Source organism: Caloenas nicobarica, chromosome Z, assembly GCF_036013445.1.
Source record: "Caloenas nicobarica isolate bCalNic1 chromosome Z, bCalNic1.hap1, whole genome shotgun sequence".
NCBI lineage: Eukaryota > Metazoa > Chordata > Aves > Columbiformes > Columbidae > Caloenas > Caloenas nicobarica.
In genome coordinates, this window is record NC_088284.1 from 32662286 (window position 1) to 32734374 (window position 72089).

Sequence of the window (72089 nt, forward strand, 5' to 3'; positions counted from 1 at the left end):
ATCAAGCTGCGTCCCCGTCTCTCAATCGCGACAAATTGGTGACCCCGACGTGATCGCCGACGGTGAGACCGCCGAGGAACGAAGAACCGCCTATCTGGTGGCAGGTCGCGAGTCCCGCAGGACGTTGAATGAGCTGCTGAAAGGAAGCAGGATAAGCCGGCCGGCTACTTAATCCCTCCGTCTGGAACGAGAAGTGAGCTGCGGGAAACTAAAGAAATGGGGAATCAAGCGTCTTCCCCTGAGAGAGACGTTTATGAACTTATGAAAGCGTTGGAAACTAAAGAAATGGGGAATCAAGCGTCTTCCCCTGAGAGAGACGTTTATGAGCTAATGAAAGCGTTGCTTAAAAAGCATGGGAAGAAGACCCTCTCAGGGCAGGATCTTAAGTTAATGCTCAAGTGGGTGCAGGTGAAAATCCCCACAGTAACTGCCTCTTCGATTTTTACACGTGAGCTTTGGGACGATGTGGGGGTTAAATTATGGGATGCGGCTACGGCGGGGGACGAAGAGTCGCAACGTATGCTCCCTAGATGGAGAATTGTTTTTGAGACTGTGAAAGCACAGGAGCAAATGCAACGGGGCTCCTGCGAGGAAGAATCAGCGCCTTCCCAGTTACCCTCTGCCTGTCCCGTAACCTCTCCCGATGCTGCTAATGGGGTGAAGCCTTCTGCGCCACCATTAGCTTGCGCCGCAGGGTATCCCCCTGAAAGTGATCCCTTTGATCCGGGGCCTATCGACCCCGAGAAGGAGCCTGACTTATTTCCCCCTGACCCTCATGATGTTTGGGGAGAAATTAAGCGCCAGGCATTGAAGGAAGGGGAGCTGGAAGTAGCGAGAACTATAGTCGCTCCTGTAATATATCAGAGACGGGGGGGGGCCCAATGGGAAGCACTCTCTTTCTCGGTTATCAAAGAGTTACGCCGTACTTTTACCGAGCACGGGCTATCCTCTCCCTATTTTGCGAGTCTTTTGTCTTCGGTATTTGACACATATGTTATGACTCCACACGATCTGAAGTCTCTTGCGCGGTTGTTATTGACTCCGACTCAGTATACGATGTGGGAATCTCAATGGAGAACAGGATTGCAAACAATTTTGCTGGGGTATACGGGGCATGCTAATGCTGCTTTAGCTGCGTTGACCATAGAGCATCTTACAGGGACGGGACGGTTCTCGGACCCTGTCGCTCAAGCTAGGGATATCCCTCGAGAAGCTTTAGAAGCACTCCGAGAGGAAGCGAAAAGGGCCCGGCTGAAAGTTCCTGGTTCAGGCAGACCCCAGAAAGCATTTACTACTATAACCCAAGAACCTTGTGAACCGTATATGCAGTTTATAGATAGATTAAAACAAGCCCTAGAAAGACAGATTGATAATACGGAAGCCCGAGAAATTCTACTCCTTAAGTTAGCCGTAGAAAATGCTAACGCTGACTGCAAAAAACTCTTAAGGTCTCTCCCGAATCAGAATCCTACCCTAATCGAGATGGTGGAAGCCTGTAACAGGATCGGCACCATGGACCATAAATTTGAGGTTACGGCTGCCGCGTTCGCGGCCATGCGTGGGCAGTTAACCCCACTCCACCGCCCCAAAACTGTTATGGCTGTGAGAAGCCGGGCCACCTTAAGAAAGATTGCCTTGCTACGAGTGCTTGGAGGCGTTCCCAGATACCCGGGATCTGCCCTAAATGCCAGAAGGGACGGCATTATGCTAATCAATGCCGGTCTAAGTATGACTCTCAGGGACGTCCGATACAGGGAAACCGGTCACAGAGCGCGGGGCCGCGGCGCGTGCAGACACAAGTTCCGCGGATGGCCCCCCCGCGGGCGCAGGGGGGGCGGCAGCGTTGCCGACCTCTGCCCAGCAACAGCAGGAAGTGCCGGCTTGGACCTGGCGACCTCCTATGCAGTAACGCTACTTGATTCCTCAGTCCATCTGTTGCCCACGGGTATTGTCGGCCCTTTACCACCCGCAACGCAGGCATTGTTGTTAGGAAGGTCGTCTACGACGCTATCAGGGCTTTTTGTATTACCTGGGGTAATAGATGCTGACAGTTCTCAAGAGATTAAAATCATGGCTTGGACTCCGTTTCCTCCTTGTATTATACCGAAGGGAAGTCGGATTGCACAACTAGTTTTAATGCCCAAAGTTGATAATTCTCTGCCTAGTGACCAGTTAATGCCACAGAGGCAAGGAGCTTTTGGCTCCACAGGAGAACCGCAGATTTTATGGGTCCAATCTATCACGCAGAAACGCCCCACATGTCGATGTACTCTTATTCGTGGGAATCAACGGGTTGTACCGTGCGGAATTATTGACACGGGTGCGGATGTTACTGTCATTTCTCAAGCCAAATGGCCTCTCCAATGGCCCCTAGCAGATGTTTCCCAAGCGTTAGCTGGGATAGGGGGATATGGAGCTAGTCGACAGAGCTTAGAACTAATTCAGATACAGGATGCAAGCGGCCAGACAGCATCTGTCAAACCGTTTGTTTTACCTGTCCCCATGGTTTTGTGGGGGCGTGACGTGTTATCCCAATGGGGTATGTCTCTTCAAACTACCCAGGCACATTTTTAGGTGGGATCATTGAGGGGCGTGAGACCCTAAAATTAATCTGGAAAACTGAAACCCCTGTTTGGGTCGATCAATGGTCCCTACCTATAGAAAAACTTCACGCCCTCCAAGAACTAGTTGCAGAACAACTATCGAAGGGACATATTGTGTCTTCTAACAGCCCCTGGAATTCGCCGGTTTTTGTTATCAAAAAACACACTGGCAAGTGGCGCTTGCTCCATGACCTCCGGAAAATTAATGACGCTATGGAAAGCATGGGAGGCCTACAACCAGGACTTCCATCACCTACTATGATTCCTCGTGATTGGCATTTAACGGTCATTGACCTTAGAGATTGCTTTTTTAATATTCCCTTGCATCCAGATGATGCCCCTAAATTTGCCTTTTCTGTACCAAGCGTCAACATGCAAGCCCCATTACAAAGGTACCACTGGGTTGTGCTGCCACAAGGAATGAAAAACAGTCCCACAATATGTCAGTGGTATGTAGCTAAGATACTTAGTCCAATTAGAACCATGATGCGTCATGTCTTACTGTATCATTATATGGACGACATTCTAGTAGCAGCAGAACACCATGAAGTCATGGAGGAAGCCGTAGCCCTTGTCATGGTTGCCATTAAATCGGCAAACCTCTGTATTGCCCCAGAAAAAGTACAACGGACGCCACCATGGAAGTACTTAGGGTGGCGCATACGAACTCAAACTGTTATTCCTCAGCCTTTACAAATAGCCACGGAGGTAAAAAACTTACATGATGTGCAAAAACTGTTAGGAACAATCAATTGGGTTAGACCCTTGCTTGGCATTACTAATGCAGACCTAAGCCCATTATTTGAAATGCTCAAAGGAGGCTCAGATCTCTGTGCCCCATGGAATCTTAATCCTGAAGCTGTTAACGCCCTACAGAAAGTTGCCATAGCAATTACCAACAGACAAGCGCATCGATGGGCACCTGAGTTACCTTTTCAACTCATCATTTTGAATCCTTCACGGCAACCTCATGCGCTGCCAGACCCTTTGCTGATTATTGACGATAAGTCTGGACATTGGGACTCTGATGTAGAAACTGTACAGGGCTCTCCTCAAATAGCAGAATTGTCAGCCGTGGTTCGCGCCTTCCGGAAATGGTCTATCCCTCTCAATGTAATTACTGATTCTGCTTATGTTGCAGGAATTGTTCAACGAGCAGAAGCCTCAGTGCTCCGTGATGTTTCTCATGCAGTCTTGTTTACCTTGCTACAGGAGCTTGTCTTTCTCTTAGATTCTCGCCATCATTCCTATTTTATTATGCATATTAGATCCCATACCTCTTTACCTGGGTTTATGGCCGAGGGAAACCGACAGGCTGATATGCTTACGCTACCCGTACAGGTATTACCCGATCGTGTAGCACAAGCTCGACTTAGCCATTCCTTTTTTCATCAAAATGCTGGAGGTTTAAAACGACAATTTAACCTCACCACGCAGCAGGCAAAAAATATTGTTGCTGTGTGTCCTGATTGCCAAAGACATTCTTTTACATCCGTTGCCGGAGGAGTTAACCCAAGAGGGTTACAGAGTCTGCAGCTTTGGCAAACAGACGTTACGCATTTTCCTGAATTTGGTCGTTTGAAGTATATACATTCTTCTATCGACACCTTTTCGGGTGCATTGTTTGCCTCTTGTCATACAGGAGAAAGAGCGCGAGATGTTCAAAGGCACCTGACGCGAGCCTTTGCCACTTTAGGAATACCCTCACAGATTAAAACTGACAATGGCCCTGCCTATGTCTCTTCATCAATAAATTCCTTCTTAAATTCTTGGGGAATCTCACACACCACCGGCATTCCTCACTCCCCCACAGGCCAATCCCTAATAGAGCGCTCGCACCAATCCCTCAAGTGTTTGTTACAAAAACAAAAAGGGGGAGTAGGGACCACTATCCCAGAAGAGCAATTACAGAAAGCCTTGTATGTCTTTAATTTTTTGAATTGTTCTCTGTTGGACAGTAATCCTCCCATAGTTCGACATTTTAGTACAAACACCCTCTTGGAACCCAGAATCAAGCCACCGGTACTAATTCGGGACCCTGAAACAGGTAAAGTAATGGGACCCTATCCCCTCGTTACATGGGGTAGAGGCTATGCTTGTGTCTCCACAGAAAGAGGCCCCCGTTGGATCCCAGCGAAAAATGTGAGGCCCTTTCGAGAGGCACTACAGCAGCAGCCCTCTGATGACATCTTGAATCCAGATTCTACGCCCGGTGAAGAGGACACCGCCCTCGAATGAACTCTGTTTTAGAAGCTACTAAATGGGAGATTAAATGCCCCCAGTGTACAAATTGTTACCCATGGATCTGCAGGATTTGTGCTAACTGTGGTAAATCACAGTGGCTGAACCGCCACACGGTGGGACGTTGGTGTCGTTATTGTCTTGAAAAAGAGTGGCAAAAAGTAGATAATTTATCTGACCACTCCAGAAGTATCCACCAGCAAATTGAAGAGTTGCGAGAACGAGTCCATAATATAAAGGAAGGTGTGGACGGATTCGATGGGTGGCTAGCATCCTAGGGTATTACGGGGTGGATGAAAGATTTGTTTAAACAAGGGCTTTCTATCCTTCTAATGATTTGTGTGTTGTTGATAGTAATTCCATGTATATTACAATGTTTGCAAAAATCAATAACCGCTTCAGTAAACAAAATTTTTGTTGTAAATCAAGAATCAACGCAAGATTCGAAGGGAACCCTGAAAACCCCTAGTATGGAAATGTTAGTTAGAGAAGATGTTCTTGAGCTAGTTGGTCATCGACCTTGGGATAGCCAAAATGTTTAATTAAAACAGAAAGGGGGAGATGTGGGTTAGCGAGAACTGTTGCCTGGGCCTGAGGCCTGTATGCTAATCGAGTGTTGCAATAGACATGGAACACAACATGCCCGGACAAGGCCCAGGAACAAAGAACTTGTGGTTATCAGCAAACGCCTACGCCCTAGGACAAAGAACAACACGTGACCACAGGTGGCGACTGATAGTCGCGGGAACATCTCCTAATCAACAAACTTTGTTTGGGTAGTCTTGCTAGTCTTGCGCATGTGTTAGAGTGATTAGCCAATCACCTTAAGACACGCTTAACTTAGAACGTAGAAATGTATGTGTGTTAGCTCAATAAATCGGACATCTTCCTTGCATCAAGCTGCGTCCCCGTCTCTCAATCGCGACAAAGCAGGTCTCCCGGCTCCCTTCCTTGACTTCGTACGTGTCAGGATGCTCTGATCTTGAGCCTGGAAGAAGCAGTCCCTGAATGCTAACCAACTATCTTGGGCCCCTTTACCTTCAAGCAGCCTTGCCCATGGGATTTCCCCTAGCAATTGCTTGAAAAGGCCAAATTTCGCCCTGCCGAAGTCCAGGGTTGCAATTCTGCTTGCTGTTCTGTTCCTGCCACATGAGATCCTGAACTCCACCATCTCATAGTCGCTGCAGTCAAGGCAGCCCTCAATCTTTACTGCTTCAACCAGACCCTCCTTGTTAGTGAGGGTGAGATCCAGCAGCGCTCCTTTCTTAGTTGGCCCATCCACCATTTGCATCAGGAAGTTATTATCATCAATGCACTGGAGGAACCTCCTGGACTGTGGACGGCTGGCTGAGTAGTCCTTCCAGCAAACATCACGGTAGTTAAAATCCCCCGTGACAACCAGGGCCTGTAATTGAGAGGCTGCTCTCAGCTGCCTGTAGAAGGCCTAGTCAACTTCCTCATCCTGATCTGGTGGCCTGTCACAGACACCCAAAACAACGTCACCCATGCCAGCCTGGCCCTTACTTCTCACCCACAGACTCTCAACCCGCCCCTCATCCGCCCCTGGACACTACTTGATACTCTCTCAGGTGAAGAGCAACTTCACCAACTCGCCTTGCTGGCCTGTCTTTTCTGACAAGGGCATAGCCATGCATGACCACATTCCAGTCATGTGAGCAGTCTGTCACGGTCCATTCGGTGATGGACTCGTGATGGTTCGTTTACCTTGATCTCGAAGTGCAAAATTAAGGCAACCAAAATGCCAAGGGATTATAATTCAATCAAACAGTGTTACTTTATTAATTTGTCCATAAAGCGGCATGCGATAGAGAGAGATGGAGAGAAAAGGAAAGGCAAAAGGATAAAGGGGGAAAGAAGACTATATCTACCACCGAACGAGTCCCAAAGGCATCCCTCTGGTCTCAGGTCCGGTTAGAAGAGTCCTACCGGTCCTCTGTCGTGATCCGGGATCCTTCGTTCAGGAGATCTCAATGATGTCCAGTCGGGAATCGTCTTTTATGCTTCTTCACCCCTCCTCACTCCCACAGATTGAGGCCAATCTCCACCTTTGTTGGGCAATCCAGGCTTAACTGCGCAGGCCCAAAGAGTCCTCGCCTCATTTGCCAGAACCCGTCTGTGCCTGCGTCACCTCGGTTCAGGGGTCTCTTACTGGTCCATTGAGTGACCTCAAGACCCTTGGCGAGCCTTTGCGCATGCTCTTCTTCGTTGGCCTTTGTTACAGGCAGGAGGTGGGGGGCAAGCCTGGCTCAGGCAACAGGTGAAAATCCATCTTCTGGACAGCAGTTATTGTGCCCAGGTCAGAGGGGCCTTCATAACACAGTTCCTTTCAGGAGATGGGGGCAAGTTTGGCTCAGGCAGTAGTGAAATCTACCTTTAGCTATTGTTTCCCACAGCCCCCAGGTCAGAGAGTGCTGTGCAACACAATTCCTTTCTTCAGGCCTCTCTCCAAGCCATTGTCCAATTCTTTCTATCAGGCCATCTGTTCTCCAAGTCCCTGATGGTGATGTTCAGGCAGATATTGTTCTTCGGACCGACTCTTACACCACCCCGTGGCTGAACATTGTTGTCAGGAGCTCGTGGCAGTAACACAATCGTCAAAGAGAGACAGAAAGTATAAGAGGAAGAAAAAGAAAAGGAAAGGAAAAAATGGTTTATATCCACACCTTCCGCTTTATATCAATGGTTTTGGTGATGTCTGCATTGGAGGGCACATTAAACAAATTGTGTGCATTAAGCACAGATGTCAAATGTGTCAAACGCTTTACCATTTTCCAATTTAAAACATACAATACCGCGGACAGAACAAAACTTATCAAAACTGATACCAAGAGAACAACAATGGGATGACACAGCTTGTTCAGGATGCCTGTAGCAGTAGGTGACCACCCGAAAAGCGTGTCCCATCACTTATGTTTTGCACCCTTTTCTACTCTTCTCAACACACGGTGAATTTCTTCGGCATTGTGATGAACAGTTATTAAGGCCTTCTGTCCATTTACTCGAACCTCTTCCAAGATCTTGATCAAGTCTTGATGTTGCAACAATTGCTTTACCAATGTGAGATTCATCCCGATAGGTGTAGGCAGTAATTCATGAATCAGTGTGTAATTAGATTGTATCAGTTGATGAGATATGACTGGTGCTAAATAAGAAAAATCGCATCCAGTAACTTTAACAAAATTACAAACACAAAAATTTGAATGACTTCTAATATTTATCATCACCGTATCTACTAATATAGTATCACAAATAGTCCTCAAGTACACACAACCTTTGCCAACACGCACTAATACCGTTTCTTGATTGTTAGGACGAACCTCAAAATGACAAACGTTCTGCTCGGTGTCTAGACAAATGTCTTGAGCACTGATTGTGTTATTTTCACAGATGAATCCTTGCTATTCTCACACAATACAAGATTCTAAATTGACAGTTTGCCACTTTTCACCAACTTTTCGGGCCCATACTCTATGCTCGAAAGGAGAGAGTATAGTTCCGTTGTGGTTCAACCCTAATGCAATAATGGGGTAAATTATGCATGTTGTAGCATTGTATATGGTTAATACAAAGGTCGTGGCCATGTTTGTGATGGGGTCATAGGTGAAGTTTACCAAAGTCCACCAGGACTGGAGTTCTCTCTCAAATTCAGTGGCACTGTCCCCAACAATTCTCCAAATTTCAGTGGGGAAAGTGCCTTCTTCACCTTCTCTTATGATCAAGGAGGCCACTGATTGCATCCACAGTTGTGCCTGGATACAACTGAGTGCCAAAGAAAGGTTATTTTGGACCACACCAAGTGCATCTATTATTAATTCGTGGTCTTTTACATTTATTTTTTCCCATTTTGTTAACACTTTTGATAACAGCCATTGGTTAGTTCCCAAAACCAATAGGGAAGAATGCAAGGGCAGTTGCAGTTTTACCAAATCACTAGTTGTAGTGGCCAATTTATTCGTTAATATTTCTGAATCAATACCATTTAAAACTCCCAATCCTGACCCCAACACACCAGTTAGGTCTCTCTGTGTTCGTTTTCTATTAGGCAAAAGATGCAGAAGAGTATTAGTAGCTTGATTATACTATTGGTCATTTTAAAATTTAGGCCTTCGGATTTGATTCTTGAATGATTCGCGTTATTCTCTGTGTCCCTCGGAGTTCTCCTGCAAAAAGGAAAACAAACAGGGCTCCTCTCCTTGAGGCAAGAATAATTAAAATGATGTAATTATCCAGTGGGTGCAGCTTGTAGGTTTGGAAAAGTTCCAAACCATTCTCGCAATGGTTTCACAGTGTTTTCACCTGTAGCCCTGCCAAAAGCTTCAGCTTGGACTGATCCTGATGTGATCTCCACCCCCACCAGCACAAAATGTTTTCTTGAAGGGGCAAATATAATCCACCTGCCAGGGATCCCACAAACCTTTACCCTCCCTTAAATGTAGAGGGTTGTCTTCTAAAGGGTGCCTTTCAAGCTGTCTCCGACATTGCTCGCAGGCTGATGTGCAGGTTTTACACATTTCTCTGGTGACGGGCCAGCCTCGGGCCAGAGCTTCATGATACAAATCTTTAGCTCTGGCGTGTTTACGTTTTACATGCAACCATTCTAACAAGCGTTCCCAATCTTCTGAAATTTGGTCCTTTTGTACAGGGGCTAGTCTTGCTAATTCGTCAGCTCAGTTATTCCATTCTCCTGCGGATCCCCCATCTACTTGATGAGAAGCCACCTGGCCCCCAGCAAAATTCCCCTTTCTAGCAATACTTAAGATTTCTTGCTATTTTTCTTTTTGCCACACTGGAATCCTACTTACTTCCCATCCATTTTGTTCCCAGAAAGAAAGCCACTTGGTACATCCTTTAAACACAGCATAAGAGTCAGTGTAAATGTGGACAGGAGAAGCAGTTTGTGTTTCATGTTGGAAAACACTCCATACTGCAATTAGTTCACCTACTTCTGCACTACCCTCTCCCTCTGTTATAATCTGTTCATTGGAAGAGATATGGAGCGCTACTGCTCTGTATTTCCATACTTTCCCTTCTCTTTTAGCAGAAGCATCAGGAAACCAAGCACTAACTGACTTATCCTGGGAAAAGGGAGGTGCGACTTGAATTACTGATTGTCTCGGTCATCGTCCAAGCTCTCCATTCCTTGTATAGCTAGGATTTTAAAGCTCCTTCAGAAACTGAGAAAATGTTACAATAGTGTTTAATCTGAGCATACCACTTCCGTACTGAGGCCTTTAGGGCCACCGCATCAGGGGCAGGGGTCCCAGAGGTGACTGTTTTTAGAACTTTAAATGGGCCCCTTAATACGATGCGCTGTTTTCGTGTAATCTTCTCTACTTCTAGCAGAGCCAGGCTAACAACAAACAAACCTTTCTCCCAGGCAATGTACCTTTTCTTGGCATCCTTAAAACCACGGCAGAAAAATCCCACAGGTCGGGCTGGACATTCGAGGCCTCTCTGCCATGTATGAACTGACAAGCCTGATAAAGCAAACCCCCATGCCACCTGAAAAGGGTCTGTAGGGTGAATTGGACCAAGGGCTTGATGACCTGTTGCTTCAGAAATTAGTAATCGCATAGCTTCTTCCTGAGAAGATGTCCATTCCCATTTGACCCCTTTTCTTAGCAAGTCAAAAAGAGGTCTAGCAACGATAGAAAAATCTGGGATGCGTTTCCTCCAAAAGACCAACAACCCTAAAACATGCTGCAAATCCTTTTCTGGCTCAGGCATTTTGATCTGATCTAAGGAAGCAAGGGTGTCCGGCGGGATGGAAGTCATCCCTCCTTTCCACCAGATTCCCAGGAATTTTACTTCATCTAAGGGCTTTTGGACCTTTTCAGGGGGAATTTGCAAGGCCAGATTTTCTAAATGTGAAATTATATTCTGTTGAGTTGCCCCCACTTCTGTTATTTCATTCCCTCCCACGAGAATATCATCAATGTACTGATAAACAGCTATGCCTTCTTGTTTGGGTATTTTTTCCTAGCTCTTGGGCTAAAGCATGATGAGCTAATGTGGGAGAACGTTTGTACCCGTGGGGAAGTCGAGTGAAAGTGTATTGTTGCCCTTCCCACGTAAAAGCAAAATGATCTCTGCCTTCTGATCGCAATGGTATCATAAAAAACATGTCTTTAATATCTGTTGTTGCCATGGTTGGATGAGCCTTTTCCTGTATCATGGTTATTAGTTCGTTATTAGGCCATCTCTTCTCCAAGTCCATGATGGCGATGTTCAGGCAGATACTGTTCTTCGGACCAGCTCTTACACAGTCCCACCATGTCTCTGGAATTGCCACCAGATCATAATCTCCTGACCGAACACAGGTTTCTAACTCCTCCTGCTTATTCCCCACGCTGCGTGCGTTGGTGCACCCTTGGATGAATCCCATCAGGCCCCATCGACTTGTAGGCCTCTAGCTGGAGTAGCAAATCCTGCACAAGTTCCGGATTGATTGGAAGTTTATCATTCTCGCAGCCATGGCTCCCTAACCCAGGGCTGTGGGGGCCCCAAGTCCATCTTCGGTGTTGAAGACCGAGGCGAAGAAAGCATTAAACAATTTGGCTTGGTCTACATCCTTGTTAATAAGGTGACCATGCTAACTGAGTAATGGGCAAATGTTATTTCTAGTTTGCCCTTTGCCACTAACGTGTTTTTAAAAGCCTTTTTTGTTGCCCCTGACACTACTGGCCAGCTGCAAGTCTAACTGAGCTTTGGCTGCACGAATTTCCTCCCTGCAGAGGCGAGCAGCACCTCTGTACTCCTCCCACGACGCCTGACCTATCGTCCACTGACCACAACGTTTATTTTTTTGCCACATTTCAAGAAGAAGATCCCTGCTCGACCAAGCTGGCTTTTTGCCTCCCCTGCTAGAATTTTAGCATTTTGCAGTTGCCTAGTCCTATGCTTTTAGTTGTTGGTAATTAAAAAGCATCCCAACACCTCCAAAAGCTTCTTCCCGGGGAATCTTACTAAGTCGTTCTCTGAGCAACCTGAAGTCTGCTCTGCTCATGTGCAGAGTTGAGCTCTTGGTGTCTCTTTTCCTCCCATTAGCCCTGGCTGCCACGGAGAAAGGCCCTGTTGGATGGGGGCCGGAGCGACACGGCCCGTACCTGCTGAATGCAGCGCCGCCGCACGCAGCCGCTGGCGGGGCCGCAGCTGAAGCACGGGCATCACTGCCTGCCTGCCGTGTGCCCCCCCTTCCTCCTGCTGTCCCCCCGCGGGCAGCAGCTGTGCCTCTCCGAGCAAGAGAGATACACCATTCCTCCGGGCAGCCTGCAAGTGCAGGCTCTGTCCAGGCTGGAGAAGAGGCCCCCGGTCTTGACTTTTGCCCTTCCTGAGCTGTAGTTCCCTCCTGGGGCTGGATGCTTGAGCCCTGTGCTGGAGCCCACACGGTGTGCTCGTCCATGCACGTGTGCACGCACGTGTGTGTGAGTGTCTGCAGGTGCCGGCTGGGAGCACAGGCACAGCCTGGCTCCTGCTTGCTCCTGGGCTGGGGAGCTGAGGCGGCCGGATGGGCAAGGAACGGGCAAAGCCCACAGGGAGACGCCGACACGTGGCACCCGCACTCGCTCCTGCCTGTGCGGTAAGAGTGGGTGCTGCGAGGGATGCCCTGCTCCCCCGGTGGCCGCGGCTGGACCCCAAATCAGCTCCTGGCACCAGCCCCAGGGAGGCGATGGCCACGTCACAATGGGCGGTGCTGGCCACGTCACCGCGATGTCACTGGGGGTCTGTGACATGGGCACCCTGGTAGGAATAAAAGGGGCTGCTGCCCGAGGTGGGGGCGCATCCGGAGGAGAGCTTCGGTGCTGCTGGGCGGGAGTTTGGAGAATAGTCGCCGACGACCTGTCCTGTGTTCGCTGTGCAGTGGAAGGCCCTGGGCTTCCGTGACTGTGCACGTGTGTGGCCGTGTCCTGTGAGCGAGGCAGCGCGGCTGCACCTGCTCTTGGGAAGCGCCCCCACTCGTGTCTGTTCCCGACAGTGCCCACGTCTGTGTCCCTCAGACCTTGCAGTCTCCGGACACAGAAGTGAGAGCATGGAGATGAACATGCTGGAGGAAGACCTCTACATGTTCGGGGAGTGCCTGTCTCAGTATTCAGCTGAGACTCAAAGGCAAAGGGAGATGCTGCAGTGTCTGGTAGGTGTGGAGTTGTCCTCTTGTCCACGCAGGCTGGGGCTGCGAGACTTGAGCCCCTGACCCCTCCTTTCCCCACGCAGGCAAAGAAGCAGGAGGAGCTGCTGAGCAATGAGGTCAGTGTCCCCTCCCCTGCCCATGGTCCCCCAGCTGCAGCAGCTGAGGCTGTGTCAGGGGCTCAGTGGCTCCATGCGGCTCGTCTTCACAGACCTCTGCCGTGGCGTCCTGTTACGAGAACTGCTGCCAGGTGCTCAGGGAGCTGGAGGGTCTGCTGGCCCAGTGTGAGGTGAGTTCCCAGAATCCCAGACTGGTTGAGCTTGGAAGGGGCCTCTGGAAATGATGTTGTCTCACCTCATGCCCCTGCTCAAGCAGGCTCACCTAGAGCCAGTTGCTCAGGACCATGTCCAGACGTGGACTGTGTCCTGAGTTGGGCATGGGGGTCCCTCTGTCTGCCCACAGTGCTTGCAGGGCTGGGAAGGAGAGGGGACTTGAGGGCAAAGGCGGTGCCCGAAGGGAGCTGCAGGGGATAATGGCGAGGGGAGTGCTCTCGTGGGGGTGTCCCGGTGCCCTGATTGATGGCTGCTCTTCATCCCCTCCTCTCCCGCAGGAGCAGTGCGAGGCGGCATGTCAGGAGGCAGCCGTGAGAGGGGAAGAGGAGACGCAGCAGGTAGAGGGGAGAAGGAGGCCCGAGTGGGCACGGCCCTGGGGCTGGAGAGGGCCAGGGGTGTCCAGGTCTCAGCCCAGCCGCCCACATGATGCACCTGTTGTTTATCAGGCGGAAAAACGCTACGTTAAGACAGTGGCGTTGCTGCATCAGGCTATTGAGAAGACCGAGGTAATGCCGAAAGGGCAGGGGGAAAATGCGTGGGTGCCCACAGGCCCTGGGCAGGGGCTGGCGGAGGGCCGCAGCGCGCTCAGGAACTCGCCAACCCCTCCTACTCCCAGGTGCTGCGTCGGGAAATAAGGAATCTTGAAGAGGAGCTGGAGGAGGAAGAGGCCTGGTGAGTTGGGCCCCTCGCCCCATACGGGTCTCCAGGGTGTGTCTGCAGCACCCGCAGTGATGGGGCTGCCAGTGCTGGTGCCGGGCAATGGAGTGGGGGTGTGCCAGGGGAGCGCAATCCCTGCCTGCGGTGGTGTGTGTTTGGAAGGGGAGCCCCTGCGTGGCCGTGGAAGTCTGTAGGTCATCCAACCAACCCTGTTCCCCCCAGCCAACTGCAGAAGATTAAGGAGGCTGAGACACCAGAGACTGCGCTGCCAGAGCTGGTAGAAGAACAGATGGTAAGGGGGAGAGCGTGTGCCAGCCCCTGCCCCCCGGCCAGCCTGGGTCTCCCTGGGGAGAGGGGTCCGTGCAGGTCACAGCCACCATGGGCTAGGCTCCTGCGCAAGGCCGAGGCCGCTGGCACCGTGTAACTCCAGCTGTCCTGACCATGCGGCACTGCTTGACAAGTGTCCTTGCTCTGTGTTGACCTGCAGGAGAGGGACCTGAGAGCAAGGAGACGCGGCTTCATCTACTGGCTGCAGTGAGTGTCCCCACTGGGTCCCCTGTGCCCTGGGGCCCGCTCCTGGGCCGTGGCGGGGATGGGGGGCTGGACGCCTGCTCCAACCGGTGGGGCTCACAAGCCAGGCTGCTGGCGAGCTGCTGGCCGGCTGTGGGCTTTGCAGCTGAGAAGTGCTCAGTGTCAGTTTTCCCTGGGCTGGGGTGTTTTCCCAGGCTTGCGGAGTCTCATGTCCCAGCCTGCTCAAGGGAGCAATGAGAAACGGCCGGGAAGGAGGCCTGTGGGGCTCCTAGAAGGGGCCCCTCCATCCCATATCTAGACGGGCTTGCGAGGCGTCCACCCTGCCCTGTCTGCCATGCCTCTTCTGCCCCACAGGATGCTCTGCGTGCTCTTTGTTGTCCCGGAGCTGGCTGCCATCTTTGCTCTGGCTGCTGCAGTGCTTTACGCCTCCTGCTGCGACACCGAGTTCCTCTACCGCCTCCTGTTGCACATGCTGCGTGAGGAGACCTACCACAACTTGGCATATGCAGCGGGAAGGATCCTCACCGTGGTCAGCGAGGGGCCGCTGCCCTTTTGACCTCTCTCCCCAATAAAGCCTTTTTGTTCTGCACCTCCATGTGCTCAGGCAGGTTTGTCGGGGTGCAGGGAGAGGGTCTTGCCCTGCGTGCCGGTCCCTGCAGCCCCCACAGCCAGGCCCGGTCTCATCTGCTGGGCACTGGGCGGCCACCCTGCCTGCCGCAAGCCAGGTCTCTGCGTGCCAGCCTCACCTGCTCAGCTGGTAGCACAGCTAAGGAAACAGAGACACGAGAAAGACAGGTTCGCAGATTTGCCTTCGTTCTACCATCAGATATATGGCACTGCAAGAAATTCAGGCCTTGGTCATGGAAATATTTGAGCATTTACTTCAGTTTATTTCATTGAAGGGGGAATGCTGTGCACAGAATCACAGAATCACAGAATGTTAGGGATTGGAAGGGACCTCGAAAGATCATCTAGTCCATTCCCCCTGCTGGAGCAGGAACACCTAAATGAGATTACACAGGAATGTGTCCAGCTGGGCTTTGAATGTCTCCAGAGAAGGAGACTCCACAACCTACCTGGGCAGCCTGTTCCAGTGTTCTGTTACCCTCACCATGAAGAAGTTTCTTCTCATATTTAAGTGGAACCTCCTCTGTTCCAGTTTGTACCCATTGCCCCTTGTCTTATCATTGGTTGTCACTCTTTACATATTTATAAACATTAATGAGGTCACCCCTCAGTGTCCTCTTCTCCAAGCTAAATACACCCAGCTCTGCCCCCTTGACTGCCCCTGCAGCTCTCTGGCTTCTTTCCTTCAGCCAGTTCACAGTCCACCTTGCAAGCTGATCGTCCAGTCCACTCTTCCCTAGTTTAGCTGTGAGGATGCTGTGGGAGACTGTGTCAAGCGCTTTACTGAAATCGAGATAAGCCACATCCACTGCTTTGCCATCATCTATCCACCAGGTTATGTCCTCATAAAAGGCTATGAGGTGGGTTAAGCATGACTTCCCCTTGGTGAAGCCATGTTGACTGCCCCTGATGACCCCTTCTCCTTGATATGCCTTGAGATGGTGCCACGGATAAGTTGTTCCATCACCTTTCCAGGGATGGAGCTGAGGCTGACCAGTGTGTAGTTACCCGGGTCCTCCTTCTTGCCCTTTTTGAAGACTGGAGTGACATTTGCTTTCCTCCAGTCCTCAGGCACCTCTCCCATTTCCCAGGACTTTACAAAGATGATGGAGAGTGGCCTAGCAATGACTTCAAGCCAGCTCCCTCAGCACCCGTGGCTGCATCCCAGCTGGACCCATGGATTTATGTGGATGTCCACATTGCTTAATTGGTCCTTAACCCAGTCCTCATCAACTGAGGCAAACTCCTCCATTGTCCTGATTTCCTCTGGGACCTCAGGGGCATGGGGCTCCTCAGGACAGCCTCCGGCAGAGGAGACATAGACAAAGAAGGCAATATATTTCATCTTAGATCTTCATGAACTGCACACAAAATTATAGGTAAGACATATGTCCTGTTTTTTTTAAAAACAAGTTTCTCTTTTAGTGAATTTTCCCTGTCAGCTAAAGTCTTCTTACTAACTGCAGTTTTCCTGAAAGTTAGGTACATGTTTTGGTAGATATAGCAATGGAATGCAAGGTCATTGATAATGATGCGTCTCGCGAGATGTGCAAGCAGATGGTGAACTGAAAATTGACCAACTAAATTATTCCATCCCATTCACGTGATACTTCATATAAAAGCAGCGGATCACGAGGATCTTGGCCCTTTTCCTTATGGCCGACATTGGGAGAGGACCTTGCGAGTTGTCCCTGCAAACTGAGGCCCAGTGACAGACTGAATCCAGCTCCGGCTGGCTGCAGAGTCCAGGCCAGGCCTTCGGGTGCCGGCCCTACGTCTGCCGGAGCAGTTGCCGGGACTTTCAAGATTGGTTTTGTATATTTTGTATTATTTTCTCTATTTTTATTGGTAACATTAGTAAAACATTTTTAATTTTTCCGACTCTTTTCTCTCTGTCCTTCTTTCCCTCCCAATCATCTGTCCTTAGTGGGAAGTGGGGAGAGGGAGGGACTGAAGGGGGAAAGGGGCAGGAGAGGGTTAGCAATATATCTGCCACGGTTTTATTGTCACCCCACAATCAAACCACAACATATTAGCAGATGCAAGAATATGGGTAGTTTGTAGGCACTTTCATCCAATTCGTACTAGAAGTAGTGGAAAAACCTCCAAACAGTATGAAAACTTGACAACATATTGTCAAAATACTCTAAATGAACTTGATTTTTAAACCAGAAGGGACTTACAAGAAACCACCATGAGTGAGAATTTCCAGCTCTGTTTCTTTCTTCTGCTGTATCAGTATACTCTGTAAGCTGGAAAGGTTTATACAGTTTTGGCATAAAAATTTTTTTGCTTTTTCTCTCAGAGATTGATGATATACACATTCAATGAATGGTTCTCCTTTAACAGAAGTTCGTTATTCCAGTTATACACTTCAAATACACAGAATATGAATGTTTTCATGTAAGCATATGCTTGCAAACCGAAATTCTAGTTATTTTCTTTGATGAAAGTAGAAAAGAATGCTAAAATTTCCTGGAATTATTGAATAACCCAGGTAAAATCCCAAAGAGCTGATGATTTACAAGTCAATGCTTCTAAAACATATTGATGCAAATTTTCAGTAGATTAACAAAGTGCCTACAATATTTTGAACTACTACTTGTTGCTGTTAGCATTGGTTTGGTATGTGTTCATGAACGTGCAACTTCTAACTACCTATGTCAGCAGAGCTATTGCTAACACTGCAGGTTATGAAGTAGAGTTAACTATAAATGAAGAGGTCTACAAAGTGTAATTTTGTGTGGAATACATGAATGAACTTCACATGTGTCTTTTGCTACAACATTACAAGATGCTTATATGTTTGTTTGTGGGTTTTGTTTGGTTTGTTGGTTTGTTATGTTTTAGTTGGGTTTTTGTTTGTTTATTTTTTGTTGGTTGGTTGTTTTTTTTATTCCAGGGTATTTTTAACCTCTATGACCTGGTAAAGAAAGAAATGTAATGAGTATTCTGATGTACTACTCCTCCTCCAAAGCCCTTTTTTTTAAAGCTCTGGAATCCAGACCAGAAGAAGGAGCAGCAAAAAACCAAAGGTTGTTCAGTGCTGATGTCAACTTCAGCTAAGTTGCTGCCAGATCATAACAAATCTCTGAGAAACACGTGCAAACAAAGACTTTTCAAAACTATATAACCTTAGCTAAAGTAGTACAGTGTTTTGGTTTATGTACAGGGGTGGTGAAAATCAGTGAAAATCATCCTTGACATGAATAAAGCATGACAAATTTCAAACACAGAAGAATACAATATTCTCAGATAAACAGCTGCCTATTTCATTTCTTTTATATGTCGGTAAAACAATATACACCTCCTAAACTTCATTCTCAGAATATGAGGCATGGGAAAACACAGCCCCAGTGCAAAGGAGAAAGTTATGCAGGCACTAGCATCCTTAATGCTGTACCAAATGTTGCTGAGACACTAGTGCACCTTAGCTTACCCACAATAAATTCATGACTGTTAACTGAAGAATTTCACATGACATTCTGGAAACAATGGCTCTGATATTGGCATCCACAATGCAAATTTAAAGCCTGGAGTTTTTCTGGAAAGGTATTCAATTTTCTAAATAAGGTATAGCAATGAAAATACTAGGTTATGTTAAATATATTACTTACAGTCATGTAATGAGAAAAAGTAATGGAGAGAAGTAGTGGCTGTGGACTGGAAACCACTGTGTGGAGAGACTCCAGGAGTACCAACCCCACTGTTGCTATACACTGCAGCCACTACACACAGTGGCAAGCAGGAACAGGAAGCCTTATTCCTCAGCATTATTCCCTTTATTCCTTCAGACCTCTGCCTTCCTCTTCTTCTCTACTGTCCACACATCTTGCAGTTGAAGCTGAACCTGGGACTTCTTCTTCTTCCCAGGAAGGGAAGCAAAGTAGCTTGCTGGGTGCACAGGGGGAAAAGCTCCACCCTGGGACCCAAGAGAGCCTCAGGGAAAGATGAAGACACCAGATCCATTTAGGCCTGAAGGGAGCTTGAGAGGCCATCTAGTCTCACTTCCTTCCCACAGTCACCACAACCTTATCACAGCCTTCCCAAAATCTTACACAGCACCTAGGAACTGCGTTTGGCTCCTACAAAATCCATTGGCACTCTGACAGCATCCCCCAGCACTCTCAAATGCCTTTTAGTCTTCCACTCCAAAGCTCAAATTTGCCTACAGTATCAAGCAGCTTCACCGTGAAAATCACTGGAACACCTCTCACAATGTTTACAGGGGTGCTTCTGATCAATTAAGACACATTAAAAAATCTATTTTTTATTACAATACAAAGAATTTACAGTCCTGGTAAAGTGGAATAACACAGCACCAGTGGCAGAATAGTCCCCTCTGTCTCCTGACCTCCGTTCCCCCAACCAGAATCCCAAAATTAAGTGTTTTTCAATGCACATGTGTGTCCTCAAGGTCTTTACCACATTTTCCATGTAGGTATACAGAAATAAGTTTTGAATCTCTCTAGAATACCATATCCTTGTAGAAAATGTGGCCTGAAACTGTTTTATGAACATTTAGCAAAACGTTCTTTTCACTTTGACAATACACTTTGCACCTCACTAGTAGGTATATGGCTTTTGTTTCCTAAAAGAAGCCTAAACGGTTTTGCTCAAAGGTGTTTGATAAGTATTTGTTTTTCCCTAAACATCTTTTTTTTAAGCTAAACATTACTGGTTTGTAATTTTTTCTCTTTTCCTCACCAACAGTGAGCTCATCCACACATGCTTGGTGATTAGGATCCCACATATGACACATTTGCACAGAAAAAAAAAAAGCTATTACAGGTACTCTACATACAGTCAATGTACAGGTCACAAACTCTGTGTCTGGCTACTTGTAAAATAACAATTTTTGATAAGTTCTTACAATGATAAGAGCTTTTGCAGAGGACAAAAACTCCCAAACATTGCAGAATTCATAGGACAACTGACCTATCTGTGGGATCAAAGCTATCTTAGAAAAGAAGAGATATATACAAAAGATAAAGCATTAAAAAAAGTTTTGAAAGGGTCTAAAACCGTTAAAAATCACACTGAAACAGCAAAGGATTTTGCCAGGTGTTACATCACGTTATATCACCATTTCAGCAGCTCTAGTTCACACACACTTTGTAAAATCTAATGCCTATCAGACATCGTTGAAACTATGACAAAAATGATTTTTATTTTTCAAATTCTAGTCATTAGCCTTTTTTCATCTCATTCATATCAAACAAAATTAAATAACAATGTTACACAGTACTGTTGTTCCCTGGCAGCTGCAAGGCCCCTGAAGTCAGCAGAATGTCCTTCAGGTAATACACTATAAAACTAATACTGACCTTTGAAACTATGCATGGAGTCCAGTTCTGAAGGACTGTTATTTCTGGTTATTCTTCCTACTGAAAAAGCATCCATTGCCATTTCTTATGTATTACTCCTAGAAATACTGGATGCTTAGTCACTGCTCCTATCTGCATGCCTTCACCTATGATTTATAAAGAAATAAACATTTCGGTTTTCCTAAATACTAATTACAAGCCTGCATGTGCAAAGATGCACACAAACCATGAAAGAGAAACCACTGAACATTGAACATTTCCAGTTTGATGAATCTTAAAATCACCCACTGCGTTCTGGTTCTGTATACACAGATGAAGGCATTTTAATGTAACCAAGGACAGAAAAAAATCAACACATTATGCAAATGCAATAACAAATGTAAAAAGATAAATTAGCAAGCAACTATTCAATTATTACTGTGACTAATTCCTGTAGATGCTGCCACAGTAAATGAACCTGAACTTATTCTGTTTGACTGCAGTGTTCTGTTGAAACATTTCCATTTGGTTTGTTTCCTGCTTATGTAGATCACTGAAGTAGATAGCATCTGTTTAATGAGCTCCTACTTCATTACAAAACTGCACTACTTACCAAGTCATTCTCCTTAAGCATGCAGACTGCATAATCTGGTGTTGTTTTAAAGCAAATACTAATTTATGATTACCTGTTACATTAGGCCACTGAAAATTGTAGCTACACTGGCTTGCATGAGCAGCATGCTAATGGCCTGATTATAGATTGTAGTGATGCTTCATGCTTACAGTCTATGAACATAAATTCCCGTCTGAAGCATACTGGCTGAACAATGCACACAATGTAGAAAGGAAAAGGGATAGAATACATTCACTTGTAAAACACACAAATTACAGTCTCCATAGCCATCAAATACAGAAATGTAAGGGATAATTAGAAACATTTCAGTGATACTATGCTGCCAATATAGACAGTTGAATGACAATAGAATTGTTCATTGAAGTGTCATGATTATTATGTAATTGATATCACAGTGATAGCTAATCATATCCTTTTCTGAATAAAAAAATGACAAAGTCTCAAAAATGTTACAATTACGTGAGGTATCACTGGTAATCTCCAGATCATGAAAAACCTGCACAGCACAGCTATAAGCATGATCAAAACAGTGACAAATAAACACTGTATTACCACAGAATCACAGAATGGTTAGGATTGGAAAGGATCTCTAGAGATCATTTAGTCCAACCCACCTGTACACCCAGATTGCACAGGAATGCGTCCAGGTGGGTTTTGAATGTGTCCAGAGAGGGAGACTCCACGACCTCTCTGGGCAGCCTCTTCCAGCGCTCAGATCTGGTCAAATTGCACCTTCAGATAAGGTCCATAGAACTGAAATAGACCATAAGTCATTTAGTCTAGGCCCCAAAATTGGAGGTACCCATGAAAAAAACATTTACTTCAGATGATTTGACTGGATATCTTTTCCAATGTGACCTTATACTTTAGTAACAAAATGTTTCTCTGTACATTAAAAACACTCAGTACATCCCTGTGTCCCATACAAGGCAGTAAATGACTACATAAGCCTTTACTGTGCTCACACAGTCCCTGCAAATCTGACTTGAGAGAAGATTATTTATTGAATTACAAAACTTCTTTTCAGAATCTAGGTCTGTATTTATCTGTTCAGAATACCTAGTTCTGGAGTGTACCAGAGGGCTTGTTATTATTAAACATCCAGTCCAGGAAGTATCTGCAGATCATTCCCTTGAGTAATGCTGACCACAACCTGCTTAAATTAATCTTCCTATAAAGATGAGACCAAGAACTATGGACCTAAACTTCAGACAAAAAATGAGGAGATTGAAACTCTCTGAAATGAGATGAAGCTGCTTAACTGTATGCAGCATGAAATCACAGAAGAGATACATTCTCTAGACAAAACCGCAAAAGCAATATAGTAGCAATACTGTAAAAACATTCAGCAGAAAGACTTACACAAGACTAACGTGAAAGCTTAAGGATATACAAAAAGTTCAAATTAGTAACATGGAAAATAGTACAGGGTAAAAAAACCACAAACAAACAAATAAACAAACAAAAAAACAACAAACAAACAAAAACCTTTGAGAGAAATGTGTTAGAAGAAAAAAGTCCAGATGACGATGCATTTTGCAGACTCCTGAAGAGGAAAAGCAGCTATAAACAATAAAAGTGACATTTCAGAGAAGGTGAAATATTCCTCAGTTAAAATATTCACCACAAAGCATGTTAAGAAGATATTTACCCTTCAGCACTTCTTCCAATCAATAAAGATGAGACATTACTGAATACTGAAGAGTCTGTAACATCATGTGATACAAGCTCAGTCCTTAACTATTTAACCAACACATTACTCAGTCTATACTATGACATATAGAAATGTGTAATTCTCTACTTAAACGTGTGTAATTGTCTACTTACAGGAGCATTTCTTTCAGAGCAAAGCACAAGATGAAAACAACAAACAAGACTGCAGCCCTTTAAGCTACAATAACAAGCAAATATTTTCTGATCACCTACTTTAAGTCAGAGTATATTGAAAGATTTGAAATTTTTGTCCAATAAAAATGATAGGCTAAGAAGTGAGATAAATGATAGTTCTACATACATAGCAAGAAGCAGCAGAAAGGACAGTGTATATACATCCAAAAAACTACTGTGTCTCCATGGCACAACACTAATACATCACTGTGCCACTACCACTGTTCTGTCTCCCATTACGGTGCAAGCTCAATTACATAGTATGAGAGGTCCCACCACCACAGTATATTGCAAATTAGATGCACATTTAAGTCTTTTCAGGCTTTTGGGGTAAGACAATTCTTTCAACTCATCAGGGCCAAGTAGTAGTGTGTCTCTTTACTTCTACAAGCCAGTAGCCACAGGCCTCTGCCAAGAGAAGAGCAATCAAGTGCTACACCATGGCCAGACCTTTAACCATAGCAGTTAAAGATTTGGAATACCCAAAAAAACTCTGCATAAAACAAAGGTCTTGAGTTTTCAGCAGTTCCTTTGCCCTTTCAGCTCAAACAATAACTGTTTCCTGGTTTGGTGTTGTTGTTGGTTTGGGTTTTTTTGTTGTTTGGTTTGGTTTGGTTTTGCCAAGATATCTGTAGTTCCCTTTGACATAACTAGCACCCCAGCAAGCTTTCTGGCCAGTAGACCTTCTAGGCACTTGAGAAATGCACCAAAAAACAGGTTCTCCTTCTATAAAGCTGTGCTAAACCACAAAGGCCCTGACTAGAATGAATCATTTGTGTCACTAGCTCATGGTTTCTTTTCTCAAGACATGATAAGATACAAAGCTTTCCACAAAATAATCCTGCTCTTTGGGTTTTTTTGGTTGTTTTTTTTTTTTTATAATCCAACTGATTTTTGGATTAGTGCCAACAACTTTATTTTCCCATACCTTTGAAGCCACTTCTAGATTTCTGATTCTCTCACTTTCATTCTCAGTGCCTGAAGAAGTTTTGACACAAACCAACTGGAACAGGTTGTTGTCTATAAAAAAGCTCATATCTGCTAATAAAGCAAATAGCCAGGACCTAGGTTTGGGGTGATTTCTGGACTCCAAATAAATGAATTCTGAAAGCAATGACTAGAAGGAGGAATCAGTTAAAAGCTGCCTCAGAGCTGAAATTCACAGAAATTTGGAATATTGCTATGTTACATAAATAAGGCTTATTAGAGCACAACTGTACACTTGCAATGAGTGGACGTCAGGAAGAGAGGAAGATGGAGTAGAGGCAGCTTTATTTCTAACTGCCAGTTCTGGAATACATTAATTACTCTTCTGTTAATTACATAGATGAAGGTAATTATGAAACCGTTTAATACAAACTTCAGTGCTGAGTTCCATACAAAAACAAGGCTGGTTCAGAATACCTTTCGGTAGGAAACAAAAGTGATTTTGAACCATAGAAAAGTACAATCTTTTCTAACTCACATAAAGTTGAAAATACAAAATTGTCATATGAAATCAAATAATGAGTGAGATTTGGAACAAGTCAAACCCATCAGAAGAATCAGAGTCAGCCCCTTGTAGAAGCAGTGAGAAGTGGCACAGAAAGTCACCAGGTCCATACCGAAGCTTCAAAAAGGGTGGACTGCTCCAAAGCCATGGCTCAGAAAATAAAAGCTATATTACAAGAAATGACATTTGAAGAGGAAAAGCATGTGGATATTAGGGTCAAAGTAAATAAAGCACATGGGCACGATAAAACTGTTTTATCATAGAGAAGTGATAAGTATGGGCCAAGGTAAACCTGGAGATTAGAAAAGAGATTAAAAAAATGCAATAGATTAAATCACTCAGCAAAAAATTGCAAGCTACAGAAATACATGTAATTAAAAAAAAAAAAGGCAAGAACCCAGCTCAGTGTGATGAGATTCTTATATGAATAAAAGTTAGCACTCATATCTGCATATTCTACATGTAAAGAAGCAGGACATTTTTTCATCTTAAAGGAGGCAATGATACAAAAAGGTAGAATGTTGCCAAAATCAGCAATCTTAGCACAAAAAGGAGTATCACAAATATTAGTATAGGTAACTGGATAAAATTCATCCCTTGGTGGATATATAAACTTAAAACATCTAGGTAAATAATAAATTAACAAAGAAATAATTTGTCAAAGTGATGGAGGAAAAAAGTACTCAGTATTGGATCAAAAGTGTGTCAGACCCACAATCTCATAAAAAAATTTGCTTGTACGGAGAGTGGGAGGAAAACGTATCAGTAGCAATTGCAGAGGACACTAACAGAAATGGTTACAGAAAATGTCAGAGAGTAACTGTTTCACACTTTTTCCTTAAGAAAGCTACTCCCCAAGGTACTGTATGACCGAATATTCATAAAGGAGTCTTTGATCTCAGCCTAGGAGACTGAGTCATTGCTAGTCACTGGTTCTGGGCAGAGGAGAGAGAAGGAGGAGACACAACTATTACTAACTTTTGTAATTCCTTCCAATCCATTTATTTTTAAACTGGGATGGTTCCACTGGGAGAGAAAATCTGAAGGACATGGCTGATACTAAAGCATACTTTTTCTGTTTTTGAAGAATCATCTAAATTCCCTTTGATAAAGAAGATTCTTGTTCTGTCAGTCAGATATTGGCCTGCACATGCCACTTGGATTGCATTCAATAGCTGAGTTGTCTTACCTATCAATGACAAAAGAAATAAAAGAGTACTTCCATGGCATTGAATGTACAAGATTTGCATTTTTATGAAAATAAACAAACAAAAAAGACCATGATATAGACTGCTAAGCACTTGATACAAGCATTCACCTGACATCAGGAGACCCATATTCAGTCCAAGTTTAAATCAACAGCTCTTAACTACCAGGAGAATACCTAGCAAGCTGACTGCTCCTCAGAGAAAGGAAGTGGTCCTGTAGTCACTATGCACTAAGCAAAAAATAATAGGGTATTTTTGTAGACTATTGTTACTGCACTCACCAGAAGAGTCAAATCTTTCTTTTCTTTCCAGCAGCGACTGTTTCCATATTTTGATCAGTAGCAGACTACTGTGTAAAGGTGAGCATCATGTTACACCACATCACACCCCTTCCTTTTGCTCTTCTCCCTTCTCTGAAGAGATCCAGAAGCAAACAAGAAAAATGTATACTTAGGGAGCCAGATTCTGTCCTGAAATAATGAGTGAAGTGAGACATACATTGCAGCAAGGACTCACAGAAATTGCAGATGAAAGAACATTTGCGTGACCTGACAAATGCTGAACAAACATACTTATATTCATGTGGTTCTGACCATGACAAGACGGTCTTTACAGTTAAACTGCTCAGTTAGTGCATGCACCTGAAGAGCAAACTTTCACTGTCAAGAAAGTTCCTCAATCATAGTTTTAGACATTGATGAGGAGAGAGGATATGGTCCACTGACTCTTGTGGGCAACTGGCAGGCTAAGGGAAATTTCCTGTCTCCTGAATCCCCATCTCCTAGTCTATTCAGTAGGTGGTAATACTCTTATTGTCCTAAAACGTTGAGTCCATGCCACATGCATCCTAGCATCCAATTTTATAGCAAACATGAAGAAATGCAAAGAAGTTCTGTACATATGGGAGATCTGAAAAACACAGATATTCAACTTTCAAGCATCTCTCTTGAATGCCACTGTAACAATTTCACCAGGGTGTCTCATCAGACTGTTAAAATGAGAAAAAAACAAGGAAATTATTTGAAATAATTGCTGTACTTTATATAATACGCACAGAACAAGAGATTTTGCTGTTAGACTTTTCCTTTTCTGTTGTCTCTTTTCATATTTTTGTAGCGAAGCATCAAAATAGTGCTAAAAAGGTCCTTTGATGTGGACACATGGTGATGTTGACAGACTCACAAACAAAATGAAAGCAAAATTTTTGTTTGTGCTGTATAGAACTGCTCTAGGAAAAGGAGAAAGTTGACTTACCTGTATCCACTCTTCAGGGAAGAACTGACTGGAATGGAAGTTGAGTACATCTTTCTACATGGGGGAAACTCTCTTGTAGATGGGGAGGATTGCCTCATACCACGGCTTACTCTTTACACTTCTACAGCCACAGCAGTCTTTGTAAACCATCCATAAAGTCCTTGTTTTGGTAACCATTACCACGTAACTTTTTAGAGGCACTGAAAAGCAAAATCAATGTAAGTTGCTCAGTAAAAAAGATAAATTTTTCTCATCCTCTTGCAAAAAAAAAAAATAATGTCGTCACCCAGTTGAGGATTTTTTTTTCCAATATAGAGTTTTAAAATACCCAGAAAAGTCTGTGAATTTATCAAGTATATTTTCTTCAGCTATACCTGCAACCTCATTTAATACTGAAAGGAACCATCAAACATTGAGAAGAGAAAAAAATCTTTGCTCCTGTCAAAACAAAGTGAGGTTGTAATTAAGTTTCTGCTAATGCAAGGTTGCAATTGCCCTCAATTCTCTCAGCAGAAGCCTTTGCAGGTCTCTCACATTCAGTGATACTGGTTTGTATATTATCCTTGTTCCTTATACACCAAATAATCCCAGGTCCCTTTCCTTATTAAAGAAAGCAAGCAAATTAATATAGCAGACAAATATTTCTAGTAATTTACACAATGAATTGTGATTAAATGTTTGTTAAAATAAAATAAGTAAAAAATGTACCTAAAAATGCAGGCAATTTCTTATAGGAAGGTGTAGCCTCAGTGTAGAGTTACAAACACACTGAGTGACTATTTCCAGATGGAAGACAGACAAAGAAATGAGGCATAGACCCTTTTGCCTTGCAGATCTGGAATACTACTCATTTTGTTTAAAATAAAACAAACAAACACCATCCCCCTCCCCCACCCACAGACACACAAACAAACAAATAAAAATAACCCCAAGTATGCTGTGTGTCAAAGTTTTGACTTTCTTATCCATTTCTAATGATACAACAGAATGAAAATCTAGGCTGCAACAAGGTCTAAGATAGAACAGAAAAGGAATAAGCACCAGAATATCTGGTGGTGCAAATTTTAAGAAAACAGTCTAACGCATCTTCAACCCTGATAAATCTTTCTGGTGAAATAGAGGTGACGTAACAGCGACAATGCCTTTGGTCACTCCCTGACAAAGGCCAAGTATAACGAGTCTTACAAACCTCCTCATCAGGAAGTTCAGTTTCCTGGGCATGTAGAAAAATTCTCGCGATATTTTATTTTCATGAAAAAGGGATACTGAATCTGTAAAAAAATAACAACAACAAGTGTTAGAAATGTAGGGGCTTTTCCCTTTTCTTCTCTTTTTCTTCTCTTTTTCTTCTCTTTTTCTTCTCTTTTTCTTCTCCTTTTCTTTTCTTTTCTTTTCTCTCTTCTCTTTTCTTCTCTTTTCTTCTCTTTTCTTCTCTTTTCTTCTCTTTTTTCTCTTTTCTTCTCTTTTCTTTTCCTTTTTTCTCTTTTCTTTTCCTTTTTTCTCTTTTTATTTTTCTTTTTCTTTTTCTTTCTCTTGTTACACTTTAACTACTACTTATATTGCCAGATTTAGAAATGTAAGGAGAAAGAGAAAGAAAGAGTGCCTGTTATGCTTTCTGCTTTCAGGAAAGGTCACTGAGTAAGCACTTAGACAGCAACTGACCTAGCCAGAGAATTCAGCGAATAAAGAAAGTGACAAGCAAAACTAATTTGAGATTAAAGTTGCTGAACGTCTTGCTATGGAAAATCAACAACTAAATACTTCATTTCACAAGGACTTTCCCAGACAAGTCAAGTCATGTCAACTGTTACAAGTTGTTAGAAGTATTTAGAAGTATGGTTCTCATGACTATGTTGCATGAGATATCTGAAGTGATTGTGTAAATACGCGTAACGCTAAATAAAATCACCCAACCATAGTGTTTGACAATACCAATCAGAATCAACATTTTGCAGGACAACTTCAAAACAATTTAAAATACGTCATCATTGCTATAACAAAATGCTGAGGCAAGGTAGAAGCAAAAAACCGAAGTGGAGTGGATTCAGAGGTCAAAGAGTTTGACTACACCGAAAACAAGGTTCATTGCACTCCTGATTCTACATTAAAAAAGAAACTGGAATGTCCACTCTAAGGCAGAATGTAATTCTGATTTTTATTTCAAGACAGTTTTAAAAAGTACTTACGATTTTAGTATATACAAAATCAAAACTCAATAAATAAATAAATAATTGATACTATACATTGTGTTACTTTGAAAACATAAAATTTTAAAGTGAAATAATTTATTTGTGTAATGTCAAATAATGTATAAAATGTGGTGGATTAAATTCAAATACTTCTGTTGAGTAGCTAACATAAAATTACATGTTTCAACTAGCAAAAAACAGAGTGGTTTTCGGTAGTCATCCTTTCTGAATGCTTTTAGTTTAAAAAAATCAATAAATTTATTAGACATTGAAATTTTGACAAAAGCAATATGTTTTCAATGTAAACCTTTCTATTCGACACTTTCCAATAATCTGAGCTCAAAGGACAGTGATATCAGGCATGACCACCTCCACAGTAACATTTCTAATTATACAATGCGCCAGGCTCCCTGTAAGTAAAATAATAAGTAAACAAATAAAATTTAAGCCTTGTTGGTTTTTTATTTGCTGTCTCACCTATGCTTGCAAAACAAAAGCACTCATTTGTGCATATAAAATAAGAAAATATATGTGCATTAGTTACCTATATTTTTACAAGAACACTGTATTTTTGTGATTACATTTTAAGAGTTGTCAATGGTCAGGTAGATTAAAAGTATACTGAAAAGTAATTGGTTAATACTCCTGCTCAGTAAGACATGAACTGCAGTAAAAATCTTCACTTGAACGTGACTACTATGAAGATTTCTTTTTTGATGTTACTTAATGGAAACACATATTCTCACACAATAATAGCCACTGAAATCTTCCAAAAAATTTCTAATTATCCGAGGTGTACTCCAAAGAAATATTAAAAAGTGTTCTGGAAGTTTTCAGTAGTTCCTGTCTGGAAAACATTTGGTAATATAATAAGTCAATTTATTGCTGCTCAGTTCCAGCTCATACAGACATCAGATCTGATCTCAGCTCATAGTTTTCTATATATAAAGAACCATTCTAGACTTCAGCATGATCTGGTCCTCAGTAAAGAAATAGAACAAAACATAAATTAGCAAAATGAATTTTCTCTGTCTTTGAATACGGTTGTCTCATTATGAAACAAACGTGGCAGCATTTTTCAGCTCAGACCAGCATTTTAGGAACTTAAAGCTACAGTACACAAAACAAAATTGGTGCATAGCTCCATATCCCACATTACCCACAGGTGCAGTATCTTTTGATTCTCCAGGGGCTTGTCTCAGACTGCAGCTTTTTGGCCCTAAACATCTTAAAATAAAGTCAGCTACAAGCTTCAGAATATGAGACAAAACACAGCACATAGCTTTTAGGACTCAGAACACCATTAGGCATCTCTGCCCCTCCTCACTCCTGCTCTCTGATGCAGCTGTGCGCAGTACTGATTGCGCTTTCATTAGCGAGCCTCCGAGCACAAAATGGGAGCATGGTAGTCAGCAAAGCAACGTTTGCTATTTTCATTTCAGCTATGCAGACATGTTGAAATAATGATCCTGGCAACATGTTAGCAAAACATTAGAAAGGCTTTAGTAAGCAAATAATTTAATTACAGCCCTCTCTCAGGCAGTTTATATTGCATGACCCCTGACCTTTTATATTGCAGTACCTAAACTCAGCATGGGATTCACACTTCCCATTCCTGTCACAGAATCTCTCCATCTTGTACCATTTAATATAGTGTGCTCCAGGTGTTCTGTGGTGAATGAATAGCTATATTACTACCTGTCAGACACAATCACACTCTATTCATCATCCACGGCTGGCTGCGTGAAGCCCTGCTTCCAGCAGGCTCCCTCTCTATTTCCTTGTTCAAACGTCTGCAGTGCTTTCGGCCCATCTGTCAAGGCTGTCATTTAGAGGGAAAACAGTATCAGCGCTTTAAATATATGGAGTTCTCTATTGAAACAGTGCTGTGATTGAACTGTCAGCATTCCAGTATCACAGACAGTAATTCATGACTGGTCAGAGCTCCATTTAGGTTGCTATTACTACGCTGACCTTGCTGGGTCACGCTGAGAGTTTTTTCCCTTTGCAGTTAGGTCTATAAATAGTGCAATTAACCTTTCAAGAATTACAAAATGTTCTCGATTCCCCTCCTCCACAAATTCACTTGTTATTTGCAGCATTTATAATAATCAAGGGGAATAAAATTCAACGGGAAAGGGCAATGAAAAACAAATACCGTAACATCGCTAGTCCTGCAATCCTTTCTCAGGCAAGGCTTACATGGTTATCATCAGGAGACTTGCCTCAAGTTTCACTTTTCTAGATTCAAGGCTCAAAGGTCTCAAAGTATTCTAAAATACATTACATCTGAACTGTTAAGCCCCTCTGCTGATGCTACAGTATATCTTAATGTTTTAGTGATTTTTTCATTGTTGTTATAAATTCGACTGCGGAACAAAATTCTGAAATGAGAAAAAATCCAAAAGTCGTTGCAAAATAAAAAAGTACTTCTTTGTTCCTGTTCTTGTTGCAAAATTAGCCTTCTCTTTAGGAAAAACATGGAACAGATCAATTCTCTGTGGATCAGAAGTTCAACTATTAATATATCTCCTCTTGGAACAAATGACAAAGCAGTTTTGTATGAAATGCCAGTCATGAGAGGACTCCATCTGGAAAAGACTAATCTCCATGTAACTTTAAAGTCACCCATTAACTAGTATCTGTCTAAAGCTCAAAACATTTGAAATAGTTTGGCTTTTACTTGGATCTTTGTAAAAAAATAAAGCACTCACAGTAAGCTCATGTAATCCAACACTGGACAGTGCATCAAAATTCCTCTGAATTTTGAGGATTCTGAATTACTGAACAATATCTGAATTACTGAACAATACAGTACGCCTGTAACGAATGTATGCCTGGGTATAAGTCTGGGTTTATGTCTTCACCCACAGCCTTTTTCAGTAGTTACACCATGACCCTGGGGCTGGATGGTCTCCAGGCAGTACATCAGAATCACTGCAGCTGGAGGGGGGCCAGCAAAACTGGGCAAGGGAGACTCTGAATGCTCATGAGGTGTAAACAGGTTAAGAGAGAAATCAAAGAGGTTAGCTCAAGTCACCAGGGGAACAGAACAGTGTGGAGAAGAATGTGCCCCAGCTGCCTCCTTCAATCTCAGACTAAAGCCCTAATTTGAACACAACAGTGGTGTCTCAGTAGGCTTCCCGGGTTAAAGTTTAGGGCTCCCGTCTTGATTGCATTTTCAGATATAGACATGGTCTTGTCACTGTTCTTCTCTAGGGAGGTGTCTAGAGTTCTATGATTGCATCCAAATAAACATGATCAAGCTAGCTAACCCTAGGTAATTACTGAAATTTCTAGTATTAATACTGTGTAAATGAACATTCAGAAAATCACTCACAACACTTTTTTCGTGATTTTTTTGGAAAAATTTGTTGGAAACACAGAATTTAAATGCAGTTGTGTGTAGTAACATTAATCTACACAATTTAAAAAATCCAGATAATACAATTTCTCAATATCATCTAATCTGGGTGGTTCGTTGGAAAGCCCCTTCCCTAAGTTTGTACTATACATAGCTGCAAAGAACACCGCACTGCAAATACACAAGAAGCACCAATGCAAGTAGAACACTTACACAAAGCAAAATTGTTTTGTATATGAATGTAGAAATGCAGTAGAGAAAAAGGCAAAAAAAGTGTTTTCAAGGCAATATTATCTCTGATTACAGACACAGAGTGAAATTAATTATGTAGCTTCAGCCAGTTTGAATATTTTGGACTCTGAAAGCTACAGCAGCATAAATCACTCCCTGTGTTGTTAGCAGTTTCCTGAATGCCTCCTTTTTGGTCTGCACCACCCTGAATGCAAATGTCATAGCTTATTAGAGATATTGAATAAGTATAATTAAGTATTAATTTCATCTAGTTTCTCCTTTCTTGGAGAGAATCATGAAAGAGAGAGACACAGAACAGTGCTTTTGTTGTTGGTTTCAGCATTTTTAATGACTGCTTCAGTATCTGTCTGCCCTCAATCTGAAGACAAATGCTTTCACTTATTACAGAGGCAGAATAAGAGTAAGTCTCATCTCATTAATTGTCATATTACCAGGCTCTGTGCCATATCATTCAAGTTTCACTGAGCATTCAGAATTCCTTAATTACATACAGTAAAAACAGTCTGCTGAGACTTTCCCTTTCAGATTAATATGGAGGCGTAAGGACAGAGGTCATCTTCATGGCTCACTCTTGCTTGCCACTGTGTTGACTCAAAATGACAGAGGCCTTTTGTTAGTGATAAAAAATGTAATAAGCATTTGAAAAATAAAATGTTTACACCTAAGCATAAGAGACACTTTTGATTTTGCAGACTAACAATTCTTTCTCTCCTTCCTTTCTTTCTGCATTGGTGTTAAACTGCATAGTACATTCCTTATAAATTATACCACTCTGTTAATTATGGTGTGCTGACACTGCTTGTCATTACTAAATCTACTACATGCTCTGTGTGCTCAGATTTCAATAGCTATTTGCTTCACAAAATGTGGAAAAGCCATACAAGCTACTGAGACTGGTCATTGCTCACATCTTCCTCTAATCCTTCCCATTCTGCTCTGTTTTTAAACCACACATACAAATTCCAGTTATGTGGTCTGTGTCCCAAAAATGCTGCTGTCCATAGTTGAAATGACTGTCCTTACCAGGAGTCTCCAATACGTTCTTGTCGGAAACTCATTATTCCGTCTAACTCCACCTCTCCTGCCACACAATTCCTAAAGATTTTAGATATCAAGCATATGTACACAGATATGCCACTCACATTCACGTGTAAGCACCCTTACACATGGGATTGTACTGCTTATCACTGCTTTCCAATGAAAAAATCAGAATGAGCATTTTCTCAAAAAACAAAGGCTTTGTCTCTCACTAAATCCCTTCCCAGAACTACACCCTGGAAGTGGAAGGAAGATGCCAGTAAGATTAATCAGCCAGTATGCTACATACTCAGAAAATAAATTAGATGGATTATCCTTCTTCATCCAGCAAATCTGTATGCTTTGTCTTTATTCGGAAAGTACAACATTCATTTGTGTAAATGTAGGCATTCTGAAACACAGAGAAAGAAATCCTAACAATCTCAGTTAAACAATCTCGCCTCATTCACAAAGAAATACATGCAGCAATGTTTAAAGAAAAAATGTGTCATTGTAAATGAAAGTATGTGTTCCCTAAACATCCTAGAAAAACCTTCAGTGTTTTTCTGAAGTTTTGGAAAATCTAGTCTTGTTTCAATACATAATGGATTTTCTGTTTTTCCAACTGTATTACTTGGCTTAACAAATCACCAAACTTTTCCTCACTTACAGTTTTAGACAAACACAGCTATAACACAATCACGATACTTCAGTATGCATTTATTCTGTGTTGTCAGCAGTGGGAGATTTTGAAAGGGTTTGTCACCTCGTCAGTGAAGAACCAACATGTTGCTGTTAGTTGTGATTACTATTAGCTTTAACAGTCTAAAGAGAATTACGCCAAATTATGACATCCCTGTGTCGCAGCTTTAGAAGAGTATCCAAAACCTACCAGTGGATAAAGGTCATCTTAAAAATTCTAACCAATGAGTCCATCACTGTCAAAATGAATTGTGCTTCAGGATACTCTCAGTGATTATTTACAACCCTCTATAACTACAACCAGCTATTACACAAGCACTGATCCTTTGGTTCATTGTCTACATTCTCATTTGACTTACATCATAATATATTTCCCTTATTGATCATTACTATAAAAAACACCACAAATCTTAAGGCTTGCATGGGGGAAAAGTACAAGCGTGTGGCAAAGACCAGAGGAGACAATTTCAGCGAAATCCAATATAAGCAAGTGACTAACTGAGGTGCTTGACAGAAAAGCATAGTAGCTTTGACCTTTACCTTCCTGGCTGAGTTCATTCAGTCATGAAGGGACCAAAAGAATTCCTTCTAAATGAATGTTTAACTCAGTTATAAAATGAAGAGAAGAAGAAAGAAAGTATTGGTGAATGAACTACAACAGGAAGCTTGCTAACATCATCCCCTTTGTAGAGGCTGAAGGGACATTTGCCAACAAGGACTTGGCTGGACAAGTAGGAGTCCAGAGACAAGACTCAATGCAATATTGGAAAAAAAATGCCAGCAGTTTCAGTATTGGCCTTCTGGACCCCACAAGAAGCATGCTGGTACTGCAAAGAGTGTTCTTTTGGTTCCCTCATGCAGCTACAATTTGTGAGGTAAAGCACAATGACAGGACAGTTTGTGCTTATGTTCCCCACCGTTTTGAACATTTTGTACCAGGATATAGCAGGGCCTTCTGGTGGTATTTGACCTGAATAATCTAGAGGTTTCAGGTTTCTTCAAAGTGCTTATGGATAACAATTTCCTAAGCAAAATCAGAGATTACGGTCAGGAAGAACATACATACAAAGGAAAAGAGACTGCAAGTGTCTACAGGCTTAAGAAAACTAGTTGGAAGAGAAAATTCCCCTGATTCAACAGGTTCAAATTACAGGTTTTGAAATCAAGATCAGAGTAATTAGAGCAAACACCCGTGAATTTAACTTTTTACACCTCTGATGCAATTAGAAGTCTTTTGCTAAAGCATTGAAGTGAATAGCCTTTGAGATTTATGAATGGAAACAGATCAGTTGCTCTTCAGTACATCCCTTCAAAAAAAAAAAACCCTAAAGTGTCTGGTTAGGCCATAGAGAACGGCAGAAAAACTTGGCTCTTGTGTTCCAGAGAAAAGCACAAACCATTGGAGAAAGTACACAGTGAGGTTTCAACTGCAGCCCTGGAAGCAACAGCTACATTAGAGCAAATACTTTAATAGCCTCATTTCTGGAAGGAGAGTTTGTAATTTTGGGAAAGTGATTCTTCTTTCCAATAGTTTAAGATAATTAATACCAATTTTTCATGTTAAAAAGAAAGCTCTGCATAAATTCTAAAATCAGCCTTATTTCTAACACAAGCCATTAATAACTGCAGAAGCTTGAATAGTTCTCATTTGTTCCAATTTGGTTTTTTTTTTCTTGCCTTTAGTTTTTTGTTTTCCACCTTTGTGGTGTGCTATTCCTATGTCATCCAAACTGCCAAAAACTGAGATACTGTTTTAAACAACAGAGTTTGACCCAGTAAACACCTTAGTACCAACATTTCAAAACCAGCTCGCACAAATAACTCAATGCGCAGAAGAGATTCAATTCAGTTATACACATATAAACATAAATAAATAAATTCAATATGTTTAAAATTATAACATGCCAAATAAACCATAGCAAATTAAATTACGCTGCGTACAAGACAATCAGAATGTTCCTCATATTGCAAGATGGAATCAATATCACCACACAAGTGAACTAAGTAACCAGTTTCTTCATTGAAGCAGGTACTTATAAGATTCACAGTGGTTGAGAGAATATAGATTATAAAGTCTGAGGACCAGAGGCCATCATATGAAGTATGGAAAATGGCAAGATTCAGATTAATCCAGATGTTTTTGAAAAAATGAGGGTACTGATTCAAAGTGGACAAGGCTACAGCAATCTCAATAGCTGACTCCTCTTTCAATAAGCTTGTTAAATAGAAGACTGCAAGAAAACAGAGGTTAGTCACATTCTGTGCCATGGTGATCCAGGATCTGTGTAACAAAAAAAAAGTTCATACAGTAGCAGATTTTTTATTTTAAACAGATACTTGATCTATTGTGGTGTCTGCTTGACATTGCTACAGCTAGCACCAACAGAAAGTAAACAGGCTCTTGAATAAACTATCTTTTTTAAGGAAAGCGCAGAGTGAGAGCTTTCTTCTGTAAAGGATATTCTTTTCATTACAGAGATATGACCTAAATTAATTCTTTCTTCATAGCTAACAACTTTTACAATCAAAAAACCTCTTAAGATTATTTGTACCATCTTGGTAACTAATATACTCCTATTCAGCTTTCCAAATTTCTATTATTTACATAATGCCATAAAATTACATTAGTTGCATATCGTTACATGTCAAACACTTTACTGAATCTGTTTCCCATTCTGTTAGAAGTATGAAGCCAGTTTTGCAAAGCAAGAGGTCTATTGTATGCATAGAAGTTAGACCAGGTAAGAATCTACAAGTCCAAACAGATCACCTTATTTCCAAAATGCAAACATAACTATGTGGTTGTACATAATCACAAGCTTTGTGAATACAGCTTCTTACTTTTCTGCATACAAAGAGCATGCTTGGTTTTATAATAATGCTTTGGGAGCACATTTTATAAAACTCAGCCAAAGGTATCTGTAGTTTCAAGGATGAAGAAGGCAGCAGACCCATTAACATAACCCAGATCAGGATATTAATAAAGTACACTGCATTATAACCAAGTCACATATGTGATAATAAACTTTATACCTAAAATTTCTAAAAGAAGGCAACAGCTTCAAGAGCTTTCAAGCTATGTGATATTTGGTATTCAGATTCTCAGAAAACTTTAACCATTTTTTAAAGTCTTTTTCAAAATCTGTGTTATTTACTTTAAAGTTCTGCTTTTCCTACAGTCTCCTTCCGCTATATCTAGTTTGAAGTGAATTCTCAAAGCAATAGTACTCTGACTATGAATGAACATCTTGCATACTTTTCATTTAATTTAGAAAAAAATAGCTATAAGCTTTATTTATATGATTAAGTACAGTTTCAGCAGATATTTCAATTAACTTTTGTTCTGCTAAATTTATATATCTCCATAAGAAGGATGAAAATAAGTATTGTTCAGTGGAATCTACCAACTAGCAAACTCTCATTTCAATCACAGAACATCCCATTCGACAATAATAAAACTAACTAAATTCTAATTTGGTAAAAATACTTAACAAAAGTAAATTTATTTAACTTCAAGTTAGTTAATACTGAAAGGTGTCTTTATTAAAAACTTATTTTTAAAAATTGTTCTGTGGAGTTGACATAGTACTGTAATAAAGTCCACAAGACTCACTCTCATGAATTTTTACTTCTTGGAGAACTTTCCATGGAGACTGATTTTACCTCCATCATGAAATTTATGATCTCTTCTCCTTCTCCTCATCATGTCTGAGAGCAAGAAGATATGGTCAGGAGAAGCTTTGGCCAGCACACTCTCAGTGTCTGAGAACATCAAACTGCAACCCTTTCACAGAATCACAGAATGTTAGGGATTGGAAGGGACCTCAAAAGATCATCTAGTCCAATCCCCCTGCCAGAGCAGGAACACCTAGGTGAGGTTACACAGGAAGGCGTCCAGGTGGGTTTTGAATGTGTCCGGAGAAGGAGACTCCACAACCTCCCTGGGCAGCCTGTTCCAGTGTTCCGTCACCCTCACTGAGAAGAAGTTTTTTCTCAAATTTAAGTGGAACCTCTTGTGTTCCAGCTTGAACCCATTGCCCCTTGTCTTACTGTTGGTTGTCACCGAGAAGAGCCTGGCTCCATCCTCGTGACACCCACTCTTTATATATTTATAAACATTAATGAGGTCACCCCTCAGTCTCCTCTTCTCCAAGCTAAAGAGCCCCAGCTCCCTCAGCCTTTCCTCATAAGGGAGATGCTCCACTCTCTTAATCATCTTCGTGAGCCTTTATTCACTATCGTCTTTTTAAACCTGATTATATATTTTATCTAATGACTAGTAGAGAGGCATGTGATTCAGAAAAAGAAGATGATCCACTAAAAACTCTGATTTGTCAATTATATATATTTCCCACTCCTCTGAGCTTCTTGACCCCTCCTTCCCATCCTGTATCCTCACCAAAAACAATATTTCAAGCAGTGGAATCACTCTGATGCTGCCAAGCAAGTGAGGAGACAGAAACAGGAGCCACAAGCTTTCACTGCCTCTCACTCCTCTATCAGGGTGCCATATGAGTGATGTCCAATAAGCTAAAAGCATTACTACACAAATATGTGGCCTGAAGACCCTGTGTTGTCCTTGAACAAGAACAAGTATGGTAGTAGGGTGGTCTCCATTCTCTCAGATGCATCTTGTTCACCAAAAGATTGGAAACCAACAATGGTGAGAAATTATCATTGCTGTCAGTTCAGTAATAACAAGTGATGTACCAAAAGAATGAGGAGCAGATCCACAAAGAAGTCTGGAATGTGGGATGTCTCTTGCAGCACATTGAAGGATTCGGATGTAATCTCATCTGCAGAATTTTGTCTCAGGATCTTGCAAAAGATGATCAATAACTTTATCTGCAAGCCCTTTGCAGGTTAATGTAGTCATGCTCAGAGCATGGCTTCTACAAGTCCTTATTAAATACAGGTATTTCACATGCAGTGACTGCATCATTTATAGAACTCTGGTTTTCAAACACAAAAAGTCAGATTTACTATGCTTTGTCATGTGTAGTTTAACCAGCTGGGAGATATCACAAACAATGGTAGCAGACGACTGTATTTTAAGAAAGCACACTTGAAGTTGACTAATTAATTGGAATAATTTGGGTGCGTATTCTGTATTTTTTCTCACTAACCTAAAAAAATTAAAAAGGCAGTAGTAAAAAGATGGGAGAAGATGGCAACTGAAAACAACTTAAGTCCTCAAAATCTTGAAAATCTCAGACAAGCACTTCCTTCCTGGGGGCTGAAAAAAAAAGCAAAACAAAAAAACAACACATACACTCACAAAAAAACCAAACCAACAAACCAACCAACCAAACAAACAAACAAAAAAACCCCACAGTTGTTTTAGTTAAGGTAGAACTGATTTAATATTTATAACTGTAAAATTTCTCTAGAAGGACCCTTTCATGGACACGACCAGGTGCTAGTTCATCAGTCTGGCAGGCATGTATCCGTCAGATGAGAACTGCATATTCAGAACCACATGCATATAGGTGACCAGCACAAATCAGAACCAAACTCCACAACGCTGTGTCTTCATAAGCTATTAGTGCCACCTTTAGTCAGCTTTCTTCAACAAATGTGTTAAACTGTATAGAGTTTAAAATGTATTTGGTAATGTTTTGACTCATTTTCATCTAGCAAACATTCAGGACAACCTAGATACTCACAGAGTCATACCATGTCCGCTACTGCCTTTTTGCCATGGGTCTTCCTCTGTTTCCATACCAGATATGTTAAATATGCTGATATATCAGTCACTCCACCACAAAACTGAGCATATTAGCACAAACCCTTCCTCATCAGGACTTTAAGTGTGGGTCCTTTATTCCAATGGCCAAGGGCCATGTCTAACAAAAGGATATTTTTCAAAGATGAAACTACTGCTGTTAGATTTGCAGGAGTTTGTGAAATTTTACATCTCTTGAGTAACAATTGTTCACACTTCCTCCTTCCCACTTCCTCTTCCCCACCCACTCTAGTAATTGTAGCTCATAGTTAGGCTATTCAAAATATTTAAAGTCCATTGGAATGAGCTGCTTCAGCACTGAAAAAGCTGCATGCTCCATAACTTTTCAAGAGCATTGTATATTGCTTTGTTACTATTACACTGTCAGTTCCACTTATTACATTCCCCTGCAAAATCTTCATGTTTCAGTTTATTTGGATTCCCACATAGTTTGTATTTGGGACAATGGCCAGCTGCTCTCTAGCACTCTTTTCCCTCACAGAAGTAGAGTCTTTACATGCGTTGTCTCCATCTTGACCCATCAGAGATTACATCAAACTGTCACAGTGCCCAAACATCTGTAGAAATTATCACAACAAATGCAACAGTCTTGGCTAGGATCAAATCAGTCTCAGACCTTATTTAGTTTAGATTATTTCATTACTATGGAGTCAAAAAGTCCTTTATTCTTGTTCAAAATGCTTCTTACCTGGAAATATTGGTAAAATTAACACTTATGTACTCATACTTCAATGTTCTTTTATATTCCAGTAAAAATTGGAGGTTTTCTGCAATCATTGAGGGTTTTAGAAGATTACATAAAATTTCCAAACATTTCTCTTTATTTCTCTACTAGTTTAATAGGAACTGAACTGTACAGCAGTTAAGAAGCAACATTACCCGACACACTTCAGTGAAGTAATCTTTTTTGCCCTCAGTATTTCAATGGCAATTATACTCTTTCTCAGCCTTTCTTCATAAAAAGTCCATTTTCAATCATGCTATGAACTGCTTGGTTTTTTTTCAAATGACAAATATTTTTGAAACTATAAAAATATTATTTTTGTAAAAAATCCTTTCTACATTCTGAATAGACCCAAGCTGCAGTAACCTCTTTGGTTTCTTTACATTTCCAAAGTCACGCTCATTTACAGGATCTTCATCTCTGTTACCAGTTGTTGCATAGTTAATTCTATTAACATATTACACAGGCATGATAGAGTCAAAATGCTGCTATTTACCCTTTCTGTATGACACAAATGATCACACTACATCTACACATCCATGTCTCTGTTCACTTTCGCAGGTGGATGCCAATGCTAGAAAGATCACAAAATAGTTAATGGGGTACTAAACCCTGAAAGCCTTTCTGCAAAAATGGATGAGCTTTTTTGATCTAAAAACCCTTTCACAGAAACCAAGTCTGAAAAACAAAGTTAGCCATGACGATCATTGTTTTTTCAAAAGTATTTTAGCACTTGGAATCAGATAGTTACTACACGTACTGAACAATGTTATCTGTAACCAGTCATTTTTATGTGAGAAAACTAACAAAATAGTGACAACTCATTTTCATAAAGGAAACTTCAGATAAGCAGTAGATTTCACCCTGTGTATACAAAGCTAAGAGGAAAATACTTTACAGATTTAGCAGTTCCATAATAAAAAAGTACATTACAGGTCAAAAGCAAGCTACAGTATGGGATAGAAAGGATAGGCAAAAAAGGACAGTAAGAGATAAATCAGTTACCTATGAGGTTTTCAGTAATGATTATCTCAAAAAAAGATATCTGAAAATTTAAATTTGCTATGTACTGAATCAGGTATCAAATTTTCATTCATACTGGACAGTACAATCTGAAATCATAAGGATTGCATGGATTGGTCGCATGGCAAAGAAGAAAAAAAAAATTTGAGTTCAATAAAAATAGAAATAAAATTCTGCTTTTGCTTCTGGGTAGCCATATAGCAGATGTATCATACTGGCCAGGTAGTAACTGGCTCTGGGGATAAGGAGAAACCACAAACAGAAGGTGACTCACCAGCACTGGACTCTGGGATGCAGCGAACAAACAGAGGAACCCCCCCATCCTGCAGAGTGCCCTAGAAGATCCTGTTGGCCTGTATAATGTGCTCAACTGAAATGACAGCAGGGAAGTGACTAGGTAGATACAAAGTGATGACACCAAGTTGAGCAGGAGTGTTGATCTGCTTGAAGGTAGGAAGGCTCTACAGAGGGATCTGGACAGGTTGGATTGATGGGCTGAGGCCAGCTGTATGAGGTTGAACAAGGCCAAGTGCCAGGTCGTGCACTTGGGTCACAACAACTCCATTGCAACTCTACAGGCTTGGGGAATTGTGGCTGGAAAGCTGCCTGGCGGAAAAGGACCTGGGCTGAACAGGAACCAGCAGTGTGTCCAGGTGGTCAAGAAGGCCAACAGCATCCTGGCTTGTATCAGAATTTGTGGGGCCAGCAGGATTAGGAAAGTGATCGTCCGCCTGAACTCAGCACTGGCGAGGCCCCATCTTGAATCCTGCGTTCAGTTTTGGGCCCCTCACTACAAGAAATTGAGGTATTGGAGAGAGTGCAGAGGAGGGTGATGAAGCTGGTGAGGGGTCTGGAGCACAAGTGTGATGAGGAGCAGCTGGGAGATCTGGGGTTGTTTAGCTTGGAAAAAAGGAGGCTGAGGGGAGACCTTCTCGCTCTCTACAACTACCTGAGAGGAGGTTGTAACAAGGAGGATGTTGGTCTCTTCTCCCAAGTAACAAGCAACAGGACAAGACGAAATCAAGAAATGGTGATGAGTGTTGTGGTGAGAGGAAAGAACAGAAGAGATGTGATATAACTCTCTTCTATAAAACCCAAGTACAAAGAAAGAACTGTTCTCTATATTTACCAAGTTTGAGACAAGGTATAGGGTTAAGTGGTGGTAGGGGAGATTAGGTTAAGTATAAAGCAAACTACTCTAATGGAAAGGACAGAGAAGGATTGAAATAGATGTAGAAAGCTGCTAAGTTTCCTATATTAAAATGTGTAAGAACAGGTCAAGGAAACACCCTTGGATGGTAAGGACACTTTGTTCAGCTTTGGGAAGACAGGATGGTTTACAAAGTCTCTGTAATCTCCCTCAAGCTCTATTTTTGTGTGATTTTTCTCTGCTTTACAACAGCTAGCTTCAGTTAGGCCAACAAACTGCACATTGGAACCAACATTTTCACATCTTAAATATTGTTGCATAAAAAGATTATGCAGCAATTCTCAAACAGGTTTAATTCTTGCTACTTTTATGCATCAAGTAAAGTAAATGAGGCTTTTATTATCATCATCTTACAAAATACTAGTGATATCATCTATTGCCGTACAGCACTTAAATAACCACAATGCATGCTAATGAGAAGAAGCTGACAAAAGTCTATGACATATTCCTTCAGCAACATCTAATGTTATCTGCTTAAAAATTCAATGTGGAACCATTCTCACCCAATTTTTAATATTTCTAAAAGAGGTTATTAAAAATACTAGCAAGAACAAATCGGATTTAAAAAGCACACCTTGAAATCAGTGCACTACAACCAACACAATCCAATTTCACCCTGATCATTGCTTCATTCCTTAACTTACAGCACTGGTTAGCAAGGAGCTGGCTTGTTAACATTGTAATGCATTTCTAGATTCAAAGTGAAATTTGTCAGGTGTTTTTTGCTTCCACTTAAAAAATGTTAAGTTTAAATTAAGAGACAATAAAATGTCTAGGAAAGAAAATTAAACTCATACAGTGTCAGAAACAAAATTTACTCCCTTTTTCATGGTCAGCATTCATATCTTTTACAGCATACTTCAGCACATAATACAGAGCCACCAAAACACAGCTAGGCACATGCTGTCATGGGACAGTGTTTTTTTCCACATCACCACTTAGAAATGCGTAATCACATAACTTGTTTGAACATGTTTACTCACAATTCCTGATTAAACAGTCTCATTTTCCCATGCAATACTGATTTAAGATACACTGTGAATACAAAGCACAGGCTAAAGTGCCTGCACTGTAAAGAGGTATAGTATATAAACAGATTACGAGCATTAGTAAAGGTAAGTAAATCAATCTGTCCTCCCCTATCAAGAAGTCTTATTAAAATAAATGTGGTTATTCATGTAACAAAAATGCTGTGGGCGCATTAGGCTGAGAAAGTAATCCAAGTCATTGAGTTCATTGTAAGAAAGGAAGAATCCTCCTTCTGCCCACAGCTGTTCATCATATTCAGCAATCTCCGATTATTATTAGTAGTATTAAATATATTCCTGTCCAATTGGGTTCACTCATGTTTCCAGTTTTTGAATCTATTCTTTTCCCCTACATTAAACAAATCTAATGATTTCTATCCATAGCAAATGTGGAGCTGATGAGTAAATGAATGATAAAGATTCCTATTATTCCTTTGTGCTCCTCTCTTGTACTTAAGATTCTTGTCATGCCCTGGGCATTCTAGCTGTCTGATATTATTCCTTTATTTCCAGTTCCAGTGCTTTCTCTGCTGAACGTTTCTCTGTCCAGAACATTTGGTGCACTGCCTAGTACCAAGCAAAATCTGCTTGCAATGTAAGAACATGTGGAGAAATTATGTGTTTTTGTCACACCCTATTAAACGGTATTCAAAACACAATGCCCCAGAAACTAAATTGATTGTAGGTTTTATAACCCTTTTCAGGCTAATGGAATCAATTTAGTACCATGAACGAAAACATAGCTAGTGCAGCTGTGGGAATCTTAAATTGCTCGGCTCAGCAGTTCTGTTCCGGCTTAAGTAGGATAAAGTAGTTAAAGTTCAGTTAGATTCCATTCTTCTGGATCTTTGACAGATCATTTCAGATTAATGTCTTCGAAGTTTTCAACATTCCTTGTAAAAGACTTTCTGAGGAATTCCTGGTTTGTGCTTTTAACCTGGGGGGGCAGTGGGAAGGAGCTGTAAGAACTGCGAAGAGGGGAAAAGTGGGGGCAGGAACAACATGGGGAAGTGTTTAATAATTTTGTAAAGTGTCTTGAGCCAGCTTTGTTTCCAGTTTGGTTTTATTGTTAGTATACCAAATAAAAAAAATAATACAGCTTTCTTATAACTTTAAGGATTTAGCTAAAATCACAAAAGCTTGAGGTACAGAGCCAAGATTAAAAATCAGCTCTTAAATCTAACCTCGTCATCTATGGCAACTCCTTGAGGACAGAAATTTTCTTCTATGCTTATTCACATTTCATTTTGAAAACTGAATGCCATGATTAAAAGCTTGACAGGCAAGAGAGAAACTTGGCTGCTGGAGAGCTCAACACTACACTTTACAAAACAAATCTTGTACCTAGCCACGTATGAGAAGGAATCATTCACATGGGTATTACCAGCATTGTACTAGCAGAAAAACATCTGTGAATATTATGTGACAAATTGATCACTAAATGAGCCATTAGCTTGTAGTTTTTTTGGATTGCCTTAGGAAAGCAGGATGCTATATAGCACAAAGGCTTACAGATGCAAAACACTGATTGGCAGAAAAAAATGTTCCAGAAGAAAAGTAGTAATAAAGCAAGCCTAGCATAAAAATGTACCCTTTCTAAAAAGTAGGCCGTTTATGAGAAGCAGTAGTAAAACTGCTTAATTCTTCTGTGCCTCTAGGGAGAAATCTAAACCTTTTGAGAAGTGATGGAGAGAAAAATGAAGCCAATGGTGTGTTTGTCAGTGAGAGAATGCTGTGGAAACAAAGTTAGTAATTTTGCTATTCCTGCTTGCCAAGAGCTGACAGGTGTGTAGTTTCTTATTGTTCTGAAAGGCAGCCAGAAACAACAGTTTAATATGCACCTATGTCTTCATAGTAGGGGAGAAAACAGCTGTCTCGCTGGCACATGATACAAGATGATAGAAATAGTGAGACATACTCTTCTTTACAGTACATTACCGTCATTTGCATGGCTTCGTTGATCTTCCAACAAAACACATAGCTGGAAGGAAAAAAAAGTGCTGCAACCCAGATCAGATCTGACATGATGTGGCAACCTCTGCTCCCACAAATGGCTATTATTTCACAGAGCCTAATCACCTCAACAAGAATTTTTCACATGAACAATGGCTGAGAGATTAGAGCCATATTTTAGGCACTGTAGATCCAAAGACTTTGTACAAACAAGTCAATTAAACTTGTAAGTAAACAAAAGCAGGGAAATACCAGGTTATTTGGGATAAACATGCAGTAATCATTTCTAAGCATTCTTAAAGAATGACTCCCATAAATCTTTCCATTTTTAAACTGCTGAGAGATATCTGTGATTAATAAAGACTTCGAACACAAAAGGTTTCCTCACACAAGAATGATGTGTTTTCCTGTAACATGTGGCAAAGCAATCTTTTAAATCCTAACTCCTTCAGGAAGGTAAAAAGTACATACATATTATACATACACACAAAATGTACCAGATGCAATAAGTTGTAAGAAATGTTAGGCTCTATGTATTAACTTTACTTTCTGTATAAAAGTATACTACAGTGTTAAAAGCTCATAACTGGCTGGCAGATTGTCGATTGGATGTGCATAAATTGCACTGTGTCCAGGCTTGCGTAATTTGTAATTTGATAGATGTAATTTAAGCAATAAGACTTGCAAGATTTATATTTACCAGAGCATGAGAAAATGGATTAGTACGCTCATCCAAATAATAAAATTTCAGAAATTCTGAAATTCCCACAAAAATAGCAACATACAGAATAATACCAGGCTTGGCCACCAAGCTTCAAAAATCTCAGTATAATTTGTCGTTATAACAGAAAGGTCCTCCAGGCCTATGTTGTATACAGTTAGTTATACTTATTGTGTCAACCTGTTAAAAGTATCAAACAAGACTCAATTATCATAAAAATTAGGCAAATCAGAGATAAGCACAAAACAATTCTTAGATAAGAAGACAGAAGTGTATTTTTTTTCCATTTTATTGTCAGCAGCTTCTGATGCAGTAGGAAGGAAGTGATTTTCTGATGAGAAACTATATTTTTACATTAGATTTTAATATGAGCAGGTAACATAAACTGTTGAATAAGGAAATGCATCACTGAACTGAGACTTAAAGGAAGTTGCATGATGAAAGCTTTTTATTCAGTACTCTCCAAAATTATTCACCACATTTTTGATAGTCCTACGTAAACCCCAGCCTGCAGGTACTTGCCCAAGCTAAACAGATGCCAGCATGTAAAATTATCCCTTTCACACTGCACCTAGAGACCATGTGAGCTGCAATGATAGCATCTCAACAAACAAAAAAAGAACGGATTCAGAATTCTTTTCTCTTGCTGAAGCTTCTTCTCACAAAGAGCCACACTGATTCACTCTAAATTCCCTGTCTTTGGAGTAAGATCAAGCCTTTATATTAAATAACAGATTGGAAGAAAAACTGTGCTTCCAATAACGTATATTAAAAAAAACAGAAAAGAAAAATAAGATTCATTTCAAGCACATAAAACAATTTGTGTAAAAATCGTACTTTCAAGTTATTTTTCTAAAAAAAATTAGCTCAAGAAAAAAAATTTTAAAAATTTTAAAAAGATAAAATGGAAGAAATTGCTGCTTCTGCAGTTTTCATTCTTGTGCTGCTCAGCATCTGTCAGTAAAACAGTTCCAGCAGAGCTGACATGAATGTGTACCTGGCCTGGATAAAGTTATCTGTGCCTGGCTGTGGTTTTGCAATGTGGACAAGACATGACCTAAAGCTGACATCTTTCTACAGTTGTGCTTTCTAGTCTGGAAAACAAGCACAAGAAATTAAAGAACACACATGCTCCTGACTTGCCCAAACAAATCAGCTGAAGCCACAGTGTCTGATACTGAATGCATCACAAACAACACAGTCACCAGTCCCTGGTAATATTGCCAGATACCTGACAGCGCTGGGGGTTTTTTCTTTTTTTTTGATAAAAAGGTTTGTTGTATTTTTAAACTATTTATTATGTTTAAGAATGTGGAATAGATAAGGATCTCTGTTCAAATTCACTGATGAATGAATACAGCTTAGTACTCAAAGGACTGTTACCCATATTGCTCCATTTCTCTTAACCCTAAAATCACTGGTTCATAGCCTTAGCTAAGAGCACAATGTCAATTGAACAGACAACTGTTTAGAAGGACTATGTTAAAAATTAGTCATAAATTATACGATTCTTTTTGTAGAGACTAAAAAGAGTCTTTAAAAGACTGCATCTCTTGCAGAGACCTTTAGAGCCCAAGTCTGCTCCAAGGCACATAATGTAGGAGAGGTATTGCAGCTACAGAGCTCCTCAAGACATACAGAAATTTATCCAGGCCTGGTTTATCTCATCATATTCAACAAGTACATTTGCCAGAATTGGTAGGTCTTATTCTGTTGTTCCTACTACTACATCATCTCTTTCCTTCTAAAAAGTCCTCAAGTGTCCTCTCTCAAACCTCAATCTGCATCTTGCAAGCAAATACTCATTTGACAAATAAAAAATTAATGTTTCAACTTTCAATCAGAATTTAAGACACAACCGCTTTCTAATACACTTAAAAGTGAAAAGCTGAACATGCTGTGTCCACATGCACAAGGACATGTGAACACATGAACGCAAACTCCTCTTCAAAAAACCAAGAACCACTTTCTACCCACAAGCCACTGCTTATTCCCCACGCTGTGTGCGTTGGTGTACAGGCATTTCAGGGAGCGAGCTGAGCACACCGATTTCACCCTATGGGGATGGGAGGTCTCCCGGTCTTCATCAATTCTAGAGTGCTGCCCCACTGGTACAAGCCCAGCTACAGCCCCATCCCCCTTTGAATCTAATTTAAAGCTCTCCAAATGAGCCCTGCTAATTCCTGCCCCAGCATCCTTTTGCCCCTGTCAAATAAACCTTTCCCATGTATCACTGTCCAGACTGGTGTCTTGTAAAACCAGCCATTATCAAAGAATCCAAAGCCCTGCCTGTAGCACCAGTCAGTTCTGGGGCCAGTATTGTTCAATATATTCATCAACGACTTGGATGAGGGAATTGAGTGTACTATCAGCAAGTTTGCTGATGACACCAAGCTGGGAGGAGTGGCTGACACGCCAGAGGGCTGTGCTGCCATCCAGCGAGATCTGGACAGGCTGGAGAGTTGGGCGGGGAAAAATTTAATGAAATATAACAAGGGAAAATGTAGAGTCTTGCATCTGGGCAGGAACAACCCCAGGTTCCAGTATAGGTTGGGGAATGACCTATTAGAGAGCAGTCTAGGGGAAAGGGACCTGCGGGTCCTGGTGGACAGCAGGATGACCATGAGCCAGCACTGTGCCCTTGTGGCCAAGAAGGCCAATGGTACCTGGGGTGTATTAGAAGGGGGGTGGTTAGTAGGTTGAGAGAGGTTATCCTTCCCCTCTACTCTGCCCTGGTGAGACCTCATCTGGAATATTGCGTCCAGTTCTGGGCCCCTCAGTTCAAGAAGGACAGGGAACTGCTGGAGAGCGTCCAGCGCAGGGCCACGAAGATGATGAAGGGAGTGGAGTATCTCCCTTATGAGGAAAGACTGAGGGAGCTGGGGCTCTTTAGCTGGGAGAAGAGGAGATATATATATATATATATACAAAAAAATATATAAAGGATGGGTGTCACGAGGATGGAGCCAGGCTCTTCTCGGTGACAACCAACAGTAAGACAAGGGGTAATGGGTTCAAGCTGGAACACAAGAGGTTCCACTTAAATTTGAGAAGAAACTTCTTCATGGTGAGTGTGACAGAGCACTGGAACAGGCTGCCCAGAGAGGTTGTGGAGTCTTCTTCTCTGGAGATAGTCAAAACCCGCCTGGACACCTTCCTGTGTAACCTCACCTAGGTGTTTCTGCTCTGGCAGGCAGATTGGACTAGATGATCTTTTGAGGTCCCTTCCAATCCCTAACATCCTGTGATTCTGTGATTAAGATGATTTTTTTTTAATAAATAATTTTGAGCACAGTTAAGACACTTGTGTACTAGTGTTCTGCCACGAAGGAACAGAAATGACTGACATATTAACATTTTAAAACTTGGCTTGCAAGATGAAAAGAATGGCTCAACAAAAATGCATAACCCTGGAGAATAAGAATGTAATCCTGGAGATGAGGAACCTCAACGACAACAGAAGTAAGGCATTTTTTGTCACACAGGTACAAGCAGAAAACTGCATTTTTTGTGCCCACAAATCTCAATTACAAATTGGGCAGTGTGGATGAGGTCCTTAGAATGATAGGAGATCCTGAGTTGGAAGGAACCCATGAGGATCCTTGAGTCCAACTCCTGACTCTACACAGGGCAACCTAAAAGTTAAACCATATATTTAAAAGCATTGTTCAACTGCTTCTTGAACACCAACAGGCTTGGGGACACTTCTCTGGAGAGCTTGTTCCAATGCTTGACCACTCTCTCAGGAAGAACTTTTTCCTAATATCCAATCTGAACTTCCCAAGATGCTTTAATCCATTCCTTCACAATCTATCACTGGACATCAGAAAGAAGAGATCAGCAACTCCCTTTCTGCTCCGCCTCGTGAGGAAGCTGAGATTACACATCTCCTCCAGCCTGAACAAACGTAGTCCCCTCAGCTGCTCCTTGTAGGTCATGCCTTTTAGTCCTTCCACTATCTTTGTTGTCTTCCTTTGGACATGTTCTAGTATTTTTATATCCTTCTTATATTGTGAAGACCAAACCTACACACAGCACAGGTGATACTGCACCAATGTAGAATATAGTGGAGCAATCACTTCTTTTGACTGGTTAGCTATACTGTGCTTAATGCACCTCAGGATGTGGTTGGCCATTTTGGCCTCCAGGACACAGTGTTTACTCACACTGGGATAACCATCAACCAAAACCCCCAGATTCCTTTCTACAAGGCTGTAGTCTCTTATCCTGCAGACTATATGTACATTCAGGATTACACCATCCCAGGTGCCGAATTTGGCATTTGTACTTGTTAAATTTCACAGCTGGTGATTGCCTAGCACTCTAATCTATCAAAATCTCTCTATAAGGCATTTCTACCGTCAAGGGAATCAGTGATTCCTCCTAGTTTGGTACTGTTTGCAAACTTACTTAGTGTGCATTCAACTCCTGTGTCCAGGTCTTTAATAAGAACATGAAAGAGAACTGACCCTAAAATTGAGCCCAGGGGAACTCCAGGACTAGATAGTAGCTAGGTGTTACCCCAAATACTACAACTCTTTGAGCCACATCCTTCAGCCAGCTCTTTACTGATCATACATGGATCATTCTTTACATATCCAGCTGTATATTCGACATTTTGTCTGGAAAGTTACTGTGATAGACAGTGTCAAAAGCTTTGCTTTTTTTTTTTTTCTTTTTTTTTAAATCCACTACCTTCCCTTTGTCTACTCTGCACGTAACCTTGTCATCAAAGGATACTAAGTTACTACAGTTAGGCATGAACCTATGTTATCTGACTGATGACTGCCTTGTATTTCAGGAGTTTTTCAGTAACTCAGAATAGTCTTCTCCATAATTATACCACGCACTGAAGTAAGACTGACAGGCTTATAATTACCACAGACTTATTTCTGGCTATTCTTGAAAACTGGAATGATATTTGCTAGCTTCCAGCTGACTGAGGCCTCTCTAGATTCCCAAGACTATTGATAACTGACGGGCATCTTGCAATAACATAAGCCAAACCTTTCAGTACCCATCAGGTCCCATAGACTTATGTACACAGAGTCGCAGCAGCAAATCCCATACAACTCAAAGACAACTGGGAGTCTATCATTCCCCTAGCTGTGGTCATCCAGCCTAGGGCTCCAGGTGTTCCAGAGTGTACCACTGCTGTTACAGACAGAGGCAAAGGCAGCATGAAATGTCTGCTATATTTTCATCCCTATTTGTGAGGTGACAACCAACGTCATCAAGTAATGGACTAATGTTTTATTTAGTCCCTCCTTTTCCTGTTAACATTCTTTAAAAAGCCTTTTTTGTTACCCACCGCAGTACTGGTGTGCTTCAACTCCAAGCTTTGGCCAAAGAAATTCTCCCTATAGTGGAGAACAGCATCACTGCAGTTCTTCTGTGTTGCCTTACCCTGCTTTCAAAGTCCACACATTTTTTTGCCAAAGAATCCAGAAGAAGATCCATGTTCAGCCAAACCAGCCTTCTGCCCTACCTCCTTGACATTTGAAATGTTGGAATTGCCATCTCCTGTGCTCTTTTAAAAGGTGGCTCTTAAAAAGTGACCAGCATTCATGGACCCAAATACTCTCTAAAGCAGATTCCCAGGGGACCTTACTGACCAGTTCCTTGAGCAGCCTAAACCCTGCTCTTCTGAAATCCAGGGTAGCACCTCCGCTGACAGTTTTTCTCATATTGACAAAAAATTTAAGGTCAAAAATTTCATCATCATTGTGGCCAAGATAATCACTAATCATCACTTCACCCACGAGACCATCTCTATTTACAAACAACATATCTAGGAGGGCGTCTTTCCCACTCAGCTCTCTGAGCACATTTATCAAAACGTAATTTTCAAGGTGCTTCAGCACCTTAATGGGCTTGAAGAGTGGGCCCATGCAAACCTCATGAAGTTCAAAAATGACAAGTTCAACATCCCACACTTGCACAAGGGCAATCCCTAGTATCAGTACAGACTGAGGAATGAAGGAATTGAGAGCAGAAAAGAAGAAGGACTTTGGGATCCTTGTGGATTAAATATTGGACATAAGCCAGAAACACATGCTTGCAGTCCAGAAAGCCAGTCATATTCTGGACTGCATCAAAAGATGTGGCCAGCCGGTTGAGGGAGATGATTGTCCCACAACTCTGCCCTTGTGAGACCTTTGCCTACATTCAGTTCTGGGATCCTCAGTACAGGAAAGACATGGATTCTTTGAAGAGGGTCCAGAGGAGGGCCATTAAAATGACCAGAGGGATGGAACACCTCTGCTAGGAAGAAAGGCTGAGAGAGTTGGGGTTGTTCAGCCTTGAGAAGTGAAGGCTCTGGTGAAACCTTATTGAAGCCTTTCAGTAGGAGGGCCTATAAGAAAGACAGAGAGACACTTCTCACCATAGCCTCTAGTGACAGAATAAGGGACAACAGTTTTAAACTGAAGGAGGGTAGGTTTAGATTGGATGTACAGAAAACATTTTTTTTTATGGGAGTGGTGAGACACTGAAACAGGTTGCCCAGAGAAACTGTGGATGCCCCATCCCTGGAAGTATTCAAAGTCAGATTGGCTGGGGCTTTAAGCAACCTGATCTAGTGAAAGATTTCCATGCCCATGTCAGAGGTGTTGAACAAGATGTTATTTAAAGGTCCCTTCCAAACCAAAACATTCTGTGATGCTATGAATTTGCTAGACCTCTTCAGATCTGTTGTATGTCGGTCCCAGTTAACATCTGGGAAGCTGAAGCTGTTGATAAGGACAAGGGCAACCGATGTTGAGCACTGGGTTAATTCCTCATAGACTAATACATCAATGTCATTCCTGCCTGGGTGATTTATAGTAGACTCCCACAGCAACATCTGCTTTGTTAGATTTTCCCCTAATCTTTACCCAGAAGTGCTCAACTATGTCACCGCCACTGCAAGCACTGTACGGTCGAACCCCTCCCTTACACACAGCACTACCCCTCCACCTCACCTGTCCTGCCTCTCTCTCCTGAAGAGCCTGTAACTGTCCATCACAGCTCTCCAGTCACAGGACTCTCCCAACCAAGCTTCACTTAGGCCAAAGCTGCAGTAGCTCTGCAGTTGAGCCAAAGCTTCCAGTTCCTCTTGTCTACTCCTCAATCTGCAGGCATTCATGTACAAGCATTTAAAACGTGCTCCACTGTATTGGGTACATCGTGGAGCAGAGTGAAAGTCTTCACTAGCACACTGTCACCCAAACCTCGTCACGCTGTCCCAGAGCTTATCACCAGTAACCCTGTCCTGCTTCACACCTCTGCAGCATTACCTTCCCAAGCCATGGCCATGGCCTGGGCTTCTGCAGGAGAGGGCAGCCACTGTGAGGGCAGCCACAGGATGTGCCACTGTGTTGAATCTTCATACTGTGGACCCAGCTCAAGGACCTTGGGCCTTGAGAAGAAAAGCCAGCCTGAGAAGGCAGGCAAACTTCTTTGCCACTACCACCTTGCGCCAAGTGGCAAATATGGGGTCAGGCTCAGGTTTGCTGGGACCCCTCCTTGTTCTCATTACACAAGCACCATCTTGAGTGCTCCAAGATGGAGAAGAGGTGGGGATGCCTCCTTCTTGTTTCCCTCTGCACTCCCCTGCAACCTGTAAGTAGCACAAAGACAAGAGCATCTCAGGGCAGAGCTGGGAGTGCAAAGCAGAAAGGGAGGTGAGTACGTGATGTGGAGTCGGACTTTGCCCAACCCCCTGGTATAGGATGCAAGTGCTTGAACAGACCTGGATGGGAAGATATTCAGGCGTGTGGAACACCAGGTGTTGGAGACAGTTCTTAGTTCATCCCTGATGCTGGGCTGGAGTGGCCAGGAGGCATCAGCTGAGCCTGTCTGGCACTGTGGCTGCTGAGATACCTTGACCCAGGCTGGGCTTGGGCAACCAACCAACCAGCCAACCCTCCTGCCTCTGTCAGGGCACTTTGTCCTATCAAAACAGGCCCTGCTGAAAAAGTCTGTCCCCATCTTTCTTATAGACCACTTTAAATACTGAAAGGCTGCTATAAGGTCTCCATGGAGTCTTCTCTTCTCCAGGAAGAAAAATCCAAATGCTCTCAGCTGTTCCTCATAGGAGAGGTGTTCCAGCCTTCTGATCATTTTTGTGGCCTTCCTCTGCACCATCTCCAACAGGCCCATGTCTTTCCTGTACTGAGGGCTACAGAGCTAGATGCAGGACTCCAGGTTGGATCTCACCAGAGCGGAGCAGAGGGACAGCATCGCCTCCCTCCATGTGCTGACCATGCTTTTTTGATGCAGCCCAAGACACAATTGGCCTTCTGGGCTGCAATTGCACACTGCCGGCTCATGTCCAGTCTTTCATCCACCAGTAGCCCCAAGTCCTTCTTCACAGGGCGGCTCTCAACCCCTTCATCCCACAGCCTGTATTGATTCTGGGGGTTGCTCTGACCCAGGTGCAGGACCTTGCCCTTGGCCTTGTTGAACCTCAAGCGGTTCACATGGGCCCACTTCTCAAACTTGTCCAAGTCCCTCTGGATGGCAACCTGTCCCTCAGGTATGTCAGCTGCAACACTCAGCTTGATGTCACCCACAAACTTGCTGAGAGTGCACTCAATCCCACAGTCTATGTCATTGATAAAGACATTAAATAGTACTGGACCCAATACGGATGCTGAGGGACACCACTTGTTACCGGTGTCCATCCAGACATTGAGCCATTGACCACTGCTCTCTGCATGTGACCAGTTCCTCGAATCACCTCCCTGTCCACCATGTGCCTCAGCATAGCTTCTAGGAGGATCTGTTCCATGACCATCCAAGGCACAGCAGTGAGGCTGACAGGTCAGGAGGTCCCGGCGTCCTCCTTTTTACCCTTTTCAAAAATGGCTGTGATGTTTCTCTTTTTCCAGTCACCAGGGACTTCACCTGACTGCCAGGACTTCTCAAATACCATAATGAGTAGACTGGCAACTACATCAGCCCATTCCCTCAGGACTCTGGGATGCATCTCATCAGGTCCCATAGACTTCTGTATATTCAGGTTCCTCAGGTGGTCAGGAACCTGATCCTCACTTACAGGTGGAGGGACTTGGCTCCCCCAGTCCCTGCCTTGCAGTTCATCCATTTGAGAAGTGTGGGAAGAGAGTTTGCCAGTGAAGACTGAGGCAAGGAAGTTGCTGAGTACTTCAGCCTTCTCCTCATGTGTTGTTACCTGTTTGCCAGCCTTGCTCATCAGGGCGGGTACACTTTCTGTGACCTTTGTTTTCTGGTTGACATACTTGTAGAAGCCCTTCTTGTTATTCTTTGCATCTCTTGTCAAGTTCGGGTCCAGATGTGCCTTTGCCTTCCTGACCTCATCGCTGCACAACCGGGCAGTGTTCCTGTGCTCTTCCCAGTACACCTGTCCCTGCTTCCACTGCCTGTGCTTTTTCTTCTTGCCCTTCAGTTTGACCAGCCTGTCTCGACTCAGCCATGCCAGCCTCTTGCCCTCCTTACCCCATTTCTTACACCTGAGGATCGTGAGCTCTTGTGCTCTATGGGAAGTGTCCTTAAAAATCTGCCAGCTCTGTTCTGCTCCCTTGTCCCTGAGGGCAGTTTCCCAGAGGATCCTGTTGACTAACTGCTTGAAGAGCTGGAAGTTGGCTTTCCTAAAATTCAGGGTCCTGACTTTACTCTTCACCTGTTCCACCTCCCTCAGGACTGTGAACTCCAGCCTTGATGTCACTGATTAGCTCAGCAGGACAAGAGCCTGTGAGCGCAATGCCTCCAGTAGCTGGAGCAAGGAGACTTCATCAACAGTCTCCCCCTGACTGGACAGCCTGTAGTAGACACCATCCACAAGGTTTCCCTTATTGCCTCAGTCTCTAATTCTTACCCATAAGCTTTCTACTTGCTCATGGCCATTCTTCAGATACAGCTCTTCACACTCTATCCATCTCTTGATGTAGAGGGCAACCCCTCCACCCTTCCTTCCTTCTGAAGGAACTGGCCCTTCTGAACAGCCTGTAGCCATCAATAGCCGCATTCCAGTTATGGGACCAATCCCACCAATTTTCAGTAATGGCCACTAGGTCATAGACTTCTAGCAGCACAGTGGCTGTCCTCCTGTTTGTTGCCCACGCTGTGTGCGTTGGGGTAGACCCACTTCAGCGGGGCTGCTGGCTGTGTCACCTTCTTAGAGGAACACCCCTTAATTCCTTTGAAGTATTTGACTAGTGTTTTCCTGTTGGCCACTATTACCTCAGGAGCCCCTGGCTCATCTCCATAAGACTTCAGCTGTGCTCCAGTGAGGCCAACACATCTCAGGGCCACTGGCCGAAGGTCCTTGCTGGCACCCCACCCCTCTGTCCTCAGTGTCCCATCACGCAGCTTGTCACAGGCCAGCTTGATGTCATCCCCCTCCCACATCATGTCTAGTTGAAAGCTCTGTTGATGAGCCCAGCTACTTATGTGCAAAGACTCTCTTCCCCTTTTGAGAAAGGTGAACTCCATTCCATGCCAGCAAATCTGGTGCCATGTAGGTCATCCCATTATCAAAAAACCTGAAATTGTGGTGGTGACACCAGCCACAAAGCCATGTATTAATAGACTACGTCTGTCCGTTCATCTGCATCCATTCACCTATGTCCCTCTGTCTGTTTCTTCTAATGTCACTGCCCACAACTGGAATGAGAGAAGAGAAAATCACCTTTGCTCCTGATTCCCTCACCAACCGTTCCAAGGCCTTAAAGTCTCTCTTGATTACCATGGTCTTGGACTATGGGTTGCAACATCATCGTCACCCACATGGACCAGTAACAGGTGGTAGTCCGAAGGCCGTACCTGTGCCCCAGGAAGGCAGCAGACTTCCCTAAGAAGAGAGTCTGTCTGGCATGTTAGACCCTCTGTACCCCCCAGAAGGCAGTCACCTACAACTCTAACCCTTCTTTTCTTCCTCAAGAAGGCGATTGTGATACATGGGGTAGGCATTTCTGATCCTTTAAACACCTGTGGTGTAGATGGACCCTCATTTTCGTTATCCATTGACTGGTCTTCCACATCCAGAGCCTTGTACCTGGGCATCTGGGAAAGCAAAGAGGCAAAGGGGTTTTTTGCCTGTCACCCCAAGCATGGAATTGCCTCCGTTCACTCCTTTCCCTTGACCTGCTCTCTTCAGTCTGGTGGGGGAAGGATACAGGACTGCCTTGTTTTTTTTACTGGTGGCCTTTCTTGTCTCAAAGAGGCCAGAGCACAATCCCAACAGTCTATCTCCTTCTCAGACTCCCATATTGTACACAAAAAGAAATTCTTGTTACTTGAAAATCTCAGCTAGACTGAGTCCGTGGGATGGGAGCTTGTTTACAGTCTCTTGCAGAAAATGTAATTCCAAATGCGTGAACTATTTTATCCATTAGTTTGAAGGCTATAGGTAAGAAAGTTTGATACACTAACTGTCAACTACATATTGGTAAATATGTTTGTCTCATGAAGACTTTATTAATTTTGCATAGTACTTTTATTTACTGGCAGAGTAGAAAAGCAATTGAAATTGAGGGTCAGTGTAAGTTATATTGGAAACATTTAACACTAGTATGAAACTAGTGGAAATTGGAGGCTTAGCACCTGTCAGGAAATTTCCAGTATTCTGAACCTATCCCAATTCACATGAAGGGTGACTCTGGCTCAGATAGCTTTGTGTGTCAAATCAATGCTGATTTTGCTGCTTTTTAACATCTGTTTCTCTCTTTGATTTTTCAGTGCTCCTGGGAATCTAGAGACGTCCCAGTTGACTGGAAGCTGGCAAATGTCCAAGTCTTCAAGAAAGGCAACAGCAATGACCTCAGCAACTACAGGCCTGTCAGCCTCACTTCTGTAGCTGGCAAAATTATGGAGAAAATTATTCTGGGAGTTATTGGAAAATTTCTGAATGACAATGCAGTCATTGGTCCCAGCCAGCACAAGTTCACGAGGGGAAAGTCTTGCATGACCAAATTAATTTCTTTCTATGACAAGGTTACCCACCTGGTTGACAAAGGGAAGCCAGTTGATGTGATCTTTTTGTATCTCAGGCTTTGATACTATCTCTCACAGTATTCTCCTGGACAAGATGTCCAGCATACAGCTGGATAAACACACAATGCAAATGGGTGAGCAATTGGCTGATGGGCTGGTCTCAAAGGGTTTTAGTAAACGGGGTTATGTTGGGCTGGTGACCAGTCACTAGTGGGGTTCTGCAGGGATCCATCTTAGGGCCAGGACTCGTCAATGTCTTCATAAATGACTTAGATGCAGGACTTAAGAGACTACTAAGCAAGTATGCTGATGACACAAAATTGGGAGGAGCTGCTGACACTCTTGAGGGCAGAGAGGCCCTGCAGAGGGATCTAGACAAATTGGAAAACTGGGCAATTACCAACCACATGAAGTTCAACAAGGGCAAGTGCCAGATTTTGCACCTGGGACACGGCAACCCTGGCTGTACATACAGACTGGGGTATGAGATGCTGGAGAGCAGCCCCATGGAGAGGGATCTGGGAGTTCTGGTCGACAGCAAGTTGAACATGAGCCAACAGTGTCCCTGGCAGCCAAGAGGGCCAACCACGTCCTGGGTGCACCCAGCACAGCATTGTCAGCCAGACAAGGGAGGGGATTGTCCCGCTCTGCTCTGCACTGGTGCGGCCTCACCTGGAGCACTGGGTGCAGTTCTGGGCACCACAGGATAAAAAGGATATAAAGCTACTGGAGAGCATCCAGAAGAGGGCTATGAAGTTGGTGAAGGGTTTGGAGGGGAAGCCATATAAGGAACAGCTAAAGTCGCTTGGTTTGTTCAGCCTGGGGAAGAGGAGACTGAGAGGAGACCTCATTACGTTCTACAGCTTCCTCACAAGGGGAGGAGGAGGAACAGGTGCCTATATCTTCTCTTTAGTGACCAATGACAGAACCTGAGGGACTGGCAGGAAGATGTGCCAGGGCTGGACATTAGGAAAAGGTTCTTTACCCAGAGGGTGGTGGAACACTGGAACAGGTTCCCCAGGGAGGCAGTCATGGTGCCAAGCCTGATGGTATTCAAGAAGCGATTGGACAACACCCTCCAACATATGGTGTGAATTTGGGGGTTGTCTGATTCAGGAACAGGAGTTGTACTTGATGATTCTTGTGGGTCCCGTCAAACTCAGGACATTCTAAGATTCTAAGTTTCCTTTTATTTTAATTAGCCCTTTTAAAATAGCAAAATTATGTATTTCATAATTCCCTTTGCATCTAGATTTGTTGTTGAAAATTCGAAAGCCACCGTTTCTGAAAAACTTTGCTATTACTACTGCAATGTTTCCTGCACTAGGGGCTCTGTACTAGATTCTGCTTTGCTGCCCTTGCTCAGCAACGATCTGGTACACCAAAGCACTTAAGCACGTATTTCACTTTGGGCCCATGAATAATACTATTGAAGTCAAGGAGACTACAAATACTTAAATGCTTTGCTGGACAGGGGGCAAAGTGTGTCCTTCACGTCAAATGACAATACAGATGGAGGAGGAGGGGACTGATTTGTCTCCTGGTCACTAAAAATGGTGTTGCCTTACACTGTCACCTTGTTACCAACATGAAATACCTTTCAGACACTTAGGAAATACTTTTTAAAATAAACATTTGAAAGAAAATGTAGTTTTTCTAAAAGAGTTACTACATAAAAAACATCTTAAGCTGACAGCTACACAGCCACAAAACTAAACAAACAACTGGTGCTGTCTCACACTAAACATACAGTTCTTGTTTCACACAAGGCACAGAAGAGGGTGAAAGAAAAAAAAGTAAATTAATTCCAGAAAATCCATCAATTTTCTGTGCACACATGGCCTCGCTTTAAAATAAAATTTTAGAATCATTGCTGTCTCTCCGAGTATTTCTGCATCACTTAACTGATAAAAAGATTTACAACAAACCATTTTTTAAAAGGACACTTGGGAAAAACAGTTCCCTGAAATGAATCTATAACTTTAAAGGGTGAATCAGCCAATAGTGTGATGGCTGCATATTTGGGATTATTGCTGGTCTTGCTGCACTTGACCACATGCTGAAGATTTAAAGACATCTCTGGTGGTCTAAAACTCTTGCCACCCAGCCTGATTTTGGTTTTAGTATACTATAAATAAATGTCAGAAACCACACATTGTTATTAAGCAGTGCTGCAGTAACTCTTAGAACGGGCAATAAGTCAGTGGAAATGGTGTGTTAAAATGAACTAAAGACTGCTAGACTCATGCTTTTAAATGAATAAGTCCCCATCACCGCGGCTCAGCTTTACCCCATTCATCATTTGATTATGAAAGGTGTGATTAAAGATTATGCTAACTGACTGTCAGTTACATATGAATGCAACAAATGAGAATCCACAAATAAAGTACTCTTTAGAGGTGGAAATATTACATAATATTACTTGTGTTGGTTTTCAGATCATCAGATCTGTGGCAAGGTGTCTCTACAAGAAATGCATGGGTATTTCCAACGGGATCTTGAAAAATGTTAGAATCATTTTTGGGTTTAAAATGGCCATAAGCTGTTAAAAAGAAATTTTTCCTAACAAATCCCAGTCCCAGAAACACCTGTGCTAAAGAGCTTTGTGCTGATCTGCTGTGAAAACTGGCAGAACTGTTGGACATTTGTTAAATAAAACTGGGATGAAAATCCAAAGAATTCTTAAGGCAACCTCTATGAGGTCCTATTTAACTCTTCTACCCTTATAATATTTTGTAACCATAATTGAAAAAAGCAACATACTGCAGCTGAAAGGTTGAGTTACGGACTTTACTTCTCTGAGAGAAAATACAAATAACTGTGTAGATTCATTTCTCAGCTTTAATATATGTGAGAGTGAAGAATTAGAAAACATGGAGAGTTGCCAGAAGGACCTATGCTTTGTTGACAGAACAACGTGTATTTGTATTAAAACCACACAAAATAAGGTAGATAAAAATATTTTTGTTCGACTTTGGAAACTACTTTATGATTTGTCTAAACCCTAAAGTGCCAAGTTGGCAGGAGGGGGTAGGAGGACCAGACAACAAAGATAAGGATGAGTTCATACTCCCTAAGTGTGGGTAACCACTCTCAAGTCTCCTCTTCCCTCAGTCTTCACTTGACCACTCAGATGGAAAATAAAGAAGATTTCTTCTTAAATTCTGTTGAGAATGTGAAAAACCTGAAGGAGACTGCAATTGTGTTAAGCTGGTTGGTGCAGGGGACCCAGCAACCACCTCAAGGATTCTGGATTTGTTGCAGTCATTCATAAGATCTGTGAACTATCCTTTCTACTGGTTCCTGTCATATGAACCAGCAGGAGACTGAAAACGACAAGACTAGGACTTACTGATGTGTTCAGAGAGCTACAATCTTGTGAATTCTGCTTCCTGCGGAAAAGAAGAATAGGGTGGAAGAAAAGAGCAGAGTAGCAGTACAATATACCACGATGGTATCAAACCTCTGTGCTCTGTATGGTTTGTTTGATCACCTTTTAAAGGATATGTAATTTTAACATTATTGTCACCCTTTGTCTAGGTCAGTGGAAGAGGTCTCCTGTCCTTGTTTCTGCTCTGTTTAGCCTTCACTATATCTAAAGGCAATGTAGTTTTTCAGGACTGATGGTAATGAGAGCAAACTTCTAAAAGGGAACAAAGTAGTGAGAAGTTGAGAAGAAAATTAATCAGAAAAAAACACCCACAGTGAAATCTGAAACTGCTCAAAGGTTGTTTCTTTGCCATTATGTTACAGGTAGAGATCAGATTACCTGTGACAAAAGGTCTAAGTAGGTTTACAACCTTTCCAACTACATGGGCATAGACAAAACAAAAACCATGGACTTGTTTATAGCATTACGAATATTTAATCTGAAACTGTTTTTTACAGTAAAGTGTATCAAATATGGTATTTGTTAACATAGCTTCCTTTAGACCCCAAGTATGGATTTGTCATTCTTTTAATTTGTAAAAAGAAGAAAAAAAGACTATTTTCATGTGAATGATCCCTACAATGGGTCACAAAGAAGAACAACGCTGAAGCACTGTCTCACTTTTTAACTCTTGCTAATTTACTTCTCTCTCACACTTATTGTAATCTTAGGGCTCGGCCTTGCACAGGAGATATAAAAATTTCTCTACATAATCTTCAGGTGCAGCAGATGGTACCTGGAAAATAGGGGAATTTAACCCTAATCAGGAATTTTTCTTATGGCCACCAAATCGATGTGTCAGACAAGGAAGAAGATCAAGTCTAAGGGAAAAAGGTTCATCCCAATATCATAAATTATAATTATTCTGAAGACTCCTTTTTTGTTTTTAATTTATGTGCTGATGAATAAAAAATAGTAATCAGGAAACCTTAGATTTATTGTGCTTCTGCTAATGCTGAACTTCCCTTATGCCAAAGCATAACTTGGTGGCAACAACATCAAGCAAAACAAAGGTCATAATCAGAGTTTTGTGAAAGACTTAAACTCTATGTTGTTGTTGGTTTTGCCTGGAGTAAATTACAGTCTCACTAAATCATTAAGGCTGGGTCTTATAGCCATAAGAATATTGATTTGTATGTGTCTGTGTTAACAAGCAGAAAATGCTAATCAATTACATAAAGTGGTTTGATGGCTTACTGGTTGCTTTTCCAATAGTGGAATGACTTCCGGGAAGATGAGTCTGACCACTGGGTAATATTGCAGGTAAATTCTGACGTATCTTCTGCTTTTAATTCTGCACAAAGAAGTCTGAGGGAAGTCACTTAGTTCCTAACTCTTTGCAAAGGTCAGAAATGGCGTTGCTAGACTAACAGTAAAAGAACTATGTGCCAAGTAACTCACTGCCGTGTATGATGAAGCAGCTGAGCAATGGATTTTATTACATGCAATACCCTATGGAAACTATACCAGTAAAAGACAGCCCTACCCTGTGAGGTGAGGTATATATTTCACTACTGGTAACATGTACAAAATGCAGGAGCTCAAATGTTAAAACACGGAAATGAATATGTGTTGGTGATCTTCAGACAACGGTGGCACTGTGTCTACTAAAGTCTGCAGTTTCTGTTGTGAGCTTCCATAAAGCTTATTGGCTTTTCTTGCAGCCTATCCCATGAATCAGTGAGGTTTAAATAGTCCTGCCCTCTCGAACACCTGTTTGATTTCCATACAAAACGTCTTTCTGATTGTGTACTTTGAAAGGTCTTGTAATGTCATATGAGCTAATAGCATGCAGTTATTGTATTCTATATATGCATCCTTAATGAGCATACAACTTTTCTATTTTTTCCACAGAACATTTTAGAAGACCTCTTTATTATTTGTAGTTTTAACAAATGGTATTAGGTTCTTCATGTAATGGTAAACAACATTGAAGTCATAAGTCAGGGTTTATAATGATTTCATTTATTGCCACCATAGCTTTTTTCTAATTCTATTAAGTGACGTCTTTATCAACTGCCAAGTATGTACCAGTGCTACACTTTGTTGAGCTGTCCCATTTGATCCTTGATAAAAGAATGAAGAATGGAATTTGAAACATACTCACAAGTTGGCTTTTGTGAGGACATCAGATCTGGAATATCTTTGCAAAGACATTAATCAACAGAATTTTATAAACACAAAAAAATATAAATGAAGTTGTCCTAACTACTCTTCTGTAGAATTATGAAGTTCCAGAACACAGATCTTATTGAAATTCACCTGTAAACTCACTGACAGTGATTGTAGGTTCAAGATAGTGCAATATACTTTCAGCAGAAAGCACTGCTATGTAAGTAGCTATTGCACTGTATGCCATTTTCAGTGTCAAAATTATCTTGAGCTACAGCTCTGTTTGAAGGGCAACACTACAAAAAGTCATGGCATGAGATAACCTCAGCTGAAGTGTGAAGAAATTGGTTTTTTTATTTTTATAAAGTATTCAGTTGTATCATTGCTTTATAACTTTGTGTTTTTCATATGCTATGTCGGCATTTAAATAACGCTAATCATGCAGGAATGGGAAGTTATCTTTTATTCAGTTTTATGAAAGTTGATTTAGAAGTTGTTTAGTGTTTTTTCTCTCCACTTGTGCTTTCAACTTAAATTCTGGCTAATTGCAATTCAAAGTAGAAGTTTTCTCTTTGTATATGAAGGTGGTTTACATAAAGGTTACTATAAGAATTTTGTATTCACTTAGTGGAGAACAAAAGATTGTGAAGGAGAAATGATGGCTTAAGGTGGTCTGAATTTGTGTTTGATTTCAGCCAGCTGACTGCTGACCTGTAATTCGGTCAATTTCTTTTTGCCTTATTTTAGGTTAAGGAGGAACTTCAAAATGTGTCACGTCTGGTATGATTAATTGTAGGAAGTTTTTAGTGAACAGGAGCTTAGGCAGTCTGCAGAACAGCTAGGAGCCCATTCTGGATGGGGAAAGATGGTTCATTTTCTCCTTTGGGCAGCATCAGAAGATGAAGTTCCAGCACAAATTAACCTAGATTGTGAGTGAATGCATGTGTACACATTTATATGCATTTCTAGGTAGTATAAATCAAAATTATGCATAATGGAAATATAACTTCTTTGCTTAATAAAAATTTTTGCATATCCTAGCTGGTCTTCCTGCTAAGCTATTTTTACAGATGCGTCTGACCATTTAGCCAGATGTAACGTTGCAGTCATAGCACTTTTCATGGGGTAGACAGGTGAAAAACAGAAGTTGCTACGCACTGGTTAGAAATTGCTTGTGTTTTCCTGTATTGTTCTTACATGTCTGGCAGTCCATCTGAAATCAGCTCTTGCTTTTCCATCTACCTGTCTTTGTAACTATTACACTGTTGTATTATATATTCATTCTAGAATTTAGGAAGGCTATAGCATAATGACACCAATTCTCTCCTTACTTCACATTACCCAGGGATCTGCCAGTTTATAGAGACAAGCATTCAGTGATTGTATTTGACATGGCCTGCAGTGTTTCTGCACTGCACAGTCCAGCTGAGTTTTAACACAAAATTCGTCATTGTCCCTTGGTTGGGGAGGTGTTCTCAATGACATCTAGAAAGCTGTCTAGTCCTTTAATGCTGTGAACGCATTATTTGCCTGTGAAGGGCATGCAGAAAGCGAGTCGGTGGGACCCAGATCAAAGGAAGAGACATTTACAACACAATGGTAGCTCGCTATTGATCTGGCCTACTACAAGGACTTTCACATACCTCAAGAACAGAGCTGTATACCTCAGTTTCCAAGTTAGTGAAAGAGAAGTCAGTTTTATCTGTTACTGTAATTCATATTTTAAACCAGATCATGACAGCAAAGGTATGAATGACCTCAAACAAATGGTATGATATAGATCCAAATGATGTTAGGTTGATTTCAGGGTTACAATAGAACTAATGCTGTTGTCAGGTATGAGACTGGCAACAAATTTGAGGGAGAGGTATCTTAGGGATTTATGGATCTGCGACCAATGCAGTTGTACTTTTGGAGTTCTTTTTCTGGTCTGGGGCTCCTGTTGCGTTAAATAACTTTGCTATTGCTTTGAGTAATGTATTTAGGGAAAGTATCTGTGCAAAAATAGTGAAAACATGTAACAGGCAACTAGTGATTTATCCTTGCAAGGGTGTAACCAGCTGCTCCTAACAAGTTTACTTGAAGCTGGGATTACAGGTGTAACAAAAGCAAAAATGTATAGCTAAATTACAATCTTTATAACTTTGATACTGCCACTAGCATTACAGCAGTATCGCAGACAGAAAAAGTTATAAATTCCCCATTATACTAAATGGAAAGAAAAGGTGTTAGTGTTGACAGTGATTACCCACATGTACACTTGCGTAATAGCTCTTTCTCCTTTAAGAAAAGGGGAGAAAAGAAGAAAAAAATACTAATTCAGCAATTTGTTGTTGGTTATCTGAATGTTATAGTTGTTGTTCTCATTCTTACCCAGTGAGATTTCTTTCTAGTATTCATGAAGGCAACTTGTATCTGGTGCCTACCCCTCTGAACTCTCAGTCATCTTCAGTTACTGATTTTCTGTTCAGTCACCAGGCACTGAAATATGTTTGGCTGAGACAGTCCACTTTCTGCCATGGGCCTGGAAGTGAATCTGTGCTCATCAGCCATGGGGTCCAGACTGGAATGTTCATTTCCACTGTGGCTCCTCCAGTGAAAGACCACAGTGCAATCCAGTTGTATTCTTTTTCCTGAAAACAGTAAAAGGGAGTGGAAAGCTAACTCATCTCTGTGGACTGGTAGCCTGGGATGCCACGTTTTCTGATCAGCAAACGTACAGAGGTGAAATACAGATATAGGTATCTGTATTTATCATTCTTTATATTTGCATTTGAGAAAGCAAGTACTATAGAAAGCAAGATGACCAGGAATAATAATGGTAAAATGGTAAATGCATTGTCTTGGCAGCGACTTTTTCTTTGCAACAGTAGAAGAGAAAAGACACAACACTAGTCACCAATTAGGTTGACATGGGAAAAAAATACTGATGGCAAATAACATAGTGTGCTTTATTGTGCTTTCCATGGCAGCCTCAATTCATATTTTTAATTTCCTGTGCTGTGGTCAATGCTAGAAAACCCTTAGGACAACAACACAATAGCAGACCATTGCCTTAAGGGATGATGGCTCTTTCAGCTAGCCAGTAAACTGTGGACCCCAGCACTATCAGCATTGCATATCTCTTTGCTGTGATGCTCCAGTGAATTCCCCCAAACAGTTTTGGCCTAATCTGCGTAATCCATCCAGAAGCTTTTGGTATGGAGATTCACTTTTGAAAGCTATATGAGCCAGTGCTTAGTCCTCAGCCCCATTGCTCCCTCTGCATATGTCAAATTCTATTGCCATAGAAGCCAGTTACTGTGGCATTCATTGCAGTCCCTGTTTTCTAGTACCTTATACATCTGCTGCCAGCTGTTTTCTTTCTGGTTCTTATGTGTAAGGTGAATGCTCATATTCAGAAATGGAGCAAGTCAATTATTATCTAAATGAAATCACTGAACAGCCATCACTGACATCCAAAACTGATCCAGTTTTTCATAATTCTATTGCCTAGATTTGAGTGTAAAAAATGCCTTTAATATCCATTTTAGTAAAGCATCTGACTACCCAGGTTAAGTTCCTGCTCTTTTATTATGAAGAATCATCTGACTTCGGTTCAGACATTTATTTGTCAGCTGACTGTTATGCCCTCTTTTCAGGAACATTAAGTGTAGTCACAAATGAAAGTCTGAGCAGGCTATAGAAAGATGAGGGAAGGGAGTGTATTTGTATTTTCCCTTCCCAGCATAAAACTGGAAATCCTGCAAACCAGCACTTTGAACAAAAGAACCTCTTTGGAATGGTGACATGTTCAGCAGTAGCCCAGGAAAGGCACAAGTGAAAATGTACCAGATGGTAGTAGTTGCTGAATACTGAGTTCTGAATTTACTTTACTGTATGCATATGCATTCACAGATCATTCTATCTTTTTATAAATAATGGAGGAAATGACTTAAGTTTCCATACTTAATGCACTAAGGACATGGAATAGTCATTACATCATCCAACTTTCTGAGTGCAAAGTACTTTATAAAAACAAATGTGCCTGTGGGAGACTCTCACTTAGGCCCTTAAAAGAGTTTTCCAGTTGCTTTTACAGAAACAATATTATTTATTTATTTATTTTTAAGGAAACTGGAACTTATTTAAAGAAAAGAAGACAAGACAAGCAGAGGGAGTGGACGTCTTGGAGGGGCCAATGGAGGGGGAAGATGCATCTGGACGAGACTGCTGGAGGTTCTCTGCTGTAATCCCAGCTCCTGGCAAGACCACGTTCAAAACTACATCTGCTGGATGGAAATCCTGCTTCGTCTGTCCTATAGAGAACAGAGACAAGCTCCTGGGAAGACAAGAAGCACCACACACACCTGGAGGTGCCCATGGCTGTCGGGCCCTTTCAGCTGGATGGCAGTGACAAACGTTGGCTTGGTGGCCTGACAAGACCAGGGGAGTGCATTCCTGGTGCTTGAGGAACACTGCAGAGATTGCTGTCCTCATGCCCTGTGGAGCCAGTGGCAGTGACATTACCAGGGGTGATGCAATACCGAACCTGATGGTCACCAATACAAGTGAGCTAATCAGTGACATCAAGGCTGGAGTTCACAGTCCTGAGGGAGGTGGAACAGGTGAAGAGTAAAGTCAGGACCCTGAATTTTAGGAAAGCCAACTTCCAGCTCTTCAAGCAGTTAGTCAACAGGATCCTCTGGGAAACTGCCCTCAGGGACAAGGGAGCAGAACAGAGCTGGCAGATTTTTAAGGACACTTCCCATAGAGCACAAGAGCTCACGATCCTCAGGTGTAAGAAATGGGGTAAGGAGGGCAAGAGGCTGGCATGGCTGAGTTGAGACAGGCTGGTCAAACTGAAGGGCAAGAAGGAAAAGCATAGGCAGTGGAAGCAGGGACAGGTATACTTGGAAGAGCACAGGAACACTGCCCGGTTGTGCAGCGATGAGGTCAGGAAGGCAAAGGCACATCTGGACCCGAACTTGACAAGAGATGCAAAGAATAACAAGAAGGGTTTCTACAAGTATGTCAACCAGAAAACAAAGGTCACAGAAAGTGTACCCGCCCTGATGAGCAAGGCTGGCAAACAGGTAACAACACACGAGGAGAAGGCTGAGGTACTCAGCAACTTCCTTGCCTCAGTCTTCACTGGCAAACTCTCTTCCCACACTTCTCAAATGGATGAACTGCAAGGCAGGGACTGGGGGAGCCAAGTCCCTCCACCTGTAAGTGAGGATCAGGTTCCTGACCACTTGAGGAACCTGAATATACAGAAGTCTATGGGACCTGATGAGATGCATCCCAGAGTCCTGAGGGAATTGGCTGATGTAGTTGCCAGTCTACTCATTATGATATTTGAGAAGTCCTGGCAGTCAAGTGAAGTCCCTGGTGACTGGAAAAAGAGAAACATCACAGCCATTTTTGAAAAGGGTAAAAAGGAGGATGCCGGGACCTCCTGACCTGTCAGCCTCACCGCTGTGCCTTGGATGGTCATGGAACAGATCCTCCTAGAAGCTATGCTGAGGCACATGGAGGACAGAGAGGTGATTCGAGACAGCCGGCATGACTTCAACAAGGGCAAGTTCTGCCTGACCAAGCTGGTGGCCTTCTAAGATGGAGTAACTACATCAGTGGACAAAGGAAGGGCTAGGGATGTCTTATGTTTGGACTTCTGTAAAGCCTTTGACATGGTCCCACACAACAACTTTCTCTCTAAATTGGAGAGGTATGAATTTGTTGGGTGGACTGTTTGGTGGATGAGGAACTGGCTGGATGGTCACATGCAGAGAGCAGTGGTCAATGGCTCAATGTCTGGAGGGACACTGGCAGCAAGTGGCATCTGGGAAGATCTTACTGTTGCCTTTCAGTATTTAAAAGGAGCCTGTAAGAAAGGTGGAGACAGACTCTTTAGCAGGGCCTGTTATGATAAAACAAAAGGTAATGAAGGAGGGGAGTTTCAGGCCAGACATGAGGAAGAAATTTTTTTCAATGCAGATTTTGAAACACAAGAATAGGTTGCCCAGAGAGGTAGTAGATGCCCCATCCCTGGCCATATTTGAGGCCAGGCTGGATGGAGCTCTGAGCAACCTGATCTAGTTGAAGATGTCCTTGCTCATTGGAGAGGGTTCAACTAGATGACATTTGAAGGTCCCTTCCAGCCCAAACTATTCTATGAGTCTATGATCTCAACCCTGAAAAAAAAAAATTTAAAAGTGCTAAAATGTTCAGTAGGTCTGTTGGATTTACTTTTGTGTTTTAATTTGACTTAATTTTATAAATATAGTCACAGAACACATTAATGAAGGCCAAATCAGAATAACCTCAGATGTAAATAACTGTTTAAACTCATGCTTTTCATGCAGGGTAGTTATAGTCACAACTATTATCAGGGAAATACAGATGACATAAATGCATTCTGTGAGAATTGCTTTTAAAAAAAATCTACTTTTCCTACAAGAATCTTATTTTTAATCAAATACACTTTACTCTTCAAGCAGGAAGCCAATTTGGTATTGCAAATGTTTCTGCTAAGTGATGGAATGTGCAGTCATGCACCAGCAATTGAATCCTGAAATTCAGTTTGTCAGCTAGGCAAGAAAAAGCTTTTGGGTTCAAGCATGTACTATATTACAAGGGGAGGCACTTAAATACATGAAGGGGAGGCCATGCATTTTATTTCAGAAGACTGAAATATATCTTGCAATGTGGAGCTTTGATGTTATTCATATGCTAACAATATACCATTTCCTCCAAGTGCTCAATACGTTGGAATAAAAAGACATAATTTGCTGACATTGTGCTGAACACTTCCTGTCCAGAATACTGATCAATTGTCATTCAGCTTCCAAAGCTAATCCACCCAAAATAGCCCTCAACATAAGCTTTAAATTATTCTTTTAACACTTTAAAATTCCAGTTAAAATAATTTACCATTTTACAGAATAAAATGGTGAAACAAAGACCATAACTGTATTTTCACTCTGTTTCTAAAATGCAGTTCTAGTGCCCCAGGGACTCCTTTCATCTAGTGTAAGTGCTGGCATATGATGTGATTGTTAACATAGCTGGCCACCAGATGAAGTGAATTATCTAAACTGCCAAGGTTCTTATTTTCATTCCAATTTAAACATCAATTTAACACTGAAACTGAAGGGTATTATGAAAGCTTTAATATGAACCATTTCAGACATGAAAAAGAAATAGAAGGATTTCTCAAACCACCAAAACAAACAAATATGTAATTCATTGAACCTGAAGATGATTTGGAAAGTGATCAGTGCACAAAGGCATGTCTATCTAATCCTCATGCTGATAAATTAATGCAGTATACCCAGGGCACCATTCAAAAAACGAATCACCTGTATGAATCCACGAGGGCATTATCCAGAAGCAACTTTTATACCAAATGTTTAAAAGGGGAGCCTGTAGCCAACAAATATTTGGTTACTTTTTCTAAGGGAAAACAGTTTGTAGCACATTCTGGCTTTTACGATTACCATATTCAGGAAGGATTTTCTCCAGTTAAAAAACTATATTACAGATTTCTTTCTCCGAGCCACTTAATCACCTTTTTTCTCAGCTCCTTCCTCCTCCATATAATAATAATTCTCTCATTCTGCTCAATGTCATACCCACAAGGCTGTGAGCTCTTCAGTACAGCAGCTCTCTTTGCACAGCACAATGCAGTTGCCTCTTATCTAAGGTACTGAAGAATCAACAGACAAAAAATCCACAAGCAGTATTAATCAGCTTTCCATGCA